The following is a 72,089-nucleotide window of genomic DNA, read 5'->3' as shown; positions in this document are numbered from 1 at the left end:
TTTCATGGCCAACAACTCCCGATTGCCCACATCATAATTTCGCTCGGCAGGCGAAAACTTCCTAGAGAAAAAGGCACAAGGTTTCATAACAGAGCAACCAGGGCCTCTCTGCGACAAAACGGCCCCTGCCCCAATCTCCGAAGCATCCACCTCAACCTGAAAGGGAAGTGAGACGTCAGGCTGGCACAAAACAGGCGCCGAAGTAAACCGGCGTTTCAACTCCTGGAAAGCCTCCACGGCAGCAGGAGCCCAGTTAGCTACATCGGAGCCCTTCTTGGTCATATCCGTCAAAGGTTTCACAATGCTAGAAAAATTAGCGATAAAACGACGGTAGAAGTTAGCGAAGCCCAAGAACTTCTGAAGACTCTTAACTGACGAGGGCTGAGTCCAATCAAGAATAGCTCGGACCTTGACTGGGTCCATCTCCACAGCAGAAGGGGAAAAAATGAACCCCAAAAAGGGAACCTTCTGTACACCAAAGAGACACTTTGAGCCCTTGACAAACAAAGAATTTTCACGCAAAATTTTAAAGACCAACCTGACCTGCTCCACATGCGAATCCCAATTATCAGAAAAAACCAAAATATCATCCAGATAAACAATCAGAAATTTATCCAGATACTTCCGGAAAATGTCATGCATAAAGGACTGAAAAACTGAAGGCGCATTGGAGAGCCCAAAAGGCATCACCAAGTACTCAAAATGACCTTCGGGCGTATTGAATGCGGTTTTCCATTCATCACCTTTCTTAATGCGCACAAGGTTGTACGCACCACGAAGGTCTATCTTGGTGAACCACTTGGCACCCTTAATCCGGGCAAACAAGTCAGACAACAGCGGTAAAGGATACTGAAATTTGACAGTGATCTTATTTAAAAGCCGATAATCAATACAAGGTCTCAAAGATCCGTCCTTTTTTGCCACAAAAAAGAATCCCGCACCAAGAGGGGAAGAAGACGGACGAATATGTCCTTTCTCCAGAGACTCCTTGATATATGAACGCATAGCGGTATGTTCAGGTACCGACAGATTAAACAGTCTTCCCTTAGGAAATTTACTGCCTGGGATCAAATCTATAGCACAGTCACAGTCCCTATGAGGAGGCAGTGCACTGGACTCAGACTCACTGAAGACATCCTGATAATCAGACAAATACTCCGGATCTTCCGAAGGCGTAGAAGAAGCAATAGACACAGGCAGGGAATCCCCATGAATACCACGACAGCCCCAACTTGAGACTGACATAGCCTTCCAGTCCAGGACTGGATTATGGGTCTGTAACCATGGCAGCCCTAAAACAACCAAATCATGCATTTTATGTAAAACCAGGAAACGTATCACCTCGCGGTGTTCAGGAGTCATGCACATGGTAACCTGTGTCCAATACTGCGGTTTATTTGCTGCCAATGGTGTAGCATCAATACCCCTAAGAGGAATAGGATTTTCTAATGGTTCAAGAGTAAAACCACAGCGCTTAGCAAATGAGAGATCCATGAGACTCAGGGCAGCACCTGAATCTACAAACGCCATGACAGGATAAGATGACAGTGAGCAAATCAAAGTTACAGACAGAATAAATTTAGGTTGCAAATTACCAACGGTGACAGGACTAACAACCTTAGCTATACGTTTAGAGCATGCTGAGATAACATGTGTAGAATCACCACAGTAGTAGCACAAGCCATTCCGGCGTCTATGAATTTTCCGCTCATTTCTAGTCAGGATTCCATCACATTGCATTAAATCAGGTGTCTGTTCAGACAACACCATGAGGGAATTTGCGGTTTTTCTATCACATTGCACCGAATTAGGTGTCTGTTCAGACAACACCATGAGGGAATTTGCGGTTTTGCGCTCCCGCAACCGCCGGTCAATTTGAATAGCCAGTGCCATAGTATCATTCAGACCTGTGGGAATGGGAAAACCCACCATAACATTCTTAATGGCTTCAGAAAGGCCATTTCTAAAATTAGCGGCCAGTGCACACTCGTTCCAATGTGTCAGCACGGACCATTTCCGAAATTTTTGGCAATACACTTCAGCCTCGTCCTGCCCCTGAGACATAGCCAGCAAGGCCTTTTCTGCCTGAATCTCAAGATTGGGTTCCTCATAAAGTAAACCGAGCGCCAGAAAAAACGCATCAAGATCAGCCAATGCCGGATCTCCTGGTGCCAGCGAAAAAGCCCAATCCTGAGGGTCGCCCCGTAAGAACGCAATAACAATTTTTACTTGCTGAGCAGAATCTCCAGATGAACAGGGTCTCAGGGACAAAAACAATTTACAATTATTCACGAAATTCCTAAACTTAAACCTGTCTCCGGAAAACAGTTCAGGAATCGGTATTTTAGGTTCTGACATAGGATTTCTGATAACATAGTCTTGTATGCCCTGCACACGAGTAGCCAGCTGGTCCACACTTGTAATCAAGGTCTGGACATTCATGTCTGCAGCAAGCATAGCCACTCTGAGGTAAAGGGGAAGAAGAAAAAAAAAAAAAACTCAGAATCTTCTTTCTTATAATCCCTCTTCTGCAATGCATTAAACATTTAATACGGGCCTGGCAAACTGTTATGACCCCAATGGCGAGGGTCTCAGAGGAACGTGGAAGTCTGCAGAATACAAAAATCCAGCTCATAGGGCAGTGGTAACTGGGTTGACCATATATCTACTCCTAACGCCAACACTAGAAGTAGCCGGGGATCATTCCTACGTTGATTCTAGATGACACGCGCCAGCCGGAGAATCTAGCTACCCCTAGTAGAGGAAAACAAAGACCTTTCTTGCCTCCAGAGAAGGGGACCCCAAAGCTGGATAGAAGCCCCCCACAAATAATGACGGTGAGGTAAGAGGAAATGACAAACACAGAAATGAACCAGGTTTAGCACAGAGAGGCCCGCTTACTGATAGCAGAATAAAGAAAGGTAACTTATATGGTCAACAAAAACCCTATCAAAATCCACACTGGAAATTCAAGAACCCCCGAACCGTCTAACGGTCCGGGGGGAGAACACCAGCCCCCTAGAGCTTCCAGCAAAGGTCAGGATGTAGATTTGGAACAAGCTGGACAAAAATACAAAACCAAAACAAATAACAAAAAGCAAAAGGCAGACTTAGCTGATATAACTGGAACCAGGATCAGTAGACAAGAAGAGCACAGCAGACTGGCTCTGATAACTACGTTGCCAGGCATTGAACTGAAGGTCCAGGGAGCTTATATAGCAACACCCCTAACTAACGACCCAGGTGCGGATAAAAGGAATGACAGAAAAACCAGAGTCAAAAAACTAGTAACCACTAGAGGGAGCAAAAAGCAAATTCACAACATCCTCATCCTCCTCACAAACTGTCCCCTGCCTACACGTTTGTGAGGAACCACGTGGCGCTGACTGTCCAGAAGATGATGGAAATGGTGAATCCTCATCCTCCACCTCTTCCACAACATCATCCCTTAGCGCTTGCAGTGATTTTTCAAGCAGGCAGATAAGGGGGACAGTCATGCTGACTAGTGCATCATCTGCACTCGCCATCCGCGTGGAATAATCAAAGGGACGCAAAACCTGGCAGACGTCATTCATAGTGGCCCACTCTGTGGTTGTGAAGTCTGTACGGCGCTGACTGCGACTTCTTTGCGCCTGAAGCAGCTGGTACTCCATTACAGCTTGCTGCTGCTCACACAACCGCTCCAACATATGTAACGTGGAATTCCACCTGGTAGGTAGGTCACATATGATGCGATGTTCCGGCAGGCGGTGTCGGTGCTGCAGAGCCGCAATGCGCGCTTTTGCCGTGCTGGAACGCCGCAAGTGAGTACACTCTAGGCGGACCTTGTGCAGCAGTGCATCAAGATCCGGATAGTCCCTCAAAAAGCTCTGCACGACCAAATTGAGCACATGTGCCAGACATGGGATGTGAGTGAGGTTGCCGAGGCCCAGAGCTGCCACCAGATTTCGGCCATTATCACACACTACCATGCCTGGCTGGAGATTCGCTGGCACAAACCACACATCGCTCTCCTGCTTGATGGCATTCCAGAGCTCCTGCGCTGTGTGGCTACGATTCCCCAAAAAAATTAATTTCAAGACGGCCTGTTGACGTTTGGCCACGGCTGTGCTCATGTCGGTCGTAACAGGTACACGTTCATCATGGGTCCATGTGGAGGTGGACTGTGACGGCTTCTGCAGCGATGATTCTGAGGAACTGGTGTAAGAGGAGGAGTCAATGCGTACAGAATGGATTCCTGCAATCCTTGGAGTGGGCAGGACACGTCCTGCGCCACTCGCACGGTCTGTACCCGGCTCAACGACATTAACCCAATGGGCAGTGAGGGAAAGGTATCGCCCCTGTCCATGTTGACTGGTCCACGCATCGGTGGTGAGGTGGACCTTGCTACTGACGGCGTTCAGTAGCGCGTGTTTTATGTGTCCCTCCACATGCTTGTGCAGGGCAGGGACGGCTTGCCTGCTGAAGTAAAAGCGGCTGGGCACATTGTACTGTGGGACTGCCAATGACATCAAGTCACGGAAGCTGTCAGTCTCCACCAGCCTGAATGACAGCATTTCCAGTGACAGAAGTTTGGCAATGCCTGCAGTCAGAGCCTGTGCTCGTGGGTGGTTTGACGAGAAAGGCCGCCTTTTCTCCCATGCCTGTACTACCGATGGCTGTAGACTGGGCTGGGAGTGTGTGGATGACTGGGAAAGTGGTGCTGCGGGTGGAATTACAGCGGGTTTCTGGACAACAGGGCCAGAGGTTCTTCCACGGCGATCCTGGGAGGAAGCCGAACCAGCTGCGTGTGAGCTAGAGGAAGAGGCAACACGAGCTGAAGAGGTGGTAGCTGCCGCTGTTGGTTGGCCTAGCTCTTCAGTGTGTTTTTCTAACTCCGCCGGGTGCCTGTTGCGCACATGTTTCCACATGTTGGAGGTATTGAGGTTGCTGACATTTCGACCTCTTTTGACTTTTTGATGACACACCTTGCATCTGACATAGCAAATGTCATCTGCAACTGTGTCAAAAAAGGACCAGGCACTGCAAGTCTTGGGAGCGCCCTTTTTGGCTTTTGGAAGAGACATGCTCCTAACGGGTGCCAAAGCGGAGGCTGCAGGATCCGCAGTCTTCCCCCTCCCTCTCCCTCTTTGGGCCGTACGGGGAATCTCTTCCTCAGAGCTGCTCCCACCACCTTCCTGTCCCTCACGCCAAGATGGGTCAAGGACCTCATCATCTACACTACCCTCTGCCCCCAACTGCTCCTCCTGGGTAGTCTCAGCAGCAGAGCACGCACCAGTAAGTGGCACCTGAGTGTCATCATCAGCTGATGCGGCCTGCGATGTGGTGACCGGAGCCACTGGCCCACCCGCCTCTTCAGAGGAAGAGAGAAAAAGCTGTTGGGCATCACTGCACCCTGCCTCTTCTTCCATTTCTCCAATGCTGCTTGGCTGGCCCCCTGTTTCCAAGCCAAGAGATTCAGAGAACAGAAGTAGAGACGGCTCCTGTCCTGGGCTCTCTGTCTGCCTGGGCAATTTGGCAGGTGGTGAAGAGACAGATGGCTGCTCTCCAGTGCTCTGTGTCTGAGAGGATGTGGCACTAATTGAAGTTGATGCATTAGCTGCCATCCATCCGACAACGGCTTCAATTTGTTCTTCACGCAGCAGCGGTGTACGGCGCTCTGACACAAAGCTGCGCATGAATGACTGTTGCCTGGTGAAAGTGGGTGCTGATGAGTCACCGGTGCCCGCAGCAGGCACAGAATCCCCACGTCCCCTCCCTGCTCCGCGCCCACGCCCACGCCAACGTGCCTTACTCACTGCCTTCTTCATCTTGGTTGACTGATAAAGATAAGCAGAAAAGTACTAACGGCTTTGTGTGTTTATTCCTGAGCAACAACTCCTAACAGGTATAAGAAACACTAATTTTTTAAAGTGTGGACTAGACTTTAATATGAGCTAATGTGGCCTACACAAATGTAAAGTGGTGTAACTGGTGTGTTTGGTGAACTTTATTATTTATTTATTTTTTGGGGGCTGAACTGACAACGGATAGAGCTGCAGTCACACGGAGACCGTGCAGACAGACGTAAATGGCGCTGCAAGGCCCAAAAACCCTCCTCTACGTTATCCTATGTAGTGTTTTTCCACAAGTTAGCTGGAGACGGGTGGAAAGACACTAATAGGATTTTTTTGAATAAATTAGCAGCAGACTACACTACTTGAAAAAAAAAAAAAAAAAAGAACAGTATGAGGCAATGAACCACCCTCCCTGAACTGAATACAACCAGCTATGGATGGCCTATGTGGCTGCACTCAGACTAGAGAGTGGGCTGCACTCACACACACACACACACAGACCTTGCAGATCGCTGTGAAAACAGCGCTACAAGGCAAAAGCAAGGTGAATAGTAGGTGAACACAGCGGTTGCTAAATTAGCCTTTGGAAAGCACAAAGAAGCAAATCGCTATCTCTAAACTGTCCCTCAGTCAGCAAACAGCGTCCTGTCACTAACTGAATTCACAGCAGAGTGATCGCAAAATGGCGCCAGCGACTTTTAAACTGCATCATGACATCATTTCAGCAGCCAATCACAGCCTTGCCAGTAGTTTCATGCCCTCCATGCTAAACAGGATGTGCCCACACTTGGAATCATTCTCATTGGCTGAATTTCTGCATTTTGAATCTGGGAACTTCCGATTCCGGTATCCGATACGCGGCAAGTATCGGAATCCCGATATCGGAATTCCGATACCGCAAGTATCGGCCGATACCCGATACTTGCGGTATCGGAATGCTCAACACTAATTATAATACTTCAATACTGCCGTATTTAGCAGACATTATAATCATCTATCAGAACGGGGCTTTATTGGAGTACAAAGACCGCAATGAGTGGTGCCTTCAGTCAGCTCATGGCTGTCATTGGCACCCCACAATCACGTAGTAGGATAGGGGAACAGAAGTGCAGGTTGATCACAAGCATTAAAGTGTCCAACTATACATAAAGGAAATTAGGGACAAATCATGCATCATGGGACACAACATAATTTTAGGCCATGCTCTTAACTACACCCCTAGCTTCACCTATTTACCATTACTTCCTCCCTTCAGCACAATGAAAATGTCAGAAAGGGATGAATAAATACTGTAAAAACAAAACTCAAAAATCTATGGTGGAATTACATTTTTTTTAGTATTTCATCCTCCTTGGAATTGTTTTCCTATTTTTCAGCAAATTATGTGGTAAAAAATTGGTGTCAATCAAAAGTACAACTGATCGTGCAAAAAAAAGCCCTCAAATGGCTACATCAATGGAAAGATGAAAAAGTTATGGCTCTTGGAAGATGGGGAGGAAAAAATACAAACATAAAAACAAGAATTGGCTGGAGAGGCAATGGATTTGTGGGGTTGTCCAGGCTTGGGACAAACATCTGCAGATACTCAATGTGACTACTGAATTTTGACAAATCTGAGGTACATATATTGTCACAATTCTCTGGTATTGCTGATGTAAGCCAGCAGTCACATGACTGTGCATGTGTGCAATTTGCATACTAGCGATCACTCGCCAACTTAACTCATCCATCTTCTCTCAATTCAATTATATGGAGAGAAGCGAAATGCGTCTAGTCAGCTCGTGATGGTAAGTATGCATACAGTACTTCCGAGGAGAGTGGGACATCTCCCCCAATGCAGCACTGTTCTGCTGGATTCGGGAGGGCTAGGGGGTATGTGTAAACATATTCTAAAGAGGCACTAACTAGAGAACCGTGGCCCATATAATGATCAAGGCTGGAGGGCTTTTTGAGGTAAGTTGATTCCCAACGAATGTGATATCTATGGAATTTATAAGGATAGGTAATCAATATTAAAGTCCCATTTTGTCTTAATATAATACAGTGCCCCATGTAAGAACTAAACTTTTTCTTATACCCTGTATGTAGGGTTATACAAGGTGAAGATGAGCAATGCACACAGCCATTCTAACATGTGAGCAATTTTCACAAATCACAGCTTTCTTAAACATGGCATTAATTCTAACTACCATATGCTAAGAATCACTGTTGGAAGGTCTTCACACCTTCTACATCCTTAATCTTTCCCTTTGTGTTCACTCAAGTGTCGATGCTGTATAATGTTTCACAAGATCTAAAAGCACATGCCAAGATGTCCAGGAAAAAAAAACATTACCAGCACAATAATATGGATTTATATCATGCATGTGTCTAACTTGTGTTTATATTTAGTTCTATGGAATAGACAAGTAATGCTAAGATGTGTCTTTTTACTGGAAAAAAGTCAGAGGATCTCTTCCCACTAAGAAATGTCAATTGATTTTTAGAGTATTTAGATGCAAACCATATGTTAGATTCACTGCCAATCTTGTGCAAAGATTTAAGATATTTGGACTCACCTGCAATACATACAACCTTTTTCCCTATCTTTTGTACCTATAATTTAAAGGGGTTAACAGAGACTATTTTATTTTTTTCCCATGGGGCTCAGGACTGACAGGCAGGTAGTTGCTGCTTACCTGCCTATTCTGACTGGCGCTGGTTCTGAGAAGTCCCAGACCACTTTTGCTGATGATTTTGCCTCTTCATTTGACCTCACGTCAACAAAACAGCTTTCCCTCTTCTGGGCTGATCTGTTGACGGAGCGTAACTGCCGACGTCATGTTCATTGAGAGTCAGTTCCCTGCAGCTATTCAGCGGCAAGCCGGCTGTCAATCAGAGCAGATCAGCTCTGTGACTGCTACGAACTGGCAGAGATTGCCACCATGCAGAACATCCAGGTAGTTGACAGTAACCTACCTTTAACGGAGCCAAATTTTTAAAATCTGACCAGTGTCAATTTATGTGGTAATAACTCTGGAACGCTTCAACAAATCCCAGTGATTTTGAGATTGTTTTTTCATGACACATTATACTTTATGATAATGGTAAAATTAGGTTGATATGTTTTGTGTTGATTTATAAAAAATATCAGAAAATTGAGAAAAATTTTAAAAAAGTAGCAATTTTCAAACTTTGAATGATTTTTCCTTTAATCCAGATAGTCATGCCACAGCAAACCATTAATAAATAACATTTACCTCATAGCTGAATGCAAACACGCGCTGGTAAACCCAAAAGCTGCTAGGGCACTAGTTATATGCCAATAAGTCAGTGAACCTGCTTCACACAGTATGCGTTGTCTGGTGGAGAGTATTATTCAGGTACCAGAGTCCGTGATATACCCAGTCTATACACAGAGCTGTAGGTGGCACTCTGTTGCTGTTAGCACCATAGGTATGAAAGTGCTGGTGACGCGCTCAATAAGTAAAAACAAATAGAAGTCAGTACCTTCTAGGAATGAAAACAGGTGATCTGCTGCTTCTGGAGATTCTTGGAAGAGCTGAATAATGTAACAGAAGTCTTCAATAGATCGTGATCCCGGAGAGCTGTTCCGGCCGGTAACAGCTACTACGAGTGTAGGAGTCCAGCAGGGGGCTGTTGTGAAATTGGATTCTGGGCTCCCCCGGTGGCCACTTGTGGAATTGTACTTGTGTGCATCATCCCCTCTGTTCACCTGCTCCTATCAGGATGTGGGAGTCGCTATATAACCTTGCTCCTCTGTCAGTTTCTTGCCGGTCAACAATGTAATCAGAAGCCTTCTGTGCTTGTTCCTGCTACTAGACAACTCCCAGCTAAGTTGGACTTTTGTCCTTGTGTGTTTTTGCATTTTGTTCCTGTTCACAGCTGCTGTTTCGTTACTGTGTCTGGAAAGCTCTTGTGATCGGAAATTGCCACTCTGGTGTTATGAGTTAATGCTAGAGTCTTAAAGGAATTTCTGGATGGTGTTTTGATAGGGTTTTCTGCTGACCATGAAAGTGTCCTTTCTGTCTTCCTGCTATCTAGAAAGCGGACCTCGATTTTGCTAAACCTATTTTCATACTACGTTTGTCATTTCATCTAAAATCACCGCCAATATATGTGGGGGCCTCTGTCTGCCTTTTGGGAAAATTTCTCTAGAGGTGAGCCAGGACTGTCTTTTCCTCTGCTAGGATTAGGTAGTTCTCCGGCTGGCGCTGGGCATCTAGGGTTAAAAAACGTAGGCATGCTACCCGGCCACTTCTAGTTGTGCGGCAGGTTTAGTTCATGGTCAGTATAGTTTCCATCTTCCAAGAGCTAGTTCTCATATATGCTGGGCTATGTTCTCTCGCCATTGAGAATCATGACAGGGGGCGTGGACGCACCGTCTAGGGCCAGCGACGCTGCGGTGTGTGAGTGGTGTGAGCGGCGCATACAGGACCTGTGTGACGTGTGAGTCAAGTGACCGCCCCACGTGGCTGTAGAGTTAGGTACGGATCGCGGTAAGGACCAGAAAAAACCAACGCGTTTCGAAAACAACTGTTTTCATTCCTAGAAGGTACTGACTTCTATTTGTTTTTACTTATTGAGCGCGTCACCAGCACTTTCATACCTATGGTGCTAACAGCAACAGAGTGACACCTACAGCTCCGTGTATAGACTGGGTATATCACAGACTCTGGTACCTGAATAATACTCTCCACCAGACAACGCATACTGTGTGAAGCAGGTTCACTGACTTATTCGCATATAACTAGTGCCCTAGCAGCTTTTGGGTTTACCAGCGCGAATTTGCATTCAGCTATTATCTATTTTCTACAATCTTGTGGGGATTGTTTAATTCTGCAGCAGGTAATTATACCCTATACCTCCAGCGCCGCTTTCATTTTTTAGATAAACATTTACCTCATGTCTGCTTTGCATCAGCACCATTTTTAAAATGTTATTTTATTTTGTTAGCATTTTAGGAGGTTTAAAAATGTAGCAGTAATTTTCCATTTTTTCAAGGAAATTTACTAAATTTATTTTTTACGGACTTATCCATGTTTGAAGTGACTTTAGGGGTCCCATATATTAGGAAACCTCCAAAAGTGATACCATTTTTGAAATAGCACCCCCTGACATATTGAAAACTGCAGTCAGGTAGTTTAGTAACCCTTCAGGTGCTTTTCAGGAATTAATGCAAAATGGCATGACAGAAATGAAAAAAAATATTTTTACCACCTAAATGCCTCACTTCTGAACAGATTACTATAGCCGTCAGACTCTAAGGCCGCAATTTGGTCATGAATTGCCATGGCAAACATCAGGACCACAAAATCATGATCTGAGGTTACCAATTGGGATTAGGAGGAAGCCCCCACAGTCTGTTAACCATTTATAATGATGTAGTCACTATTGAAAGCAGCATCTAAGGGGTTAAACAGATTTGGAGGGTGCAAACACTGATCATGGCTGATGCAGCAAGTTGTCAGCTATAGTGTACGGCCCACAGATGCTGGATTGTTACCTGTATGGGAACGCTATTCTCTTATATGTCAGGTCAGTTAAAAGACGTATTGGCTGTCATTAAGGGGTTAAGTTCTTAGGCACATAAGAAAACATAAAATAGTCCCGGATAATTCCTTTAATATCAAAAGTTAGCAATTGGAGTTTGGTCTATCTATCTATCTATCTATCTATCTATCTATCTATCTATCTATCTATCTATCTATTTATACGAAAAAATGCAGGCAGCACTCCATAGCTTAAAGGTGAAAAAAATGTGGTTTTATTTCAAATCCACATCCTGTGGCAACGTTTCCGCTCAAATGAGCCTTTTTCAAGCCGTGATTAATACACATAGGTAGGTTTATATACATAGTTCTTAACAATACTTATTAAGTTACATTTAATCAAAAACGAGTTAAAATATATATTCCAGGATAATTATGTCCTGCACCTGTTGTAGCTACAGCCCTGCCAACAGGTGGGTACACGCCTCCCAGACAAAATATCCAAGACTTGGCTCAATCCAGACATAGGAAAAAATGCAGGCAGCACTCCATAGCTTAAAGGTGAAAAAAAGGTGCAGGTGCAGGGGTTGCAATCGCACCCCGGCCCTGGAGCCTAGCGGGCCTTAAAAGTCCCTTTGGCCTATGGAAAAAGACTACTGCTATTAAAGATGTAAAATATTTGGGTGCCCCATTGGAGCTTTCGCATTGGGGCCCATGAGTTTCAAGTTACGCCACTGCCTGTTGGTAAAGTGCTGTTCAAATTTTCTGTGTTTATCTATCTATCTATCAATCTACAATTAGGTCCAGAAATATTTGGACAGTGGCTAAATCTTTTTGATTTGGGCTCTGCATGCCACTGTTTTGAATTTAAAATGAAAAAATCTGAGATGCAATTGAAGTGTAGACTTTGAGATTAATTTAATGGGGTTGAAACACAAATATCCTGTGAAACATTTAGGAATTGCAACAGTTTTTTCTACAAAGCCTTCTTATTTCAAGGGCTAATAAGCAATTGGACAAATTAACTTCATCATAAATAAAATGTTCAATTTTAATACTTTGCAGAGAATCCTTTGCAGGCAATGACTGCCTGAAGTTTGAAAACCATGGATGTCACCAAACGCTGGGTTTCCTCCTCTATGAGCTTGTTTGTGGGTCTTTCTGCCTTAAATTTTGTCTTAACCATGTGAAATGCATGGTCAATGTGGTTGAAATCTGTTGTTTATCTCAGCCACTGCAAAATAGTCCACCTCTTTGCCTGAAAAGACATCTGGATTTCTTTTGCAGAACGTTTTGAGTCATTGTCCCATGCCATCACACTGCTTTCACCATGTTTTACAGACAATGTGGTGTGCTTTGGATCATGATCCTTTCCAAGTCTTCCATATTCTCTTCTTCCCATCATTCTGGTTTCAAATTGATCTTAGTTTCGTCTGCTCAAAGAATGTTTTTCCAAAACTGGCTGGCTTCTTTAGATGTTTATTGGCAAAGTCTAATCTGGTCATTCTATTTTTAAGGCTGATTAATGGTTTTCACCTTGTGGCGAACCCTCTTTATTTGCTCTCATGAAGTCTTCTCTTTATGGTAGAATTAGATACTGAAACACCGACTTCCTGGGGAGCGTTGTTACCTTGGGTGGATGTTGTGAAGGGGTTTTTCTTCACCGCAGAAAGGATTTTCTGATCATCTACCACTGTTTTCTTTTGTGGACGTCCAGGCCTTTTTGAATTCCAAAGCTCACCAGTGCGAATGTATTAAACCGGTGATTTGGCTGCTCCTAACATTTCTGATGTTTCTCTGGTGTACGGTATTTCTTTTTTTTTCACCCTAATGATGGTCTGTTTCACTTCCATTGAGCACTCCTTTGACCACATGTTGTGGGTTCACAGCAACACCTTCCAAATGCAAATGCCACACCTGGAATGATGATAAATTAATGATGGAAAAAGGAAAAGCAAGAGCTTTTGAGCTAATTGTGCAATTACTTTTGGTCACTTGAAAAAGAGGCAGCTACATATAAAAAAGCTGTAATTCTAAACCGTTACTCCAGTCAGAATGTGAATACCATCAAATTAAAGCCGAGAGCCTACACTTTAAGCCCATATTGATTATATAACTGTTTCTTGAATATTTTTTGGTAAACTGCTAAAATGCTAAAACTTGTATCACTGTCCAAATATTTATGGACCTAGAGTATCTATGAATCTATCTATCTATCTATCTATCTATCCATCTATCTATCTATCTATCTATCTATCAGAAAAAAAATTCACAACATCAACATATATGCATAAACAGGATGCAAGACTTGATAAAGGCTGTTAACATCTGAATCATTGCCACACCAGATGGACTAATAAAGTCCCTTTTTTCACTGAAATTATTGGAGTGCTGCTTGCTTTTCATTTTTGTATCTATCTATCTATCTGTGACGGGGTGTACGGCAGAGCAAGAAGGGACAGCAGGCCAAGGGATGATTCCACAGATTTATTATCAAGAACGCTGGAACAACACATGCAGGTAGATCTACAGAGTCCACAATTAGTCCAACGGAACAGGTTCGGGGGCACCTCCCGATAATCCTTGTGCCAGCTAACAAAGCAATAGTCCACACGAGTCCAAGGGATCCCAAAACAATCTCACGAACGACGAGATATGTCCTCAGCTCAAGTCTCGCCCGGTTCGCTTCCGCAGTCACAGATGGACATGGGGTCTTGCCTCAGCTAAGAATCCCCACTCTTCCTTCAAGGATCAACTCACATCTGATCTCAAAAATAAGAATGGATTGTCTGAGCTCCTGGGATCCGCCCATGAAGGGGGTAGGGGTCACACCTTTTATTCAATGGTTGGGTTCACCAGAAGATTCTATTCTGGTCGGCTCCGCTTAGTCTACGTAGTATGTACATTTGACTAGCCACCTGCTGTGAGGAAGAATAGCTATTCCACTAGAGGTGTTGACAAAGCTTAATTACATTATAGCTTAGGGCTGCAAGTATTGGGGGAAGGAGACATTGTTACAGGTGAACTCCCAGCACAAGAAAATACATAAATTACAGCTTATAGAAACCAGAGAACAGTTACATACATCAAATGGCATATTACTCAAATACAGGACAGGGCAAAAGTACATACCATGACACTATCTATCTATCTATCTATCTATCTATCTATCTATCTATCTATCTTATTTCATTTTGTGTCTGCCAAATATGGAATGCATTTTTTCTCCATTTAATTCACGTTTCTTCTGCGCAAAAAATACATTTTTTTAAGCATTTCTTAGAAACTAATAAAAGACAACACAAAAACATTAGCAGCCATACTTGCAATACTGGTGTGTTAGTAATTGGTTGTTTTATTAGTATTTTACACCTGTGGTGCCCCCGAATTTATCATGGGGGACCTGATGCATCCTTGTGTGCATTTGTGTCTGGACACAGAATTGCAAGTATGGCTGCTATTTGTTCAGTGAATTCTTTTAGCAAATTGTCCTTGGATGTCCTCTGTGCGCTATTTTTTTAATGGAACTAGTCATTTGAATAGGCAAGTTCTGTCTGCAAAAAGGACCTGAGTAGGACATGGCTGTGCGTTTTTCATGTGCTTATGTGAATAGTTCATGTTGTTGGTGGTTATTTCTTTTTTATTAATATTTATTATTATTATTTAATGTTTTATAAGTGCAGGTTTTATGATATGCACAAAAAAATCACTTTGCTATCTAGAAATCTGAATTTGGTTTGCAGCAATGGGCACACAGATTGTGAGTCTTTGATGAGAATGCAAGGAAAGACATTTAGGCTATGTTAACACTTGCGTTTTGCTGCATTTTTTTTCTGCAGGCAAAACCTGCTATCTGGGTAGCAAAGAAGCTGCTTTACATAGACATCTTCCAAAAATTCTATGCACATTTAATCTGATCACAAGCTTGAATATTGTTTCTTTCAGCAAAAAACAGGACTCTATATTAGTTAGTATTATATGGGTATACTTCCATGGTCCGGATTGGCAGCACTTTGGACGCATCTCCATTCAAAGCGCTGCCAGCTTTTGTACGCACGGTGATTCCACATGTGTTCATATAACCGTGCAGATGTACCACATCCTATACATTGGACTGTAATATTTATCTTGCAGAGACTGAGTGTTTCAGCAAGATAAATAGACATGCTGCAGTCTATGAAGACGCGACGCATGTCCGGTTACGCAGGGCTGCCGGATGCGCTCTGCACCCATGGTGGAGATGGGATTTCATAAAATCCCCTCCATTATGCTGTAACATCTGGCTGCTGTGGATTGGATGCTGCGGCTGTATGCAGCATCCAATCCACAGCGAATACTGACCGTGGGAACATACCCTAATAGTAGTATTATAGAATATCAGTAAAATAGTATAAAATGAGTTTATCACTTCATGAGTGATTTTGTACTAATATTATAACAGTATGATTTACTAAAGTTTTGAAAGCAGAAAAAAGAAAAAACGATGCAAATCAGTTTAACAACTCACTACATCCCACAAGTTTTCATCCTTCGGTGCCAGGTAACTAAATCGGTAGTTGTGGTTCCAATATGTGAAAATCTGGCACTCCATCTTCCTTGCAAAATATCAACTTTATTTCTTGAAAAAATCATTAAAACTCAACAGACATAAGATAAGTTTTGGAATCAGATTTTCTTATTCATAGCTGCCTGAAACATGTGCTGCTCCAGTGTTAAAACACTATAAAATATGTATTTACGAAATGCAAAAGCAAATGTGCAAAGAAGTATTTCTGTAACATGATATAGAATATATGGAAATGTATTAGGCTATAATGTAAATTAATGCAGTGCTTTATGAACAAATTTGTGACAAAGGTTAAAGGGGTTTTCCGATCCAAATGGATAAGTCTGCAATGACTCTGTGTGACTGCAGACTTATGAATACCCCAGTGCACGCACGGTGCACTATGCATACTTCCAGGCAGTGGGCTCAATACAAGTATATGGAGCAAGGCCACGCCCACTAGATGGGAGTATGTATAACTCATACATACCTACCGATCCCAGGTAAGAAGCCAGCAAATCCCCGCAGTGCATAGTGTATGTGCCGGATGGATTCATAAGTCAGAAGTCACGTAGAGTGGCAGCAGACTGATTTGGATAGGACAATACCTTTAACCCATTACTTGCCAAATTAGCAATTTTCATTTTTATTTTTTTTTTAATGACAGATTTTTAATGATTTGGGTCCCAATGAATCAGAAACATAATTTGCAAAATTTTTACAAGTACGGATTTTTCAGAAAAGGGTGTCCCAATATTCAATTAAAAATGACAATGACATGATTTCCTATTTTGAAAACATTCATTTTACAAACACAACACAAAAAATTGGACCTAATTATAAAAATTATAAAATCTTAGTTTCTAGAAGCTAAAGATTAGGCATCCCCAAAAAAGGACATTGGTAGATAGTGGGTTAATAAACCACATGTCCATTAAAGAGACATTTAGCTCTAGAATCTGTTATGCCTCTCTTATTTCTCTTGCTATTGGATGAATTGTCCCCGTGATACTTTGCTGATGATGGGACCTTCACGAGCTGGACTCCCGTGGTGTCACACTGGAAGTACAGAGTAAGGGTACCGTCTCACAGTGGCACTTTTGTCGCTACGACGGTACGATCCGTGACGTTCCAGCGATATCCATACGATATCGCAGTGTCTGACACGCAGCAGCGATCAGGGACCCTGCTGAGAATCGTATGTCGTAGCAGATCGTTTGGAACTTTATTTTGTCGCTGGATCTCCCGCTGTCATCGCTGGATCGTTGTGTGTGACAGCGATCCAGCGATGCGTTCGCTTGTAACCAGGGTAAACATCGGGTTACTAAGCGCAGGGCCGCGCTTAGTAACCCGATGTTTACCGTGGTTACCAGCGTAAAAGTAAAAAAAAAAAAACCAGTACATACTCACATTCCGGTGTCCTTCAGGTCCCTCACCGTCTGCTTCCCGCACTGACTGACTGACGGCCGGAAAGTGAGCAGAGCACAGCGGTGACATCACCGCTGTGATCTGCTTTCACTTTACGGCGGCACTCAGTCAGAGCGGGAAGCAGACGGCAAGGGACCTGACGGACACCGGAATGTGAGTATGTACGTTTTTTTTTTTTTTACTTTTACGCTGGTAACCACGGTAAACATCGGGTTACTAAGCGCGGCCCTGCGCTTAGTAACCCAATGTTTACCCTGGTTACCCGGGACCTCGGCATCGTTGGTCGCTGGAGAGCTGTCTGTGTGACAGCTCTCCAGCGACCACACAACGACTTTCCAACGATCACGGCCAGGTCGTATCGCTGGTCGTGATCGTTGGAAAGTTGCAGAGTGTGACAGTACCCTTAGTCACAGTTTTAGGTGCTACTGTTACCTATTGCAGTGTGTAGGGTAGACAAGGTTTGTGGTGTGTGAAAGTCACGTAGCACTGGTTCCTGATGAAAACGCATATGAAATTCAGGTATTCAAGAGAGCTTTTGTTCAATGTTACCTCTCATGACTATGGAAAGTTTCACTCCTTTTTTGAGGCAACTATATGAAGAATGATGTTCCCTCAACATGGACTGGATAAAGATTCTGAGATCAGTATTGGTTCGTTCATCTCCATGGACCAGAGTGGACAGGACTGGTTTATTCTTACAGGAAGTGCGCCAGCACTGAGCTGGGAGGCTCTTCTTAGCCGTTTCTATGATAGCTCATGACGAGTAGATGGAATAACGCACACTCTTCAGCCAAAGCACAAAGTACAATGTACATTAGTCAGTCCTCAGTGTATGCACATACAATGCATTATACATTTTCTAAGCACAGTGCCCAAAGTAATTCTGGCACACTGCAACAGATCTACTGCCACATGACAACCGTTTCACTGAGCAGCGGTACAACGGGTACCAGGGTACCACATTCTTACTTTAACACATGAAAATCAACAATTGACATTGAAAAATGTAGGTTTCTCATATAGTTGCATAATAGTTCTGCACACTAATAGTTGTCCAATAATTCTGCATACGTAGATATTCTCCTAAAAAAGACAAAACCTCACTTTTACTTTCATAAATATGCAGGTTTCAGGATTATTAATCCTTTGTATTGACTGACAGCACTGTAATTGTTCAATAATGCAAATAATTATCAAAAATATAAATTGCCTAATAATTGTGCACACAGCGTTTTACAATACCACGTATTGGCGATAGTTATCATATTTTGCTTTGTGCTGAGATCAAGCATTCACATATACAGTCATAGCCGAAAGTGTTGGCCTATTTTTGTTTGTTTTTTGCGTGAAATTATGTTCAATTTGTCTTTTTTTGACAGTTTTTCTAATTTGTTCCAATATGCACAGAGGCAATTGACTTGTGTATAACAAAACATGTGTAATTGCAATAGTTTTCTGGGAGAAATACAATATCAAGGGTGCCAACACTTTTGGCCATGAGTGTATATATTGAATGACTGCAGTTCTTGATATATCTTAAAAAAGAAATTACCTTGACCACAAAAGTTAATGCTTTGTTTCACACAAAAGACATTTTTTTTTTGCTTTTCCTGAAGACCTTCTTTAAATAAAGCTAAATTACGGTTAATGATAGATTTCCTTTAAAATACATTTAACAGAATTCTGGAGAGATGAAGGAAATGGGAACATTATTCAGGGTGAAACTTCATCTTTAATACCTCACGTAGCCCCACGGTGTAACCTCTGTGTCACTGCCCCTTGTCTCCTGCTCTCCTTCTCACACTGACCCCAGAGCTTGAAGGGGAAGCAGCATGCAGTTTGCTGACTGATAACACCAAGATAACATTCCTCACAGCTTTTCTCCTCAGTCCCCTTTGGACTTTGTTACAAAATATGTATTTATGAGACCAAGAATAATATTATTCATGGATGTTATTATATACTGGAAGTTACATCCATTTTTTTAGTCTTAACAATCAGATTGACTTTAGGACTTGTGTTTTATGCAGCTTATATGTGCTAGCTTCTTGGAGTTGTTAACCATTACAGTGCCCATAATATTCCACATGCTACAGAATGTATCATAAATTTAGTAAAGTTAGTTTCCGTCTTACCAAATAACATAGACATCTCTTTTATATGCAAAGCATGTATGCTGTTTATATATTCGGTAGGGTTAGTATATCCTGCGTTAAAGAGGTTTTCCCGTCTAGTGTATCTATGACATATTCATGGAATATGCCAAAAAATATGATAGATTTAGGTCGCACTGTTGAGACAAACATCTATCTCACTGACAGGGCTCTGACATTCCGGTCAGTAGGTAGGTACCGCACATAAAAACCCCCACACTTTTGGGGTTTTTGCCTGCACTATCGGCTGTCCTTTTATGGTTTGGTTTTACCTCCTAGACATTCCATATATTATATATATATATATATATATATATATATATATATATATATATATATATATATATATATATATATATATATATATACTGTATATATATATATATATATACATATATATATATATATATATATATATATATATATATATATATATATATACACTGATATATATTGAGACACTACAAGGCTATTTAATATATTTTCTAGGGCGGTACCCCTGATCCGTGTTAATTATAGGTACCACACATGCACAGCCTTCTCCATTTATTAGTATGAGAATTTGGAGTATTGTTTCTACATGAACACTTATATGTGCTTTGTATTTTTTGTATACACTTATGCTATTTCATCATTAAGTTGTAATGTAAGATGTTCTGTAATTGAACAAATATTAAATAGAACTGTGACAAATGATTGGCTCTAAAGTCAGCCCAAGGGGTCCTCTTATATTTATCCATTATTGTGTTGGAATGTAGTCCCTCTGAAGATTGTCATCTTGTGGCACTCTAGACTGTGTGATAAAAAAAAGCATAAATGCCACCCCCCGCTACAAGGTGTACCACACTTTGGACATTTACAGACAAAATCCAAGATAAAAACAGTATAAGGAGAGTGCACATTGTAAGGAGGGAACCCGATAAGTATGGAGAACAAAGACCAGCCCCAAAAGTGATGTCTGCTTTGGAGACATGATTGGTCTCTGATTTCGCTACCTGCCAAGTTTTCTTCTTGCAATGCGCATACATACACACAGTGCGCTCTCTGGCTGGATCGTCACATGTTAACATGGCAGGCAAGAAGCGCACTGTCACTGTCTGTGCATTGAAAAGGATATTGCACATTGACAAGGGAGCTCATACTTAGCATACATTGGAATTGATAACTGACACATGCTCAGTAGAGCAAGGACTAGCCCAGCTCCTGAAATGGACGTCACTGAGACTGCAGCAGCAACCACAATTTCTACACCCTGATGATGTCTTATTTGAGTATCTCAGCATGTACTGTGGATTCTCAACCAAAATGTCATCAATCATTCCAGAAATAAGCAAAAAACAAAAAAAAGAGGGACTAGAGAATGAATGACAGGTACTTTTTAATTAACGTATATTAGAAAAGAGATTAGATTAATTAATTAGAATAAATAGATATTTAAGATTCAAGTCAATGTTAGTTTTGGACCACCCTTTTATGCTAAACAAGTTTTTTTTTAAATGCAACTTTTTATTAAATAATTTTCAATATTTTTACACAAAAGAAAATGAATGCAGATTTTTTTCAATAACAAGTGTTACACAGTAACATCTCAACGATTACAAACATGAAGACCCCAACATTTTCCTAAGCCAGCCAGTCTACATTAGCTCCACCTACTACAATTTCCTAATTTAATAAAAGAATGAAGGTTTCTCCCATCAGAATATTATTACACCCTCAAATCACCCAGTCTTCCCTTTAACTCCTACAGTTGATACCATGCAGTATTCACAAATGGACGAACCACTTGCTTTATTTCTGTAGAACTAGAATAAAATTCCTCCATATTTAAAAAAATGTTTTGTTTGTTTATCTGTATTATGTTCCATTTCTATTTTTTCCAAAGAAATGTTCTCAATGTACAACATTTTGAGATCAGCGGAATGCTATGAAAAACAGTCAGCATGCAGGATGGGCCATGAATATGGATACACCTAAATAAAATGAGAATGGTTGGTGATATCAACTTCCTGTTTGTGGCACATAAGTATATGGGAGGGGGAAAACTTTTCAACATGGATAGTGACCATGGTGGGCATTTTGAAGTTGGCCATTTTGGATCCAACTCTATTTTTTCCAATGGGAAGAGTGTCATGTGACACATCACACTTAATGAGAATTTCACAAGAAAAACAATGGTGTGCTTGGTTTTAACGTAACTTTATTCTTTCATGAGTTATTTATAAGTTTCTCTTTGTTTACAGCCATTGACATGTCGCAGAGGTTAAGACGTGAGGAGCGGATAGAAATTGTGTTGGTGTCTGGTGAACGCAGTACCCGGGGTCATTGCAGCAGATTTCAATGCAAGACACCCTACGCAAGAAAACTGTCACATTCCCATGTTATTTAGGTGTATCCATATAAATGACCCACCCAAAAAAGTTTGCCTCATCACTAAACATAATGTTTTGTGTAAACTGAGGGTCCTGTTCCAATTTTTGTTTTGCTCATTCTGCAAATTCAGTGCAGAAACTCTGATAGCGGCATTTAAATGCACTTCTGGATGCCGGTCTGGAAATATGCGCAGTGACGACTCCCGTCACGTGATCGGGATTCATCGCTATGTTCCTATCACAACCAGATGTCTCCTTGAGACCTCTATGGTTGTTGATGGCAGATTGCTATGAGCGCCACCATGTGGTCGGCACTCGTAGCAAGACTGTAATTCGGCTGCATAGAGGTGATCTGAGCATCACCTCTATGTAGCAGAGGCGAACGTGTTTAAAAATATAAAAGATAAAAAAACATAAAAGTTCAAATCACCCCCCTTCCGCCCCAATCAAAATAAAACAATTAAAAAATCAAACCTATTCATATTTGGTCCAATAAATAAGTAAAAAGATGAGGGCACTCACCAATCTTCTCAGGATACAAACTTTATTGAAAAATTGTTCACATTAATTCCATGGCCAGAGCTAATAGAGCCTAAGCTCTTGTGAGCAGGGGAGAACCAAGACGACGGCCGTTTCGTGCTGTGCCTGCACTTCTACGGGTCAAATGGGATTTGACCCGTAGAAGTGCAGGCACAGCACGAAACGGCCGTCGTCTTGGTTCTCCCCTGCTCACAAGAGCTAAGGCTCTAATAGCTCTGGCCATGGAATTAATGTGAACAATTTTTCAATAAAGTTTGTATCCTGAGAAGATTGGTGAGTGCCCTCATCTTTTTACTTATTTATTGGACTATCGATGACTTTTGCAGAGGTGCACCCCAAGCCAGGATTCACAGGCTGCTGTGTTCAATGCTGGATCATTATACATCCTGTAGTGGTGGATTAATCGTTGTAGGCAGTGCCACCCAATACCTTTTTTTCCTTTTCTGGATCTATTCATATTTGCTATCGCCGCATTCATAATCTCCCAATCTATCAATAAAAAAAAGAATTAAAATGATCGCTAAATGGAGTAGCGATAAAAAAATCAAAATGCCAGAATTGTTTTTTTTGGTCACCATGACATTGCATTAAAATGCAATAACAGGCAATCAAAAGAACATATCTGCACAAAAGTGGTATCATTAAAAATGTCAGCTCTTCCCGCAAAAAATAAGCCCCACACAGCCATATTGACGGAAAAATAAAAACATTATGTCTCTGGAAAGAAGGGGAGCGAAAAACAAAAAATCAAAAAAGCTCCAGTCATGAAGGGGTTAAAAAGCTTACGTGATACTGACTTTGGGAGCACATATTCGTGTTCAGCATATCAAAATCTATAAGATACAATAAAATTTTCTCAGGGGACAAGAACTTCCCTGAAATTTGTTGCGCAGTGAATCCATGTCTTTAGAATTATGACAGAATATTATAATGTTTTGTATCATTTCTCAAAAACCTTACGTGATAGGAAAAATCTGAAGTAATTTCTGAAATCAGCATGAAAAAAATCAGGAATACTCAAAATTGTCAGAGGGACAAAACCTTTGTAACACATTGTTATATTTATTAACTGCAGTTAGCTATTAGTTCTATGCAGATTAGGTTTATGCATATTGAAAAAACTATTTAGCATTAATAAGGTTAATTGGTAGGTCAATAGAAAGTATATAAGTCATCGGACTCAGGTTATAGGGGACAAGAGGTAATAAAGAGTAGAAAAGAGAATCAAAGAAGATGCAAAGGTATAATCTTATAGAGCCTTTTCCATGTTTTTTGGTGACTTGGAGTCGGTGTTCTTTATTCGTAGAGTTCAAGTAGTGGTTCACACTGATTGTCTTCAGACAGTCCTTGCCAGTCCTGTCTTGTTGAAGGTTGTTTTTCACCTCTATGGGATGTTGTGTCCATGTCAACCCTTGAAGGAGATGTTGCATTTGGGTTAAATACAACCTCTGTGGCTACAGGATCTCTGAAAAATGTAAAAGTTCCAGCTTGCTTCCTCACCTTCAACAGAGCTAGGTATATCAGTTGGAATTTGATGTTTTTGCGGTACATGGCTGGACATACCCTGCTACAGGCTTTTCTTTTGCGTGCTATGTCTGCTGAGTAATCTTTAAATAATAAGATTTTATGTCCATGCAATAGTAAGGGTTGTTGTCTTCCTCTGAATGTGTGAAGTAGGTCCTTTGTCATTGCAATCCAGGTATTTAATATCACTTGGCCTGCTCTTGCCATATTTAAGGTTGAATTTTACTCCTGAGATTTCGGGGTTGACTGATTTTGGGAAGACCCATAAGCTAGGACTCAAACCCAGGTTTCTGACACTGGTCACCACATTGTGACCCAAAATCCTTTGTTAATCTTCAGACTTCATAATGCCTTGCACACAGTCAAGGCACCCAGTGCCAGAGGCAGCAACACAATCCAAACATTTTTGACCCTCCACCATATTTGATTCTAGGTACTGTGTCTTTTTTTTCTATCTTGGTCCCATCTGTCCAGAAGGCACTTTCTCAGAAGGCTTTTGTCTTACTCGCATATTTTTCAGAAAACCACAAAAAATATATTTTAAGGCCTTACATCAAATATGACAACCAACAAAGAAAAAAAGACCTAAAAAGATAACTTTTATTAATAATAATTAGAATATCAGGAAAAAAAACACACATAAAAAATTAACAGGGTACCTAAATGATGGTTCAAGTACTAATAGATAATGGTACATGAATTGTATATATAATTCCCAAACCATATTAGTAAAAAAAAATTGCATTGAATTTATTTGCATTTATATGTTAAATTGCATACTGTGAGGAAAAAGCGACTCAATAATGTATTACTTTATGAGAGAAAATGAGTCAATGCTGATAATTAGAACATATGAAAGACTTTATTAGTTCAATAAATCACATATAAAGATTTTTTAAGACTTTGTTAAAAAAGCCCATTTAATAGAGCAACCAATGTATAAATATATAACTTAGAGGTTAGTGGCATATAATCCAAATAAATGCGTGCCGGTCACAATACCAAGGCATAAAGGGTAAGTATTAGGTAAACATTACTGTAGCACATATAATATCGTATTAGTGCAATACATGGTAGTAAGTCATAAGATGTTATGGATCCATTAGGGTCACGATACAATATATTCCCATGTGGGTACTAGTGACCACTGCTGTATACTCCACTAACAAAGAAAGTCCTAATAGGGCGACACTAAACAGTAGGGTTGAGCGAAACGGGTCGGCCATTTTCAGAAGTCGCCGACTTTTGGCAAAGTCGGGTTTCATGAAACCCGACCCGACCCCTGTGTGGGGTCGGCCATGAGGTCGGCGATCTTCTGAATCTGGGATCGGAATTCCGATACCGAGTTCCGATATGTTTGCGATATCGGGAATCGGTATCGGAATCCATATTTAAGTGTAAAATAAAGAATCAAAATAAAAAATATTGATATACTCACCCTCTGACGCGCCCTGGTACTAACCGGCAGCCTTCCTTCCTAAGAATCAGCGCGTGAATGGCCTGTGGTGACGTCACGGCTTGTGATTGGTCGCGTGGCGGTCACATGGGCCGTCGCGACCAATCACAAGCCGTGACGTCATCTTAAGGTCCTTCACGCGCTGATTCTTAGGAAGGAAGGCTGCCGGAAAGAAGCCGAGGGAGAGTATATACCTAATAGGAATATACTCACCCTCGGACGCGCCCTGCTTCTTTCCGGCAGCCTTCCTTCCTAAGAATCAGCGCGTGAAGGACCTCAAGATGACATCACGGCTTTGTGATTGGTCGCGACGGCCCATGTGACCGCCACGCGACCAATCACAAGCTGCGGACGTCATTCTCAGGTCCTAAATTCCTAGAATTTAGAATTCTAGGAATTTAGGACCTGAGAATGACGTCCGCGGCTTGTGATTGGTCGCGTGGCAGTCACATGGGCCGTCGCGACCAATCACAAAGCCGTGACGTCACGGAAGGCCCTGGACGCGCTCATTTTAACCAAAGCAGGCCGCCGGTTCCCTCGGTAAGTTGCAGGGGCCGCCGGACAGGTGAGTATATCAATATTTTTTATTTTAATTCTTTATTTTACACTTAAATATGGATCCCAGGGCCTGAAGGAGAGTTTCCTCTCCTTCAGACCCTGGGAACCATAGTATCCCATTGCAGTGCATTGGGTTTCGGGTTTCGGCCGACCCCAACTTTTTTATAGGATCGGCCGATTTCACTCCACCCGACTTTTCAGAAAGTCGTGTTTCGTGAAACCCGACCCGATCCTATAAAAGTTAAGGTCGCTCAACCCTACTAAACAGTATTAACACTATGGTGATAGAGACAGCAATGTCAGAAATCATTAAATATGTTTACCCGTCATAGTGCCTAATAAGCGTCCCAGGTGCATAAAAGCTGAGTGAGTTTCTGGGACCCAGACAGACTCTTGCATCTTTCATTAAGCCACTGACATGATTGTGAGTCATGGGGAAAGCAAAAGAATTGTCAATAGATCTACTGAAAAAGGTAATTGAACTGTATAAAACATGAAAGGGTTACATAAAGATATCCAAGGAATTGATAATGCCAGTCAGCAGCGTTCAAACTGTGATTAACAAATGGAAAATCAGGGTCTCTCTAAAAACAAAACCACGGTCAGGTAGACCAACAAAAATGTCATCCACAACTGCCAGGAAAATTGTTCGGAATGCAAAGAAAAACTCACGAATAACATCAGCTGAAATACAGGACTCTCTGAAAACTAGCGGTGAGGCTGTTTCAAGATGCACAATAAGGAGGCACTTGAAGAAAAATGGACTGCATGGTTGAGTCACCAGAAGAAAGCCATTACTTCGAAAAGGCCATAAAGTTTGATACGTACCTTGAGGAAGACACTTGTTTCATGGACCTGTTTACCTGGACTGTTTGTACACAAGGGCAACAGTAGGTCCTGGTCAGGGCTGAGTATCATGTTTCTGTATCCTTGTGTTTCTTTTATCATGTTCTCATGGTTTTTCATTTCATCATGCCACTGGTGATTATGCACATTTTGGTGATGATATTGTATGGATTGCTTTGCTCTCACTGTGGCATGGTGCAGCTATTGTGTTGACAGCATCTATATATGGTAAATAGGGCATATTTTTCTATCTGATAACAGTTACACATTGATGCCCTTTATCCCAGGAATATTGCTTGATACTCTGTCATTTATTAGGCTAATGGGTCCTCGAGGATTATACTCTTTATTATGGATGTTGACGTTTTCCAGTTCATGTTGTGGACTATTTTAAGTGTTTTCAAATTGTATGTGCTCTCTAATAAAGAATTGTTTATTTTTTTGGTGATCGATGTTTTGTGTGCATATACTTTCCTTGCTTGTTGCTATGTTTACTATTGATATGCAATTGGTGATCCCGATTTATTTTGAGGTGGTTCCCACTCATACATATTTATTTGAATGCATACAAAGTATCTCACCTACAATACGAAAAACAGCACAGAGGCAAGCCTCAAAACTTCTGGAACAAGGTAATTTGGAGTGCTGGGACAAAAATTTAACTTTTTGGCCATAATCATAAACATTACATTTGGAGAGAGGTCAACAAGGCCTGTGATGAAAGGAACACCATTTTTACTGTAAAGCATTGAGATGGATCGCTGATGTTTTGAGGATGTGTGAGCTACAAAGGCACAGGGAACTTGGTCAAAGTTGAAGAGCGTTATCAGCGACATGATATGACAATGATCCAAAACACAAGGCCAAGTCAACCTGTCATTGGCTACAGCAGAACAAAGTGAAGGTTCTGAAGCGGCTATCTCAGTCTCCTGACCTCAAAATCATTGAGCCACTCTGGGGAGATCTCAAGCATACAGATCATGCTAGACAGCCCAGTAATTTACAGAAACTGGAGGCTTTTTGCCAATAAGAGTGGGCAGATTTACCATCTGAGAAAATAAAGAACCTCATCCACAACTACCACAAAATACTTCAAGTTCTCATTCATGTTAGAGGGGGCAATACACCGTATTAAGAAATGGGGTATGTAAACATTTTATCAGGGTTATTTGGATGTTTTAGGCTGTCATTATGATTTAAAAAGAGAAAACACAGTAGTTTGACAATAAATGACTTCATCCAAGCACTAACCATCTAACCATGAGTGGAGAAAAAGTTTTGGTGTTATCATTCATATTCTTTGAAAAAATGTAGAGAAAGCAAAAATTCTGCTGGGGGTAAGTTTTTAAAGTGTGTGATTACTTCTGTCTGGTTGTTGTGATGCCATTTTCCTGGTGATTTTAGTAAGCCGGAAGCAAATGGCTGTCAGCTATAAGGATGAAAATTGTGTTTGACATTGTTTTATCCTTTTATGTGTTGGTTTTAAACATTCACTAGGCCAAATGTTTTGTGTATTTTGTTATGGGTAGTCGAACTTTGCCTAAAATATTTCTTTATTTTTTTGTTTGTGTGTTTTTTGGTTAAAACATAACAGAGACAAAGACAAATTTATCACCAGATGTCAGGAAGCTTATTATTCTGACAGTGAATTCAAGCAATAGCCATAAAAAGGTAGCTATGGAGTTCAACTGCACTCAGAGTCAAGTGTCACGTATAATAAAAAAAAAAAAAAACAAGATTACGGAACAGCTAACAAACTTAGAAGTGGACAACCATGGAAAACTTCCTCTTAAGTTGATAACAGTATTAAGAAAAAGTTAGTATCTAAAGTCCATAAAACTGTTGTAAATATTTAGCACAAAATGAACGAAGAATGTTGGGTCAAAGTGAGTGGCCAAGCTGTGGTGCGTCGGCTAAGAGTAGTAGGGTTGAATGCACAAGTTCCAGTCAAGAAGCCTTTCATCTTTGCGAAGAACCGGAAGGTCCTACTTAAGTTTGCCAAAGAACATAGCCAATGGAAAAAGACAGATTGATATAAGGTGTTGTGGTCAGATGAATCCAAGTTCAATTTATTTGGTAGTGATGGCATGCACTATAGATACCGCCCAATTGGAAAACGTAATATGCAAAGCACTAAACACCTACAGGGAAAATGGGAAAATGGTGGTGGTAATGTCATGGTTTAGGGCTTCTTTTCTACATCTGCCATTGGCCCTCTGCATAGTATTGACAGAAATATGAATGCTACCATGGGCAAGAATATACTGGATAATATATCCAGATAATCATCCTAAGGGCACAAAAAATTTAGTAAAAAATTGGTTAGCAAAGGAAAATGTTCACCTTAAACCCAATAGAACACCTTTGGGATGAGTTAGGGCGACGAGTTGGGGCCCGTTCCCATAGCAATAAAGATGAATTGTTTGCGCAGATTTGAAAATGGAATAGAGCAAGATCCCTCAGAATGTCTTGAATACCCTAGTGGCTTCAATGCCCCATTGGTGTGGTGCAGTAATTAAAGCAAGAGGTTATGCTACAAAATACTAAGTTATGACATTGTAAACAATGAATTACTCTCTATGTTATGATCAATAAGTAGTATATGCAAAACTTTTGGCAGTCAATTTTCTTTAATTAAATGACCATACTTATATTCTGAAGCATTTTGCTTAAAATTAAGGCCTTTCATGATGACAACTTCATGCACTTTCAATTCAAAACCAGGAAAATTACATCACAACAGCCAGGCAAAAGTAACCACACTCTTTAACCCCTTTCTGCCATTGGACGTGCTATTCCGTCCATGTGGGGTGGGCCCTACTTCCCAAGGATGGAATAGTACGTCCAGCACGATCGGCCGCGCTCACGGGGGGAGCGCAGCCGATCGCGGCCGGGTGTCAGCTGCCTATCACAGCTGACATCCGGCACTAAGTGCCAGGAGCGGTCACGGACTGCCCCCGGCACATTAACCCCCGGCACACATCAAACATGATCGCGGTGTGCCGGCGGTACAGAGAAGCATCGCGCAGGGAGGGGGCTCCCTGCGTGCTTCCCTGAGACCCCCGCAGCAACGCGATGTGATCGCGTTGCTCTGAGGGTCTCCTAACTCCTTCCTTGCTGCAGGTCCCGGATCCAAGATGGCCGCGGCATCCGGGTCCTGCAGGGAGGGAGGTGGCTTACCGAGTGCCTGCTCAGTGCAGGCGCTGGTAAGCCTGCTTTGCTCTAAGTCAGATCGGTGATCTGACAGAGTGCTATGCAAGCTGTCAGATCACCGATCTGTGATGTCCCCCCCGGAACAAAGTAAAAAAGTTTAAAAAAAATGTCCACATGTGTAAAAAAAAAATTAACAAAAAATTCCTAAATAAATAAATTAAAAAAAAAAATTATTCCCATAAATACATTTCTTTATCTAAATAAAAAAATCAAACAATAAAAGTACACATATTTAGTATTGCTGCGTCCGTAATGACCCCACCTATAAAACTATATCACTAGTTAACCCCTTCAGTGAACACCGTAAAAAAAAAAAAAAAAACGAGGCAAAAAACAACGCTTTATTCTCATACCGCCAAACAAAAAGTGGAATAACACGCGATCAAAAAGACAGATATAAATATCCATGGTACCGCTGAAAACGTCATCTTGTCCCGCAAAAAACGAGCCACCATACACCATCATCAGCGAAAAAATAAAAAAGTTATAGTCCTCAGAATAAAGTGATGCCAAAAATAATTATTTTTTCTATAAAATAGCTTTTATTGTATAAAAGCGCCAAAACATAAAAAAATATAAATGAGGTATCGCTGTAATCGTACTGACCCGAAGAATAAAACTGCCTTATCAATTTTACCAAACGCGGAATGGTATAAACGCCTCCCCCAAAAGAAATTAATGAATAGCTGGTTTTTAATCATTCTGCCTCACAAAAATCGGAATAAAAAGCGATCAAAAAATCTCCCGTGCCCGAACATGTTACCAATAAAAACGTCAACTCGTCCCGCAAAAAACAAGACCTCACATGACTCTGTGGACTCAAATATGGAAAAATTATAGCTCTCGAAATGTGGTAACGCAATAAATATTTTTTGCAATAAAAAGCATCTTTCAGTGTGTGACGGCTGCCAATCATAAAAATCCGCTAAAAAACCCGCTATAAAAGTAAATCAAACCCCCCTTCATCACCCGCTTAGTTAGGGAAAAATTAAAAAAATTTAAAACATATATTTATTTCCATTTTCCCATTAGGGTTAGGGTTAGGGCTAGGGTTAGGGCTAGGGTTAGGGCTAGGGCTAGGGATAGGGCTAGGGTTAGGGCTAGGGCTAGGGTTAGGGTTAGGGCTAGGGTTAGGGTTAGGGCTAGGGTTAGGGCTATGGTTAGGGTTAGGGCTAGGGTTAGGGTTAGGGTTGGGGCTAGGGTTGGGGCTAGGGTTAAGGCTACATTTAGGGTTGGGGCTAAAGTTAGGGTTAGGGTTTGGATTACATTTACGGTTGGGATTAGGGTTGGGATTAGAATTAGGGGTGTGTCAGGGTTAGGGGTGTGGTTAGGGTTACCGTTTGGATTAGGGTTAGGGGTGTGTTTGGATTAGGGTTTCAGGTAGAATTGGGGAGTTTCCACTGTTCAGGCACATCAAGGGCTCTCCAAACACGACATGGCGTCCGATCTCAATTCCAGCCAATTCTGCGTTGAAAAAGTAAAACAGTGCTCCTTCCCTTCCGAGCTCTCCCATGCCCCCAAACAGGGGTTTACCCCAACATTTGGGGTATCAGCGTACTCGGGACAAATTGGACAACAACTTTTGGTGTCCAAGTTCTCTTGTTATCCTTGGGAAAATAAAAATTTGGGGGGCTAAAAATCATTTTTGTGGGGAAAAAAGAGATTTTTTATTTTCACGGCTCTGCGTTGTAAACTGTAGTGAAACACTTGGGGGTTCAAAGTTATCACAACATATCTAGATAAGTTCCTTGGGAGGTCTAGTTTCCAATATGGGGTCACTTGTGGGGGGTTTCTACTGTTTGGGTACATCAGGGGCTCTACAAATGCAACGTGACGCCTGCAGACCAATCCATCTAAGTCTGCATTCAAAATGGCGCTCCTTCCCTTCTGAGCTCTGCCATGCACCCAAACAGTGGTTCCCCCCCACCTACGGGGTATCAGCGTACTCAGTACAAATTGGACAACAAATTTTGGGGTCCAATTTCTCATGTTACTCTTGGGAAAATACAAAACTGGGGGCTAATAAATAATTTTTGTGGAAAAAAAAAAGAATTTTTATTTTCACAGCTCTGCGTTATAAACTGTAGTGAAACACTTGGGGGTTCAAAGCTCTCAAAACACCTCTAGATAAGTTCCTTAGGGGGTCTACTTTCCAAAATCGTGTCACTTGTGGGGGGTTTCAATGTTAAGGCACATCAGTGGCTCTCCAAACGCAACATGGCGTCCCATCTCAATTCCAGTCAATTTTGCATTGAAAAGTCAAATGGCGCTCCTTCGCTTCCGAGCTCTGTCATGCGCCCAAACAGTAGTTTACCCCCACATATGGGGTATCGGCGTACTCAGGACAAATTGTACAACATCTTTTGGGGTCCATTTTCTCCTGTTACCCTTGGTAAAATAAAACAAATTGGAGCTGAAATAAATTTTGTGTGAAAAAAAAGTTAAATGTTCATTTTTATTTAAACATTCCAAAAATTCCTGTGAAACACCTGAAGGGTTAATAAACTTTTTGAATGTGGTTTTCAGCACCTTGAGGGGTGCAGTTTTTAGAATGGTGTCACACTTGGGTATTTTCTATCATATAGACCCCTCAAAATGACTTCAAATGAGATGTGGTCCCTAAAAAAAAATGGTGTTGTAAAAATGAGAAATTGCTGGTCAACTTTTAACCCTTATAACTCCCTAACAAAAAAAAATTTTGGTTCCAAAATGGTGCTGATGTAAAGTAGACATGTGGGAAATGTTACTTATTAAGTATTTTGTGTGACATAACACTGTGATTTAATTGCATAAAAATTCAAAGTTGGAAAATTGCGAAATTTTCAAAATTTTCCATTTTTTTCACAAATAAACGCAGGTAATATCAAATAAATTTTACCACTATCATGAAGTACAATATGTCTCGAGAAAACAATGTCAGAATCACCAGGATCCGTTGAAGCTTTCCAGAGTTATAACCTCATAAAGGGACAGTGGTCAGAATTGTAAAAATTGGCCCGGTCATTAACGTGCAAACCACCTTTGGGGGTGAAGGGGTTAAAAAAAAAATGCTAAACTATATATATATATATATATATATATATATATATATATATATATATATATACACTCACCGGCCACTTTATTAGGTACACCTGTCCAACTTCTTGTTAACACTTAATTTCTAATCAGCCAATCACATGGCGGCAACTCAGTGCATTTAGGCATGTAGACATGGTCAAGACAATCTCCTGCAGTTCAAACCGAGCATCAGTATGGGGAAGAAAGGTGATTTGAGTGCCTTTGAACGTGGCATGGTTGTTGGTGCCAGAAGGGCTGGTCTGAGTATTTCAGAAACTGCTGATCTACTGGGATTTTCACGCACAACCATCTCTAGGGTTTACAGAGAATGGTCCGAAAAAGAAAAAAAATCCAGTGAGCGGCAGTTCTGTGGGCGGAAATGCCTTGTTGATGCCAGAGGTCAGAGGAGAATGGGCAGACTGGTTCGAGCTGATAGAAAGGCAACAGTGACTCAAATCGCCACCCGTTACAACCAAGGTAGGCCTAAGAGCATCTCTGAACGCACAGTGCATCGAACTTTGAGGCAGATGGGCTACAGCAGCAGAAGACCACACCGGGTACCACTCCTTCCAGCTAAGAACAGGAAACTGAGGCCACAATTTGTACAAGCTCATCGAAATTGGACAGTAGAAGATTGGAAAAACATTGCTTGGTCTGATGAGTCTCGATTTCTGCTGCGACATTCGGATGGTAGGGTCAGAATTTGGCGTAAACAACATGAAAGCATGGATCCATCCTGCCTTGTATGGAGCATCTTTGGGATGTGCAGCCGACAAATCTGCGGCAACTGTGTGATGCCATCATGTCAATATGGACCAAAATCTCTGAGGAATGCTTCCAGCACCTTGTTGAATCTATGCCACGAAGAATTGAGGCAGTTCTGAAGGCAAAAGGGGGTCCAACCCGTTACTAGCATGGTGTACCTAATAAAGTGGCCGGTGAGTGTATATATATATATATATATATATATATATGTATATGTATATATCTATATACACTGCTCAAAAAAATAAGGGGAACACTAAAATCCCACATCCTATATATCACTGAATGAAATATTCCAGTTGTAAGTCTTTATTCATTACATAGTGGAATGTGTTGAGAACAATAAAACATAAAAATTGTCAACGTAATTCACAACTAATATCCCATGGAGGTCTGGAGTTGGAATGATGCTCAAGATCAAAGTGGGACATGAAGTTACAGGCTGATCGAACTTCAGTGGAAAGGCCTCAAGACAAGGAAATGATGCTCAGTAGTGTGTGGCCTCCATGTGCCGGTATGACCTCCCTAAAATGCCTGGGCATGCTCCTGATGAGGTGGCGGATGGTCTCCTGAGGGATCTCCTCTCAGACCTGGCCTAAAGCAGCCGCCAACTCCTGGACAGCCTGTGGTGCAACGTGATGTTGGTGGATGGTGTGAGACATGATGTCCCAGATGTGTTCAATCGGATTCAGGACTGGGGAATGGGCGGGCCAGTCCATAGCTTCAATGCCTTCATCTTGCAGGAACTGCTGACACACTCTAGCCACATAAGGTCTGGCATTGTTCTGCATTAGGAGGAACCCAGGGCCAACCACACCAGCATATGGACTCACAAGGAGTCTGAGGATCTCATCTTGGTACCTAATGGCAGTCAGGCTACCTCTGGCGAGCACATGGAGGGCTGTGCGTCCCTCCAAAGAAATGCCCCTCCACACCATTACTGACCCACTGCCAAACCAGTCATGCTGAAGGATGTTGCAGGCAGCAGATCGCTCTCCAAGGCATCTCCAGACACGTCTGTCACATGTGCTCAGTGCAAACCTGCTTTCATCTGTGAAGCGCACAGGGCACCAGTGGCAAATTTGCCAATCCTGGTGTTCTGTGGCAAATACCAAGCGTCCTGCATGGTGTTGGGCTGTGAGCACAACCCCCATCTGTGGACGTCAGGCACTCAGACCATCCTCATGGAGTCGGTTTCTAACCGTTTCTGCAGACACATGCACATTTGTGGCCTGCTGGAGGTCATTTTGCAGGGCTCTGGCAAAGGCTGAGGTAGTGGTCCTGCTGCTGGATTGGTGCCCTCCTATGGCCCCCTCCACATCTCCTGGTGTACTTGCGTGTCTCCTGGTAGCGCCTCCAGCCTTTGGATAGTACGCTGACAGACACAGCAAACCTTCTTGCCACAGCTCGCATTGATGTGCCATCCTGGAGGAGCTGCACTACCTGAGCCACTTGTGTGGGTTGTAGAGTCCGTCTCATGCTACCACGAGTGTGAAAGCACAACCAACATTCAAAAGTGACCAAATCATCATCCAGAAAGCATTGGTACTGAGATTTGGTCTGTGGTCCCCACCTGAAGAACTACTCCTTTATTAAGTGTGTTTTGATAATTGCCAATAATTTCCATCTGTTGTCTATTCCATTTGCACAACAACATGTGAAATTGATTGTCAAACAATGTTGCTTCCTAAGTGGACAGTTTGATTTCACAGAAGTTTGATTTACTTGGAGTTATATTCTGTTGTTTAAGTGTTCCCTTTATTTTTTGAGCAGTGTATATGTATATCTATCTATCTATCTATCTATCTATCTATCTATCTATCTATCTATCTATCTATCTATCTATCTATCTATCTATCTATGTAGAAAAAGAGGAACACCTTAAAGCGTGCACGCTTCCCTGACCAGCATTCCAATGGCCTTTCAGACAGTAAACAAAAAGGGAAACAGCACAAAAAGATGTTAAAAAAGAGGACTTTCATGCCCTGTGGCATAGCAATGTTTTGGATAAAACAAATCCTTTCTCAAGCTTGACTTCTTGGCTTGAGAAAGAATTTTGTTTTGTCTGAAACATTTGCCCACTGACAAATACATGAACTGTCTATAATTTTAAGGGTAGGTTAATTTTTAACATTGAGAAATAGAGTATCGAAAATAAAATCCAGAAAATCACATTGTATAAATTACATAAATTTATTTGGATTTTGCAGTGAGAAATAAGTATTTGATCCCACTGGCAAACAAGACTTATTACTTGGTGGAATGCATAGAAGTGAGATGCTTTTTGTAGTTGATAATGAGGTTTGTGCACATGTCAGGAGGAATTTTGGTCCACTCTTCTTTGCAGATCACCTCTAAATCATTAAGATTTTGAGGCTGGCACGTGGCAGCTGGAAGCTCCAACTCCCTCCATAAGGTTTCTATAGGATTAAGGTCTGGAGACTGGCAAGGCAACTCCATGACCTTAATGTGCTTCTTTTTGAGACACTTTTTTGTTGACTTTGCTATATATTTTGGATCATTGTCTTTCATTTTTAATGTCCTGGCAGAGGGAAGGAGGTTGTCATTCAGGATTTTACGTTACATAGCTCCATCCATTCTCCAATTCAAGTCCTGTGCCTTTAGCAGAGAAACACCCCCCAAACATTGTGTTTCCACCTCCATGCTTGACAGTGGGGATGGTGATCTTTGGGTCATAAGCCGCATTTCTCTTCCTCCATACACGGCGAGTTAAGTTAATACCAAAGTCCTCAATTTGTGTCTCATCTGACCACAGCACCTTCTCCCAATCACTCACAGAATCATCCAGGTGTTCATTGGTAAACTTTAGACAGGCCTGCACATGTGCCTTCTTGAGCAGGGGGATCTGCAGGCACTGCAGGTTTTTAAACCATTACAACGTAATGTGTTACCAATGGTTTTCTTGGTGACTGTGGTCCCAGCTGCCTTGAGATCGATGGCTTCGCTTGGATTACCTGAGTAATAAAATGGTAAAACTGTGTGGTGTTTTACTTTATTAAAGGGCTTCTAGATGTGTCTATATTTACATGTAACAACTATAGGATTAGTAATGGATAGGTGTCTTATAGATGCCTCTCCATTACTAAGCCGTGGGCTTAATGCCACTGTTTACATTAACCCCACACATATTACCCCGCTTGCCACAGCTACAGGGCAAGTGGGAAGAGCCAGGCAAAGCACCAGAATTTGCGCATCTAATAGCTGCGCCTTTTCTGGGCAGCTGGGGGCTGCTATTTTTAGGCTGGGGGGGCCTATATCAATGGCCTCTTACCAGCCTGAGAATACCAGCCCCAGCTGGGAGCTTTAGCAAGGCTGGTTGTCAAAAATGGAGGGGACCCCATGCCATTTTTTAAAATTATTTATTTAAGTAATTTAAAAAAGCATGAGGACCCCTTTATTCTTGATAACTAGCCTTGCTGAAGCTGACAGCTGAGGGTTGCAGCCCCCAGCTGTGAGTTTTGTCTGGCTGGTTATCAAAAATAGGGGGGAACCCACGATGGTTTTAGTTTTCAATCATTTATTTATAGCACAGGAGCGGCAGATGAAAACTCCCTTCCGCCGCTCCTGCTGTCACTGTAAATAGCGTTAGCAGGTGTCAGATGATGAGATCAGTAGTCCCATCAGCTGACACCGATCAAAGCTGAGCGCTCTCACTGTTTCGGACAACGTGGGAACCGTGGCTCTCTGACCGGTGGGAAATCAGAAGCGGTGGTTGCCGCGCTGTCATGCATATGACAGAGTGCCAAACACTGTATTGTCTGGACCCCCATTCAAGTGAATGGGGTTTGGGTTTACTCTGCTGGATGACAGGCTGTATGGAAGCATCATGCAGCCTGCCATCTAGATGTAGCAGAGCGGACTGTGAGGTCACTTCCGCTGTCCTTGACTTTTCTGCAGCGTTTTTTCACCTTTCATTCAAGTCAATGGGTGAAAAACGCTGAAAAAACGCTGAAAGAAGTGACATGCTTTTTGTCCAAAAAACTCAGCAAACCACAAAATCCTGATGACACAAAAAACAATGTGTGTGCATGAGACTTCTTAAATCTCATAGGCTTTGCTAGTACTGTAAAAAGCAGCTGAAAATTAGCATAAAAAAACGCAGCAAAAATGCCCTGTGTGAACTTACCCTTACTGCAAAATTGTTGTGTATACCACAAGTGATCGGAAGCGGACTAACAAATACAGTAGAAAGTGAAAAAATGTTTTTAAAATATGAAAAAAATGTAAATCTCTCCACTTATCCCCCATTAAAAGTAAATATATATAAAAAAAAAAAAAATTCACATTTTTGGTATTGCTAAGTCTATAAAAATCCAACCTATCATACTATAAGGCTATGTGCACACGTTGCAGATTTTCCTCTGGAATTTATTGTGCAGATTCTGCATCTCTTGGCAGAAAACGCAGGTGCGGATTTGATGCATTTTTTAGGCTACGTTCACATTTGCGTTGTGCGCCGCTGCGTCGGCGATGCAACGCACAACGCAAACAAAAACGCAACAAAACGCACGCTAAAACGCTGCGTTTTGCGACGCATGCATCCTTTTTTGCCGAAAGTTGAACGCAAAAAAAATGCAACTTGCTGCGTTTACTGCGCCCAACGCTTGCGGCCAAAAAAACGCATGCGTCGCAAAACGCAGCACAATGCATGTCCATGCGCCCCCATGTTAAATATAGGGACGCATGACGCATGCGGCGACGCTGCGGCACCCGACGCTGCGGCGCCGAACGCTAATGTGAACGTAGACTTATGCGGCTTTTGTGCGGATTTGCTGTGGATTTACTGTGGATTTTGTGTGGATTTCTTGCTTTTTTTACCCCTGCGGATTTCTATAATGGAATGGGTACAAAAACGCTGCAGATCCGCACAAAAGAAGTGACATGCTACTTCTGTTAATCCGCAGCATTTCCGCACATTCCGCAGCATTAGCACAGCATTTATTTTTTTTCATTGATTTACCATTGTACTGTAAATCACTTGTGGATCTGCATCGTTTCTGCGCTGTAAAAAACGCTGCGGATCCGCAGAAAATCCGATACGTGTGCACATAGCCTAAAATAGATTAATCTGATTGATAAATAGCTTGAGAAAAGCTCCAGAATTATGTTTTTTTGGCTGTGGCAACACCGCAATAAAATACAATAAGATGCGCTGAAAGCATTGTGTCTACCCCAGATTAGTATCAATAAAAAACATCAGCTTTTTTAACCCCTTAACCCCTGGAGCTTTTTCCCTTTTTCCGCTCCCCTTCTTTCCAGAGCCATAACTTTTTTATTTTTCCATCAATATGGCCATGTGAGGGCTTATTTTTTGTGGGACAAGTTGTAATTTTGAACGACACCATTGTTTTTACCATGTCATGTAACAGAAAACGGAAAAAAAATTCCAAGTGCAATGAAATTGCGAAAAAAGTGCAATCCTAAACTAGTTTTTTGTTTGTTTTTTTTGCTAGGTTCACTAAATGCTAAACTGACCTGCCATTATGATTCTCCAGGTCATTACAAGTTCATAAACACCAAACATGTCTAGTTTATTTTTTATCTGAGTGATAAAAAAATTCCAAAATTTGCTAAATTTATTTAAAAAAATTGCGCAATTTTCCGATACCGGTAGTATCTCCATTTTTTGTGATCTGCGGTCAATTTAGGGCTTATTTTTTGTGTGCCTTGCTGCTGTTTTTAATTATACCACTTTTGTGCAGATACGTTCTTTGGTCACCCGTTATTGCATTATAATGCAATGTCGCAGCGACCAAAAAGATGTAGTTTTGGCACTTTGATTTTTTTTCTCGCTACGCTGATAAGCGATCAGGTTAATCCTTTTTTTATTGATAGATCGGGCGATTCTGAACACGGCAATAACAAATATGTGTATGTTTGATTTTTTTGTGTGTTATTTTGACTTGGGAAGAAAGGGGGTAATTTGAACTTTTATATTTTTTTTATTTTTTTTATAACACATTTTTTTTTACATTTTGGCATAGATCACCTCTATGCAGCAGTCACTGGCTTGCTATGAGCGCCAACCACTGGGTGGCGCTTATAGCAATCTGCCATCAACAACCATAGGAGACCTCTGGTTGTGATGGCAATGTACCGATGACCTCCGATCAAGGGTCAGCGGTGCATGTACATCAGCGGTGCATGTACTTCCAGCCGCGCAGCTGGCAGAGATTGACAGCAGCATTTAACTAGTTAATGGGCACGGACGGATCGCGATTTCGATGGGGCCCATTGCGGGCACATGTCAGCTGTTGAAAACTGCTGACATGTCGTGGCTTTGAGGTAGGCTCACTGCCGGAGGGGTTAGTCACTTAATAATAATAAAAAAACTATACATTTTGGGTATCTGTATAATCGCACTGACCTGGAGGATAAAAAATGCAAAAAACAATTGTGGAATTGCATTTTTTTTGCAATTTTGATGCACTTCAAATTTTTTTCCCAGTGTATCACATGATAAAATAAATGGTGTAATTCAAAAGTACAATTCATCCTGCAAAAAGAAAACCCTCAAATGGCTATTTGGAATAAATAAAAAAAAAGTTATGGCTCTTGACAGGTGAAGATAAAACAAAAATTAAAATAATGGAAATTTGCTGTACGGGAAGGGTTTAATACAATTAATATATAACAATATTATCCCATTAAAAATATGTCTGGGATTAAGGTAAACTCTACTAGTACAGAGATTTGACGCCTTTACCCCAAAGCCTGTTTTCACCTTCCTGACCAGGCCAAATTTTACAATTCTGACCACTGTCAATTTATGAGGTCATAACTATAGAACGCTTCAACGGATCCTGGTGATTCTGAGACTGTTTTCTCGTGACATATTGTACTTTATGATAGTGGTAAAATTTATTTGATATAATCTGGGTTTATTTGTTAAAGAAATGGAAATAATTGGCAAAAATTTGGAAAAATTTTAATTTTTATGTCCTTAAATCAGAGAGTCATATCGCACAAAGTAGATAATAAATAACATTTCCCACATGTCTACTTTACATCAGCACAATTTTGGAAACATAACTTTTTTTTAGGAAGTTATAAGGGTTAATAGTTGACCGGCAATTTATCATTTTTACAACAAAATTTGCAAAACCATTTTTTTAGGGACCACCTCACATTTGAAGTGATTTTGAGTTGCCTATATGACTGAAAATACCCCAAAATTACATGATTCTAAACACTGCACCCCTCAAGGTACTCAACACCACATTCAAGAAGATTATTAACCCTTCACATGCTTCACAGGAATTTTTGAAATGTGGAAATAAAAAATAAACATTTACTTTTCTTTCACAAAAATTTTCCTTTAGACCTAATTTTTTTTTACTTTCACAAGGGTAACATGAGAAAATGGGCAAAACAGTTTGTTGTCCAATTTCTCCAGAGCATGCTGATACCCCATATGTGGGGGAAATCTACTGTGTGGGCGCATGGCAGGGCTCAGAAGGGAAGAAGCGCAATTTGACTTTTTCAATGTACAATATGCTGGAATAATTAGCGGTTGCCATGTTGCATTTAGAGAGCCCCTGATGTGCCTAAGCAGTGGAAATCCCCCACAAGTGACACCATTTTAGAAACTGGACCCCTTATGGAGCTTATCTGGATGTGTATTGAGCACCTTGAACCCACAGGTGCTTCACATAAGTTTATAACGTTAAGCCGTAAAAATAAAAAAAACACATTTTTCCCAGATAAGTCTTTTCAGCTCCATATTTTGCATTTTCATAAGGGTAACAGGTGAATTTGCTCCATACAGTTTGTTGTGCAATTTCTCCTGAGTACACCAATACCCCATATGTGGGGGAATACTGCTGTTTCGGCACACGTCAAAGCTTGGAAGGGAAAGAGGCCCTTTGACTTTTTGATTGTTAAATTACTGGAATAATTAGCGGATTCGTTAGGAGAGCCCCTGATGTGCCTAAACAGTGGAAACTCCCCTCAAGTGGCCCATTTTGGAAATTATAACACATTGGGAATTTATCTACAGATGTAGTGATGATTTTGACTCCGTGGGTGTTCTCCAGAAAAAGGCAGTAATGGATGATGCTGAGTGAAAATTGCAAAATGCCATGGCAGTCACCAGTACATTATGCCCAGCACATGCTTCTGGAGACACGCACCAGTAAATTAGGTGGGCTCTCATCACTAAAGAAATGCCAAACGTGGGCGCTAAATGTTGTTTAGGCACACTGGGGCTAATAAGAGAGGGGGGCATTTGGATTTGGAAGCACAGAATTTGCTGAATTTCTTTTGGGGAGCGCAAAGCCTTTTAGCTTTTTCAGAGCTCTGTGGTACCAGTAAGGTGGAAGCCCCCTATATTTCCAATAACAGATGCCGGACCTGAGTGAGGGCTTGCTTTTTTTGTGTATTTAGTTGAAGATTTTATTGGAAACATTTTACATAACGTTTGGGATCACATTTATCCGACGCTCTACGCTGAGCACTTACTTTGGGGTTTCCATCTAAATCTCTGAGTGACATGACACATCAAGCCCCCGAGGGATCCATTCACAATAATGAGGCGGCAGAGTTACTCTGGACTTCGTCTGGCCTCTGTTCAGCGGTATCCTTTTCTGAAGTGCACAAAACTTTGGCCGACGGCACTTTAATGCAATCCTAAAGAGACTGACACATCGGATCACAGGTCCTATGGTACCCCCAGTGCCTCCATCTGCCTCATTATAGGGAATCTTCCGCTGGGGGTTCTGTCTGAATCACATATTTCAGAGATTTACACAGAAACCCTGGTGTAAACACTCATCACAGAGCGCAGGATAAATGTGTGCCAAGGCTTACTGCTAATGTTTGGGAGGCAGAGTTAGTTTCATTTATCATTTACGCCATTCCTTGTGTGGTATAAGTGATTAGGCAACTTTATTCTTCAGGATGGTGGGATTACAGCGATACCAGATTTATATTGGGTATTTATGTTTGGCTGCTTTCACACTAGAATACGTTTTTATTGTGAAAACTAGTTTTTGCATCACCATATTTTGAGAGCTATCATTTTTTAAGATTTTGGCAGACAGTGCTATGTTATGGCTTGTTTTTTGTGGGACGAGCTGACATTTTTCTTGGTACCATTTTCGGGTACATGACATTTTTTGATCGCTTTTGTATTCTGATTTTTGGGAGACAGAATGAACAAAAATCAGCAATTCAGGAATTGCTTTTTGTTCTTTGTTTTTTTATACCGTTCCGCATGTGGTAAAATTGATAAGGCAGCTTTAATCTTTGGGTTAGTACGATTAAAGTGATACTACAGTTATTTTTTTATGTTTTGGCCCTTTTACACAATAAAAACTATTTTATAGAAAAAATAATTATTTTTGCATTGCTTTATTCTGAGAGCTATAACTTTTTATTTTTTCTGCTGATGGAGCTGTATGGCAGCTTGTTTTTTTGTGTGACAATATGACCTTTTCAGTGGTATCATTTTTATTTATATCCGTCTTTTTGATCACATTTTATTGCACTTTTTACTCGGTGGTATGATGATAAAGCATTGTTTTTTGCCTCTTTTTTTAATGGTGTTCACTGAAGGGGTTAACTAGTGGGATAGTTTTATAGAGTGGGTCATTACAGACATGGTGATACCGAATATGTGTACTTTCATTTTTTTTATTTATATAGATAAATGTATTTATTGGAAAAATATATATTTTTTCATTATTTAGGAATTTTTTACACATTCTAATATTTTTTTTTTCCTTTTTTACATTGTTCCAGTATGGGACATTGCTATATAATGTCAGATTGCTGATCTGACACTCTGCACAGCTGGCAAGCCACCTCCCTGCAGGACCTGGAAGAACCCCAAGGCCATCTTGGTGTAGGGAATCTCCATGGAGACCAAAAGGACATCGCGATTGCATCATGATGTTCTGATGTTTGCGTGCAGGAAGCCCCCTGCCTTACCCTCATCCAGCACCATGACAGCACAGCAGAGTCCTGCATACACAGAGGCCCCTGATCATGTGACCCTTGACTCTTCCCCTCATGTGATCTCATCACAGGACCTGTGTCAACAGAGCAGCCATATATGTGGTGTACGGCTCTGCAGGTGGAGGTATGTGGCTCACATTGCAGTGCGGGAAAAGTAAGTTCCCGGCTGTAACAGTGGGGCAGACTCTCAAAATCGGGACTGTGTCGCTGGATCTGAGACAGTTGGGAGATATGGAGGGAGAATAGTTATCCTGGGAGCATTATCAACTGAATGTTACATGGTATGTATATGGGATGGATTTATATATCTCTTTTAAGGAATCATACACATGCTGAAACAGATGAATGCTAATGGACATAGTAGTCATTGCAAATATCGCTTTTATAAAATGTTAAATCCAAAGCCTCATTTACATGCTTAATACACCCAGGTAATCACTCTTACCCATGTATTTTCCTGTGCGGCATAAGTCTCGCAGCCCCAAGGCGCATTTCACGTGGGCCTCCTCAAGGGGCTAGCGCTGAGATTTACAATATTACCTTTATTATAGATGGCAAACAGCAATTCTGTCAGAACACACAAAGTTTTCAGACTATGTCCAGTTTGTACATCGAAAAAATATTTTTTTCATACACTATGTTATTGGTTATCATTTGTTTCCTACTAACAATACATTCTGGATGCAAATTCTCTGCGTCTATGACTCTGCTGTGTTCACTAAGTCTCATGTATCAGAAATTCGAATAGTTTTATTATTGGACTGATTTCTCTTTTACAGCCCATGATGGATATTTTCTCCCTTGTGCTGACAGACACTGATTCCCAGGAAAATATTATTTTACTATCAGCTACTCAGTAATGTCTCTGAATGCCATCTATGCATACCCTCTCTTCCTGCTAACTGTTTTGTGTGCATTTTGCTCCATATCTGATACACAGCTAGTGTGATCTGCCCTTTCTCCTTGCCCCTCAGTTTCTACCTCTAAGGCCGGGGTCACACATTGCGAGTGCAATGCGAGAAACTCGCATCAATACCCAGCACTGCCACCGGCCCTCGGGACCGGAGCGTTCAGCTGCATAGAAATACATGCAGCCGCATGCTCCGGTCCTGAGTGCCGGCAGAAGTGCCGAGTATTGAAGCTCTTGGTTGTATATTTATAAGTAGCAGGACAGTCAGGTGTATGAAGAAGTTACTCAGTTTGTACAATGTTAAGACATTGAAAGTTCCTAAATTTTGCATTTCGGAAAAAAAAAATAATAATATGAAAACAAAAAAGTGCAAAGGTCTTTATACAGGTCCTTCTCAAAAAATTAGCATATAGTGTTAAATTTCATTATTTACCATAATGTAATGATTACAATTAAACTTTCATATATTATAGATTCATTATCCACCAACTGAAATTTGTCAGGTCTTTTATTGTTTTAATACTGATGATTTTGGCATACAACTCCTGATAACCCAAAAAACCTGTCTCAATAAATTAGCATATTTCACCCGACCAATCAAATAAAAGTGTTTTTTAATACCAAACAAAAAAACCATCAAATAATAATGTTCAGTTATGCACTCAATACTTGGTCGGGAATCCTTTGGCAGAAATGACTGCTTCAATGCGGCGTGGCATGGAGGCAATCAGCCTGTGACACTGCTGAGATGTTATGGAGGCCCAGGATGCTTCAATAGCGGCCTTAAGCTCATCCAGAGTGTTGGGTCTTGCGTCTCTCAACTTTCTCTTCACAATATCCCACAGATTCTCTATGGGGTTCAGGTCAGGAGAGTTGGCAGGCCAATTGAGCACAGTAATACCATGGTCAGTAAACCATTTACCAGTGGTTTTGGCACTGTGAGCAGGTGCCAGGTCGTGCTGGAAAATGAAATCTTCATCTCCATAAAGCATTTCAGCCGATGGAAGCATGAAGTGCTCCAAAATCTCCTGATAGCTAGCTGCATTGACCCTGCCCTTGATGAAACACAGTGGACCAACACCAGCAGCTGACATGGCACCCCACACCATCACTGACTGTGGGTACTTGACACTGGACTTCAGGCATTTTGGCATTTCCTTCTCCCCAGTCTTCCTCCAGACTCTGGCACCTTGATTTCCGAATGACATGCAAAATTTGCTTTCATCAGAAAAAAGTACTTGGGACCACTTAGCAGCAGTCCAGTGCTGCTTCTCTGTAGCCCAGGTCAGGCGCTTCTGCCGCTGTTTATGGTTCAAAAGTGGCTTTACCTGGGGAATGCGGCACCTGTAGCCCATTTCCTGCACACGCCTGTGCACGGTGGCTCTGGATGTTTCCACACCAGACTCAGTCCACTGCTTCCTCAGGTTCCCCAAGGTCTGGAATCGGTCCTTCTCCACAATCTTCCTCAGGGTCCGGTCACCTCTTCTCGTTGTACAGCGTTTTCTGCCACATTGTTTCCTTCCAACAGACTTACCATTGAGGTGCCTTGATACAGCACTCTGGGAACAGCCTATTTGTTGAGAAATTTCTTTCTGGGTCTTACCCTCTTGCTTGAGGGTGTCAATGATGGCCTTCTTGACATCTGTCAGGTCGCTAGTCTTACCCATGATGGGGGTTTTGAGTAATGAACCAGGCAGGGAGTTTTTAAAAGCCTCAGGTATCTTTTGCATGTGTTTAGAGTTAATTAGTTGATTCAGAAGACTAGGGTAATAGGTCATTTAGAGAACCTTTTCTTGATATGCTAATTTATTGAGACAGGTTTTTTGGGTTATCAGGAGTTGTATGCCAAAATCATCAGTATTAAAACAATAAAAGACCTGACAAATTTCAGTTGGTGGATAATGAATCTATAATATATGAAAGTTTAATTGTAATCATTACATTATGGTAAATAATGAAATTTAACACTATATGCTAATTTTTTGAGAAGGACCTGTATATGTAAAAAGGGTGTTCAATAGTGTTGAGCGATACCTTCCGATATCGGAAAGTATCGGTATCGGATTGGATCGGCAGATATTAAAAAAATATCGGATATCGCCGATACCGATACCCGATACCAATCCAAGTCAATGGGACCAAAATATCGGAATTAAAATAAACCCTTTCTTTCCTTGTAGGTTCATTCTACATGAAGGAAAACAACTAAGAATAATGTAGGATGTATTGGTGGAGGTGGCGGAGACATTAAAGGCATATAGGTTTAGCCCAATCAAATAGAATAGCAGGAATTGTATATATTTTATTTAATACGTTCGGAGTTACAAAGATATTGACTATGTTAAGATTTTTTTTATTTTGTCAGATATTGATGTTTCCCTACTTCCATGCCCTTCACCTTCTTTTTTACTTCTCCCACACTTTCTTCTTCATCATCCTCAGCAGCAGCATCTTTGACATCAACTTCTTCTTCACCTTATTCATCTTCTTCTTCATCTTCTACCTATTATTTTTTTTGTTACATTCTTCATATTCTTTTTATAAAACTATTATTCTTCTTCATATTCTACTTCTTCATCATATTCTTATTTGTGACAGGCATTCCTGTAGTTGTTATCTATAAAAGTTTGAAGATTACACCTTACGTTCTGCCTGTCACAAAAGAGTTACAACAGAATTTGTCCGCGTTCAGTTAGACCTGCAGCAGCAGGCTTTTTCCAGGGGCACCACGAGGAGGAATGGACTCACCCCCATACACTGCTTTGTCTTCTTCTGCTTATAATTTAGATAATATCTTTTGCTCTGATGTTTAGTCTTATGCTTAATGTTCTTCTGCTCTTTGTTCTGCAGCCTCTTGTTCTTCTGCTTCTCGGTCTTCCGGGTCATCATCTTTAGGGTCTTGAACTTGGAAATGTAGCAGAAGGTACAAGAAGGCTGAGAAAATGCCGATAACCAGCTGATGGAACTGGAACTCGGATGGCTACCAGAAGGTCCAAGAGCCAATGGAACTACCGAGGACCAGCTGACGTTACTGGAACCCGGTTACTAAGCAGGAGGTACCTGTGCCAGAAAGCACTACCAAGGACCACCTGACGTTGGTGGAACTCGCATACCCAGAAGGAGGCACCTAAGCCAAAGGCTCTGCATGAAACCAGCTGACGGTACTGGAACCAGGATGGGGAGCAGAAGGTACAAGAGCAAAAGACACTGCCGAGAACCAGCTGACGGTACTGGAACCCGGATAGGTAGCCGAAGGTCCAAGAGCCAATGGAACTACCGAGGACCAGCTGACGTTACTGGAACCCGGTTACTAAGCAGGAGGTACCCGTGCCTGAAAGCACTATCAAGGACCACCGGACGTTGGTGGAACCCGGATACCCAGAAGGAGGCACCTAAGCCAAAGGCTCTGCCCAGAACCAGCTGACGGTACTGGAACCAGGATGGGGAGCAGAAGGTACAAGAGCAAAAGACACTGCCGAGAACCAGCTGACGGTACTGGACCCCGGATGGGTAGTCGAAGGTACAAGAGCCAATGGAACTACCGAGGACCAGCTGACGTTACTGGAACCCGGTTACTAAGCAGGAGGTACCCATGCCAGAAAGCACTACCAAGGACCACCTGACGTTGGTGGAACTCGGACACCCAGAAGGAGGCACCTAAGCCAAAGGCTCTGCCCGGGACCAGCTGACGGTACTGGAACCAGGGGTACCTATTCAAGATTGTCTTCCTAGAGCCCCAACTAGCGGTGTTGGAGCCAAAGGTCAGCAGGGGGAGCAGAATGTAGGCCGAAGCCTGCACTGGAGGCAGCTTATTGTCTGTTGTGTCTGCGTGGCATTTGCAGGACACGTTGCCGGCTACACAGCAGGGGAACAGCTGACGTTACTGAACCCCACTGACACAGTGGCAAGTGTTTTTCTCTGTGCAGCCAGCACTTCCGAGCACCAACTGGCGGTGTTAGAGCCCAGGGAGTCAAGGAGGAGCAGAGGAGCAGAGTGTAGGCTGAAGCCTGCACTGGAGGCAGCTTATTGTCTGTTGTGTCTGCGTGGCGTTTGCAGGACATGTTGCTGGCTACACAGCAGGGGAACAGCTGGCGTTACTGAACCCCACTGACACAGTGGCGAGTGTTTTTCTCTGTGCAGCCAGCACTTCCGAGCACCAACTGGCGGTGTTAGAGCCCAGGGAGTCAAGGAGGAGCAGAGGAGCAGAGTGTAGGCTGAAGCCTGCACTGGAGGCAGCTTATTGTCTGTTGTGTCTGCGTGGCGTTTGCAGGACATGTTGCTGGCTACACAGCAGGGGAACAGCTGGCGTTACTGAACCCCACTGACACAGTGGCGAGTGTTTTTCTCTGTGCAGCCAACACTTCCGAGCACCAACTGGCGGTGTTAGAGCCCAGGGGCAACAGGAGGAGCAGAGTGTAGGCTGAGGCCTAATTGGAGCAAGTTGAAAGGTAACCTTTAACCCCCCCAGGTGTTTGTAGCTGAAAGAGCCAACTTGTGCAGCACTAATGCTGCAAAAGGAAAATGTGTCTCTTTTAATTATGCTCCTTGCAAACGCAGAACTAAACACTTATAAAATGTGTCCCCTGATACAGTGAAACCGTCCCGGAGGTGGGACTTTCCTTCGTAATGGGATGCAGCACAGCCGTTATTCCTACCCCCTTGGCGCCGTGCGCTGCCTCCTCAGCATTGTTTGAATCTGTCCTGGAGCCTGCGCTGTTATGTTCAACCTTGGCCATGCGCAGTTAGCGCTGCCCGTCTTCTGACATCATTTGGTGTCAGGCTGGCTGCGCCTGTGCGTCCGCGTTGCCAGAGATCCCACCTCGCAGTGTCATCTAATGTAATCACACTGCGGGCCTGGGATCCATGGGCAGGCACAGTGCATATCTTCGCCTCTCACTCATCTCCTTTCGGCTTCTTCAGACTGTGCGGTGTCACGGCTGTGGCATGCTAGTAGGGATCAGCTGATGGCACACAGTCTGAAGAAGGCGGAGGGAGATGAGTGAGAACCTGAAGTGAAGATATGCACTGCGCATGCCCATGGATCCCAGGCCCGCAGTGTGATTAAATCAGAAGAGACTGCGAGGCGGGATCTCGGGCAGCGCGGCCGCACAGGCCCAGTCCGCCTGACACCAAATGATGTCAGAAGATGGGCAGCGCAAACAGTGCAAGGCCAAGGTTGAACAAAACAGCGCAGGCTACGGGACAGATTCAAACAACGCTAAAGAGGCGGCACACGGTAGGGATGACGGCTGTGCTGCATCCCATTACGAAGGAAAGTCCGGGACGGTTTTACGGTATCAGGGGACACATTTTATAAGTGTTAAGTTCAGCGTGTGCAAGGAGCAAAACTAAAAGAGCTACCTTTTCCTTGTGCAGCATTATAGCTGCACAAGGTGGCTCTTTCAGTAACAAACGTCTGGGGGGGACAGGTTCCCTTACATTTCAGTTGTTGTGTCAGCGTGGCGGTCGCAGGACACATTGCCGGATACACAGCTGGGGATCAGCTGACGTTACTGAACCCCAATAACACGGCAGCAAGTGTTGACTGTGCAGACGGCACTTCTGAGCATCAACTGGCGGTGTTGGAGCCCAGGGATTACAGTTCAGGTGGTAGAAACATGAACGCAACAGGAGACCTGGATACTGTAGCCAACCAATTATTTAATCTGGAAGAGGAGTGGCAAATTCCTGCAAGATCCAGGCCTTGTTCATTTTCAGAAAAGTAAGCCGGTCAACACTATTGGAGAATAGTCGCATGCGATGATCTGTTAGTACACCACCTGCGGCACTAAAGACGCATTCCGATAATACACTAGCAGCAGGGCAAGCCAGCACCTTCAATACATACTGGCTTAGCTTTGGCCATGTATCCAGCTTAGAGACCCAAAATTTGAAGGGGGAAGAGCCGTCTGGGAGTACAGTAAGAGGGCAAGACATGTAGTCTGTCACCATCTGACGGAAACGTTGCCTCCTGCTGACTGGAGCCGTCTGTGATGGTGTAGACATGTGTGGCGGGCACACAAAACTGTGCCACAGTTGGGCCATACTGGTCTTGCCTTGTGCTGAGGCACTGCTTCTGCTCCCTCTTTGTGCAAAGCTTCCTCCACTGCCTCGACTCACTGAGCTGCTTTGTAAAGCACTAGCAGCACTGCTCTCAGTTGGACTGGAGAAGATGATGGAATTCACCAATGTGTCTTGGTACTCCTGCATTTTACGCTCCCGGTTCAACGGTGTTATGAGGCTTTGTAAGTTGTCCCGGTAGTGAGGATCTAGGAGGGTGTACACCCAAAAATCAGCCGTGTTGAGAATGTGGGCGATGCGGTGGTCGTTTCTCAGGCACTGCAGCATGTAATCAGCCACGTGCTGCAGACTGCCAACTGGCTAAGAAACACTGTCCCCTGCTTGAGGCGTCATCTCTGCCTGCTCTGCATCACCCCACCCTCGCTCTACACACTGACTACTGGAGAATTGTGTAACTCCCTCCTCTGGACCGATGTCTTCCTCCTCCATTGACTCCTCCTCATCCTCCTCACAAAGTGTCCCCTGCCTACGCCTTTGTGAGGAACCACATAGCACTTACTGTCCAGAAGCTGATGGAATTGGTGACTCCTCATCCTCCACCTCTTCCACAGCATCATCCCTTAGCGCTTGTAGTATTTGTTGAAGCAGGCAGATAAGAGGGACAGTCATGCTGACTAGTGCATTATCTGCACTCGCCATCCGTGTGGAATCATCAAAGGAATGCAAAACCTGGCAGACGTCCTTCCACTCAGTGGTTGTGAAGTCTGAACGGCGCGGAGTGCGATTTCTTTGCGCCTGATGCAGCTGGTACTCCATTACTGCTGGCTGCTGCTCACACAACCGCTCCAACATATGTAACGTGGAATTCCACCTGGTGGGTAGGTCACATGATGCAATGTTCCGGAAGGCGGAATCGGCGCTGCAGAGCTGCAATGTGCGATCTTGCCATGCTGGAACGCCGCAAGTGAGCACACTCTAGGCGATCCTTGTGCAGCAGTGCATCAAGATCCGGATAGTCCCTCAAAAAACTCTGCATGACCAAGTTGAGCACATGTGCCAGACATGGGATGTGAGTGAGGTTGCCTAGGGCCAGAGCTGCCACCAGATTTCGGCCATTGTCACACACTACCCTGCCAGGCTGGAGATTCGCTGGCACAAACCACACGTCGCTCTCCTGCTTGATGGCATTCCAGAGCTCCTGCGCTGTGTGGCTTCGATTCCCCAAAGAAATTAATTTCAAGACGGCCTGTTGACGTTTGGCCACAGCTGTGCTCATGTCGGTCGTAACAGGTAAATGTTCACGGGTCCATGTGGAGATGGACTGTGATGGCTCCTGCACCGATGATTCTGAGGAACTTGTGTATGAGGAGGAGTCAATGTGTACAGACTGGATTCCTGCAATCCTTGGAGTTGGCAGAACACGTCCTGCACCACTCGCACGATCTGCACCCGGCTCAACAACATTAACCCAATGGGCAGTGAGGGTAAGGTATCGCCCCTGTCCATGGTGACTGGTCCACGCATCGGTGGTGAGGTGGACCTTGCTACTGACGGCATTCAGTAGCGCATGTTTTATGTGTCCCTCCACATGCTTGTGCAGGGCAGGGACAGCTTGCCTGCTGAAATAAAAGCAGCTGGGCACATTGTATTGTGGGACTGCCAATGCCATAAAGTTACGGAATCTGTCAGTCTCCACCAGCCTGAATGACAGCATTTCAAGAGACAGTAGTTTTGCAATGCCAGCATTCAGAGCCTGTGCTCGGGGGTGGTTTGCCAAGAATGGCCGCCTTTTCTCCCATGCCTGTGCTACTGATGGCTGTAGACTGGGCTGGGAGTGTGAGGATGACTGGGAGCGTGGTGCTGCGGGTGGAATTACAGAGGGTCTCTGGACAACAGTGCCAGAGGTTCTTCCATGGCGATCCTGTGAGGAAGCCGAACCAGCTGTGTGTGAGCTGGAGGAAGAGGCAACAACACGAGCTGAAGAGGTGGTACGTGCCGTTGTTGGTTGGCCTAGGTTTTCAGTGTGTTTTTGTAACTCCACCGCGTGCTTGGTCCGCACATGTTTCCACATATTTGTGGTATTGAGGTTGCTGACATTTTTCCCTCTTTTGACTTTCTGATGATACACCTTGCATTTGACAAAGCTAATGTCATCTGCAACTGTGTCAAAAAAGGACCAGGCCCTGCAAGTCTTGGGAGTGCCCGTTTTGGCTTTTAGAAGAGGTGTGCTCCTAACGGGTGCCGGAGAGGAGGCTACAGGAACCGCAGTCTTTCCCCTCCCTCTCCCTCTTTGGCCCGTTCAGGGAATCTCTTCCTAAGAGCTGCTCCCAAAACCTTCCTGTACCTCACGCCACGATGGGTCAAGGACCTTTATCATCTACACTACTCTCTGCCACCAACTGCTTCTCCTGGGTAGTCTCAGCAGCACAGCATGCACCAGAAAGTGGCACCTGAGTCTAATCATCAGATGCGTACTGCGGTGTGGTGACCGGAGGCACTGGCCCACCTGTCTCTTCAGAGTCAGAGAGACAAAGCTGTTGGGCATCACTGCACACTGCCTCTTCTTCCATTTCTCTAATGCTGCTTGGCTGGCCCCCTGTTTCCAAGCCAAGAGATTCAGAGAACAGAAGTAGAGATGGCTCCTGTCCTGGGCTCTCTGACTGCCTGGGAAATTTGGCAGGTGGTGAAGAGACAGATGGGTGCTCTCTAGTGCTCTGTGCTTGAGAGGATGTGGCCCTAATTGAAGTCGATGCATTAGCTGCTATCCATCTGACAATGGCTTCAATTTGTTCTTCACGGAGCAGCGGTGTACGGCGATCTCCTACAAAGTTGCACATGAAGGACTGTTCCCTGCTGAAACTGGGTGATGATGAGTCACCGGTGCCCGCGGCAGGCCCAGAATCCCCATGTCCTCTCCCTGCTCTGCGCCCACGCCCACGTGACTTACTCCCTGACTTCTTCATCTTGGTTGACTGATAAAGATAAGCAGAAAAGTACTAAGGGCTTAGTGTGCTTATTCCTGAACAGCTCCTAACAGGTATAAGAAACACAAATTTTCTAAAGTGTGGACTAGACTTTAATATGAGCTAATGTGGCCTACACAACTGTAAAGTGATGTGTTTGGTGAACTTTATTAATTTTATTTTTTTGGCAGAACTGACTACAGAGTGAGCTGCACTCACACACAGACCGTGCAGACAGCCGTAAACGGCGCTGCAAGGCCAAAAAAAGCTGCTCTATGTAATCCTATGTAGTGTTTTTCCACAATTTAGCTGGATACGGATGGAAAGCCACTAATAGGAAATATTTGAAAAAATGTGCAGTAGGCTGCACTAATTGCAAAACAGGACAATGGATTGAACGGTATGAGGCAGTCACGCACCCTGAGCTGACTGCAACCAGCTGTGGCTGCGGACAGACTACAGAGCGATGTGCACTCACACACACAGAGACCTTGCAGACAGCTGTGAACAGCACTGCAAGGCAAAAAGCAAGGATCTCACACAGCGGTTGCTAAATTAGCCTTGGTAAAGCACAATGAAGCAAATCGCTATCTCTAAACTGGCCCTCAGTCAGAATACAGCGTCCTGTCCCTAACTGAATTCACAGCAGAGTGAGCCCTAAATGGTGGCAGCGACTTTTATAGAGCATCATGACATCATTTCAGCAGCCAATCACAGCCATGCCAGTACTTCCATGCCCACCATACAGAACAGGATGTGCCCACACTTCTAATCATTCCTCATTGGCTGAATTCGGGCACTTTGAATTATGGGAACTTCCGGTATCCGATATACGGAAAATATCGGAACTCGGTATTGGAATTCCGATACCGCAAATATCGGCCGATACCCGACACTTGCGGTATCGGAATGCTCAACACTAGTGTTCAGCAAAAAAAATCTGTTTATCCCATATTCTTCTACTTTTTTTTAAAAAAAAGCAAAACATAGCTTTAATCTCTTTCCAAAGATAGCTCTCTGCCACTGCCCCTATCTTCATTGAGAGGATGCAGCAGTGACAAGAATGAAAGTGACTGATGTAGCCAATTTCTGGCCCCAGTGGTGATGAAAGGTAGTAAAACTTCATACAGTATGTAAAAATAAGTAGTCATAAAATGCTTCAACTGTTTGTTGCACTTGAAACTCTCCATGAAATCAGTGCATACATTGTTTTTGATCAGAGGAACAATTTGAGCACAATAATTAAATAAAAATTAAGCTTGTTTATAGAAGTTCATGGATTTTAATGATGGGAATTACAGCAGATGTGGTGATTCTGTTCAAAGACATTTCTATCTGTCAGTTTTTATTTTCAGGCTGTGGTTTTCTGGTCATTACTCTCGCTCAGCATAAAGTTGCTTTCATGAATAAAGCTAATAAAGGGGTATTTTACATCACAAAAAGATTAATGCAAAAGGCTGTTCCCATTGAGATCTAAAAGCTAAAATGACGTAGGTGTTGTTTCATTACCGTAAATATGAGTTCTAGACTAATCCTTCAAGTCTTCTCCAAGCAGCTCAGGACAGTTTTGCACATTCAACATTGATGGCCCAATGTACAGTACTGATGTTGTGTCCAGTCATGGGTCTGCCGAACCAAAGTCATCAATCTCATAGGTGAATAAGAGGCTGTAACCAGTCCTGACATTTTGGTCCATAACGATGAGAAACCAGCCTAAAATTCTTGGAGAAGACCTATTTGTTAAATAATATGATGGTAATTATTACCAATGTCAAGGTAGATTTATAGCTTGCAATCTTGGAATGGCATGGAGTTTGTACATTCTCATTTTATTAGCTTCATTTTGTTTAAATAGCTGTTCTCCAGATAATAGATGTAGTGTGGGACTGGGATATCAAGGGCCAGTGAAGAATATTGACACTTGAAGCTCATGCTTTAGTTGCATGCAAATGTTATTGGCCTGCGATAACGAATACTAAGTAGTGTGCTGTTGATCTTTTATATAATTTCGTCTTATGCTCCCATAAAATAATAAAATGGATAGTTTGTAAGGGAGATCCTTTATGCTTTTGGGTCTGCACTTAGTGTATCAAGTGTGCTGTGCAATCCACTGTTCATGTGGGAGCCCCCCGGGGGATTCACCTGTTCTCCTGGGGGCCAGTCTAAGCCTGATAGGTGACTAGTTGCATAGTAAGACTGGGAAAAACATACAATATTTTAAGATACCCATCAATTAGCTCCCTGTGAATTAGTTTTAAAATGTGTTCATGTTAGTGATAGTTTGTCGTCTTATGCAGCATATGCATGCATTATATCCAGTAAACAGGTGCTGAACTAGATTGTTACTTTAGCTAGCTAAGTGCACCATACACTTCCATCATTTTCTTTCTCTGTCAGAAACTTGGGAAGGAAGAATAAGTACAATTTCACTTTTACAAAAGTCTTAAATGTTTTTATATATATTTTTTGCACACATTTCCATTCTCAAATTTAGAAAAGAAAAAGGTTGTCTCTGGTGCTACTGAAAAATCAGAAAAGCAGGCTAAACATTTAAAAGTGCTAAAATATCCAACACAGATTTGAAGAGTTTGAAAGGACTTGAACATTTCACCATTTTCCATCTTGTTCAAGGACACAGTTGACACTGCAGCCTTTTTTTTCCACTAGGTATAATAAAACAAAGCGCTGTTCATTTGAAACTTAGACTTAAATAATCCTCGCAGGCAAGATGATCTCATATTCTTGCATTTTCCAAGGTGACAAAGCTTTGTATAAATATACTGTTATTAACTGCTTATTTTTAGATGTGACATTGAGATGATACATTGAATATCGACTTCTTTTTAATAAATTTCAAAAGAACCAATTTAACACAATGCTTGGCAAGAAAATGCTGCAAGTGTATAATATATGGGCACTTGTGATTAATGCCATAACATTAACTCTTGTGCCTTAAAAACATTTGTATTTCCAGGCTTCATTCTGGGCATAAGGCTGAACTGCAAGTGCAATTCTTAGCTTACTTTGAATTTCCTGATTTCTGCAGTATTTCTTTATGTGAAGTAAAATCTTTGGGAGGTCAACATCCCATATTCCATCTAAGAATAAATCAGTGTGACAACACAATAGTTTTATGTAGGGGCCCAGTTACAGATTTTGCTTTGAGGGCCAGTTGGATTCTGCCTTGAAACTACCCGAGAAAGCACAAAAAAGCCTAAAAGAATGAACTTATCCCCAGCAATGTCAAAATGGCTTGCTGTGCATATGTTCCATTTTTTTTACACTTCTTTTAATTAATTCAGGCTTCAAAGGCTGTGAAGTGGCTAAAAGAAGTGACATATCTATTCTGGTGGCTTACTCTTGGAAGCCATCACTATTATATATAAAGTATAAAAAAGGATGCTGGTAAACCGCAGCAAAAGACATTCAAAAGACCACCAACGTTTTCCTGAAGCATCTTCCTATAGAAAAATGATGCAGGTATACTGTGTGCATATACCCTTAGGAGAAAAGACTTGTATGAAACTATTTGCAAGTTTTTATAGTCAAATAGCTATATTTTTTGTAAAAGTACAGTACAGACCAAAAGTTTGGACACACCTTCTCGTTAAAAGATTTTTCTGTATTTTCATGACTATGAAAATTCTACATTCACATTGAAGGCATCAAAAATATGAATTAACACATGTGGAATTATATACTTAACAAAAAAGTGTGAAACAACTGAAAATATGTTTTATATTCTAGGTTCTTCAAAGTAGCCACCTTTTGCTTTGATGACTGCTTTGCACACTCTTGGCATTCTCTTGAGGAGCTTCAAGAGGTAGTCACCAGGTATGGTGTTCCCACAATCTTGAAGGAGTTCCCAGAGATGCCTAGCACTTGTTGGCCCTTTTGCCTTCACTCTGCGGTCCAGCTCACCCCAAACCATCTCGATTGGGTTCAGGTCTGGTGACTGTGGAGGCCAGGTCATCTGGCGTAGCACCCCATCACTCTCCATCTTGGTCAAATAGCCCTAACACAGCCTGAAGGTGTGTTTGGGGTCATTTTCCTGTTGAAAAATAAATGATGGTCCAACTAAACACAAACTGGATGGAATAGCATGCCGCTGCAAGATGCTGTGGTAGCCATGCTGGTTCAGTATGCCTTCAATTTTGAATAAATCTCCAACAGTGTCACCAGAAAAGCACCCCCACACCATCACACTTCCTCCTCCATGCTTCACGGTGGGAACCAGGCATGTGGAGTCCATCCATTCACCTTTTCTGCGTCGCTCAAAGACACGGTGGTTGGAAACTAAGATCTCAAATTTGGACTCATCAGACAAAAGCACAGATTTCCACTGGTCTAATGTCCATTCCTTGTGTTCTTTAGCCCTAATAAGTCTCTTCTGCTTATTGCCTGTCCTTAGCAGTGGTTTCCTAGCAGCTATTTTACCATGAAGGCCTGCTGCACAAAGTCTCCTCTTAATAGTTGTTGTATAGATGTGTCTGCTGCTAGAACTCTGTGTGGCATTGACCTGGTCTCTAATCTGAGCTGCTGTTAACCTGCAATTTCTGAGGCTGGTAACTCGGATAAACTTATCCTCAGAAGCAGACGTGACTCTTGGTCTTCCTTTCATGGGGCGATCCTCATGTGAGCCAGTTTCTTTGTAGCGCTTGATGGTTTGTGCAACTGCACTTGGGGACATTTTCAATGTTTTCTCAATTTTTCGGACTGACTGACATTCATTTCTTAAAGTAATGATGGCCACTCGTTTTTCTTTGCTTAGCTGCTTTTTTCTTGTCATAAAGCAAATTCTAACAGTCTATTTAGGCAAGAAACCCCACTTTTTAAACCTGACAGGGCACACCTGTGAAGTGAAAACCATTCCCGGTGACTACCTCTTGAAGCTCATCAAGAGAATGCCAAGAGTGTGCAAATCAGTCATCAAAGCAAAAGGTGGCTACTTTGAAGAACCTTGAAAATAAGACATAATTTCAGTTGTTCACACTTTTTTGTTAAGTATATAATTCCACATGTGTTAATTCATAGTTTTGATGCCTTCAGTGTGAATGTACAATTTTCATAGTTGTGAAAATACAGAAAAATCTTTAAATGAGAAGGTTTGTCCAAACTTTTGGTCTGTACTGTACATATAATTGATCAAATTCTCATGATTCATAACTAAAGAACCTGAAGTAGTGATGACAAGTCAATAACACTGTGCATAATATAGGGCGATTTGATAATGATGATGACATGTAGTCAAAAAAAGATCAGTAGTAAAGAGTCAGTAACTGAAAATCAAAGCAAAATCACAGCACAGTTTTAATTTTTTGAGAGCCAAATTTCAAATTTGCTTACATAGTGTGACATAAAATGGCAATATCGAAGCAAGAAGATTTTTTCATGTTGAATTTTCAAATAATGGGGATTTTTGTGATAGTTCAGTGAACATTTTAGAATAAATTTGGTAACTCTACTCCATGTAGAAACTGAAATTTGAATAGAATGAAGAAAATAAAAAACACTGGTTGTTTATGTTTTGGGGAAAATCTGGTCCATGCAAAAACTTTCTAAGGGAAAGTGAGCAGGCTTCGAACTAGATAGGATCGTAGTCCTAGAAAGTTGACCATATTGACTAATATGAAATTACAGGTCTCACAAACCACAATATAGCATATCTTATAAAAATACAAAAATGTAAAACCTGAAAACAAACTGAAAATGCTGTTACAATGATTTGCGGAAGAGTACAAATTCACTGACAGGCTGGTTCTAAGCAAGGAGGCTACATTTCATGTATGTGGTAAGGTCAATCATCACAATGTTAGAATTTGGTGCCCTTATCAAGCACATGAGGCACTCGCCCAAAATTAAATGTATTCAGTGCACTGATCTGGCACAGTCCAATGTCGCTTCTTTTTTGCAGAGGACACTTTCACTGGTCACTGTTTATGAAATGTGTTAAAGGAATGTTTTTGCCACAAATAGAGGTAGATCTGACAAAGGTAATCTATCAGCAGGATGATGCACCTCCACATTTCTATTTGCATGTTTGACACTGGTCACTCCTTATGAAATGTGTTAAAGGAATGTTTTTTTGCCACAAATAGAGGTACATCTGACAAAGGTAATCTACCAGCAGGATTGTTCGCCTCCACATTTCTATTTACATGTTTGAATGAAACTCTAGCGGAACATTGGATCGACCGTGCCAGAAACAACGTTTCCCAAATATTGCTCTAACCTACATGATCACTAGATCTAACACCATGTGACTTCTTCCTGTAGGGCTACCTCAAGGACTCAGAGAAACTTTCCCTTCAGCTACAGTATCTGAACAATATAAGAAAACACATCACTAAAACAGTGAAGTCTATATCTGAGGATATGTTGGAAAGTATCTGAACAGCACTGGACTATCACCTAGAGACCTGCTATGTCACCAATGGAAATGGCTTATAACAATTGTAATGTATAGATACAGTAGATAGTTGTCGTCTTGGTTATGAATACCAATGCTATAATATTACCCCATTGTTTTTGACTCACCTTGTACTTCTTAAGACAAAAGAGACTCAACTTCATTGATGAAAGATTCCACTCCAGTGCATATTTCGCAGCATGCTTCCTCAGGGTGTGAGTCAACAATAAGGCCATGTTCACACAGTGCGTTTTTTACCGCGGAACCGCGGCGGTTTTGCCGCTGCGGTTCCGCAGCTGTTTTCCATGCAGGGTACAGTACACTGTACCCTATGGAAAACAGGACACACTGTGCACATGGTCCGGAAATTTAAAAAAAAAAGCCGTGCGGAATAGCTCCCGGAAAAAAGAAGGAGCATGTCAATTCTTCGTCCTGAACCGCAGCGGTTCTGCACCCATAGACCTCCATTGTGAGGTCAAAATCGCAGTAAAACACGCAGATCAAAAATATATCTGCGTGTTTTACTGCGGTTTGATGTGCAGAACCGCTGCTGCAGGAAGTGCGGGGGAGCGGGCGGAAGTGCGTGGGCGGAAGTCCGTGGGCGGCGTGTGTGGTCCCGACTGTGTCACGAAGAGACTGTCATCATGGAGTTATACCGTCGCATGGGGATCGATGTCGGGCGTCTGATTGATTTGGTAAGTCTGTGTGTCCGTCCCCATGCGACGATATGCCTCTATTGTGCTAAGTCGCCGTATCGGACTACTACTCCCATCCGGTATTTAGGATGGGAGAGTTGTCCCTGTGTCCGGCGACTTAGCACAATACTAAAGTTCACACCAAACACAAACACACAATACACATACATGACACACAGTACAGTACATACAACACATAACACAGAGTATATACTCACCAACAGCACACTTGTAGGCGAAGCCCTCGATCCTCAATGAAAAAATCCCAAAATAATAAAGCAAATCCATACTCCCTGTCCGCAGAATCCATAACCGAGTGTCCCACGCCGATCGGCTGCTCTCCGGCGATACACTGCCAGGAGCGAAGCTCCTAGCAGTGTATCGCGTACTGTCCCGGAGCTCAATGGCGCCGGCGTCTCGGTTAACGGCAGTACAGCTGCGTTGAACTTTCCCACGCAGCACTGCCGTTAAGCGAGAGAGCCGGGGTCAATGACCGCCGGTAAACTCGCTCGCGCATGCGCAGTGACACACCGACAGGAACTATGGCTCCTGTCAGTGTGTTGCTGCAGCCGTGGAGAGCAGACATATCTCTGGATGTGTCTGTTCTCCATGGAAGATCTTCGTGGGACCCTCGATGGATTTCTGCGGACAGGGCCAGGGAGTATGAATTTGTTTTTTTATTTTGCGTCTTTTTCAGGTCGAGGGTCTTCAGGACAGATTGAGCGTACAATAAAATATGGTCAAAAAGTGTGTGTCTTTATTTCATTAAAATATTTTTTTTCTAGTGTTTGTGGTTTTTTTTTTAACCCTTTCATTGGATTAATAATGGATAGGCGTCTTATTGACGCCTCTCCATTATTAACCGGGCTTAATGCCACCTTACAATAGCAAGGTGGCATTAACCCCTCATTACCCCATATCCCACCGCTACACGGGAGTGGGAAGAGAGTGGCCAAGTGCCAGAATAGGCGCATCTTCCAGATGTGCCTTTTCTGGGGTGGCTGGGGGCAGATGTTTGTAGCCAGGGGGGGCCAATAACCATGGACCCTCTTCTGGCTATTAATATCTGCCCTCAGTCACTGGCTTTACCATTCTGGCGGAGAAAATTGCGCGGGAGCCCACGCCAATTTTTTCCGCCATTTAACCCTTTAATAGGATTAATAATGGATAGGCGTCTTATTAACGCCTCTCCATTATTAACCGGGATTAATGCCACCTTACAATAGGAAAAATACGTGCAAATGAAAGACGTGGCACTTAAATACGGGATACGTGGCACTTAAATACGTGGCACGTGGCACTTGTACGTGATACGTGGCACTTAAATACGTGATACGTGGCACTTAAATACGTGATACGTGTCACTTATACGTGATACGTGGCACATGGCACTTATACGTGGTACTTAAATACGTGGCACTTAAATACGTGGCACGTGGCACTTAAATACGTGGTACTTAAATACGTGGCACGTGGCACTTAAATACGTGGCACGTGGCACTTATACGTGGCACTTAAATACGTGGCACGTGGCACTTAAATACGTGGCACTTAAATACGTGGCACGTGGCACTTAAATACGTGGCACGTGGCACTTAAATACGTGGCACGTGGCACTTAAATACGTGGCACGTGGCACTTATACGTGGCACTTAAATACGTGGTACTTAAATACGTGGTACTTAAATACGTGGCACGTGGCACTTAAATACGTGGCACGTGGCACTTATACGTGGCACTTAAATACGTGGCACGTGGCACTTATACGTGGCACTTAAATACGTGGCACGTGGCACTTATACGTGGCACTTAAATACTTAAATACGTGTGTCCGTCCCCATGCGACGATATGCCTCTATTGTGCTAAGTCGCCGTATCGGACTACTACTCCCATCCGGTATTTAGGATGGGAGAGTTGTCCCTGTGTCCGGCGACTTAGCACAATACTAAAGTTCACACCAAACACAAACAATTCCAGCAATTGTTTAACATTACTTGGTCGCGCTATAGATTATGAGATGACACTATTGTATTTATTGTAGGTTCGGGATTATCCGGCCTTGTGGGACCCAGCTGATGAATCCTACAAGGATAAATATTTCCGGGAACTAGCCTGGACTAAAATAGTACGAGACCTTATCCCAGATTGGGACAAGTATCCAGGGAGTACACAGCAGCAAATTGGTAATTTTATTTAAATTTATTTAGTAAACCTTGAGTATATTAAAAATCTAATTTGTTTAGATCTCACAAAAAATGTTGTTGTATTTTGTAACCTTTTTTTGGTAGATAACGATGTGAGGAAACGTTGGCGCTCAGTCAGAGACCGTTTCACGAAGTTCCTGAACGAATGTTCTAAGAGTGGCTCTTCGCCAATCAAAAGTAAATTTCCCTTTAGCGAAGAGCTGCAGTTTCTTGTGTCCAGTAGGACATTGAGAAAGTAAGTTAAAATCCACTCCACATGATTATTTAAATATAATATGTTGTGCGAAAAATTGATGTTTTTTTTTTCTCCAACAGGACGGAAGGAAACATGTCGGTGGGTGATTTGGAGGACAGCGACAAAGAGGATGGAGCAGGCAGTTCCTCTGGAGTGGGAGGGACCATCTCTACCTCCACTCCCACAGCTTCTGCTGAATCAGCATCCACTTCAGCAGCTGCTGCATCAACATCTAGTTCAGCAGCTGCTGAAGCATCTGATTCCGCAGAAGCTGTGAGAGTGGAGAAGAGATCTGTCTATCCGGTGGCAGCAGAGAAAAAAAAAAAAAAAACAAAGAAAAACCAAGATGACCAAACTGTCCAAATAGCTTGCGACACGTTAGATCTATTAAAAAAATCAAGTTCTGATGACCACTGCGACTCCTTCGCAATAACTGTGGCAAGAAAAACACGCTCCCTGCCACCGGATAGACAATCTCTTTTCATGTCCATGGTCCAGATGTCCCTCACTGCTCTGGAGGACCCTGCTCCGATATCTCCATACAATGAAGTTCTGATGGGGGTGTTGGGACTTTTCAGGCCCCGACACCGAACACCGGAAACACCAGCTTCCAGACCCCAGTATTTGGCCCACAGCCAAGTTACTTCTGGAGATAGAGGAAGTTCGCAGCATATGGGGGGAGCACCATATCAATCAGAGGGATCAAATTTCCTCTATTCTCCAGAATATACTTTTCTGAATTGAACGTGGGCAAAAGTTTTCAGTGGCACCGAGTTTTTTTTTGTTTGTTTTTTAGCTCCAGTTGCCGGTTGCCTTTGAAAGGGGCTTTTTTTTGTTTTTTTCAAATTGAAAAATCTTTTGTAAATATTGCAAAGAATTTGTGTTCTTTTAAATATATTATATTTCACACATAATATTCTCGTCTTTATTACAATGCGGTCAAGGCCGCTATCCTGGGTTTATGGGCTATCAATTAGTGGTTTATGTGTTGATGTGTTAACAATTGTATACGTCATACTGCTATTATTTTCATAAAACACCAAAATTTTTTTAGCCAAAAAAAACAAAAAAAAAACAAATTACACCCAAATAGATTTTTTATTGATATTACAACCAATTATTTAAAACTTTTTTTGGTAACATGAAACAAAAAAATTTTTTTTCAAACTTTTGTGTTGGTTGCTGGCGTTTCTCATTCTTCGGGATGTTGGCAAAACTGTTATCAGCGATGTCGGCAACATTTCTGGGGGGGTCAGTGTAGATGCATCCTTCTCTGCTGGTCAGGCTGCTCAACACCAGCACAGGAGTATTGCCAGTGCACGGCACCTTCTGGACTCATGAAGTAGTCAGTGAAGGATTCTCTCACACGCACACCCGAGTTGGACGGCCTGCCCAGACCCCCGTTGACCACTGGATTAAATACTGCCTGCTGGTACTCCACATCTACGTCAGTGTTGTACTCACGAGCATAGTTGTGGAGTACACAGCAAGCCTTTATCACAGCATCAACGGTGTCTGTGTCCAACTGAATGGCAGTGTGAAAGATCCTCCACTGACTAGTCATGATCCCAAAGGTGCATTCCACATATCTGCGTGCACGACTCAGCCGATAATTAAAAATCCTCCGTCGGGCATCCAGTCCCCTTCGTGGGTATGGGCGCAGCAGGGTTGTCGTTAAGGGAAACGCCTCATCCGATACCATCACAAAGGGCACTGGATGTGTGGAACCCGGCAGAGGTCTTGGGGCTGGGAGCGTGCCGCCATCTCGAAGAATTTGCATCCCAATCTGTGACGTTCGCAACACCCGAGAATCCCCAGTACTACCATAGGCACCAACATCAATGGCAACAAATTTGTAATGGGCATCAGCCACCGCCATCAGGACCACTGAAAAATACTTCTTATAATTAAAGAAGCGTGATCCTGATCGTGGTGGCTGCTGAACCCGAACATGTTTACCATCGACTGCACCTATGCAGTTTGGGAAATTGGCCACAGACTGAAAGCCTGCTGCAACCTGCAGCCAAGTCTCCTCGGTTGGGGAAGGCATCACTATAGGTTGCAACTTCTGCCAGATCACGGTACATGTGCACCTCACAATGTTAGAGATGGTAGATTTACCAACTCTAAATTGGAGGTGCAGTGATGTATAGCTCTCTCCTGTGGCCAAAAATCTGCAAAGAAACAAAAAAGAAAATTAGAAATGTCACACAAAAAGGTAATTACAACATGTCACAAGTAAAGCCGCTATAATATGCGTCCAGCACCATTCAATAATGATGGCATTAACACCCAGCACAACACAAAGGGTGTAAAAAATTTAAATAGAAAGCCTGATGGGACTTGTGCACACACGCATGCGAGATATGACCGAGTGTTGCATGGTAATCCCCGGACCTGCTGCATGCACTCCGTTGTGGAGCGTGCGGCTCCATGTATTGGTATGTGGGTGCACACTCCGCTCCAGAGTGCAGGCGGCAGGGCCGGGGATTACCATGCAACACTCGGCCGTATCTCACGTGTGTGTGTGTATGTGTGCACCCTGTCCAACAGGAGGACTGGGTGGGTTTAATCACACATACTGGACACAGAGACGTGTAGAATAGAGACCTAACTACATTCCCCCCTGAAAAATTGTTACTTACCGCAAGGTGATGAGCAGCCTTTCCTCAGCAGAGATGGACTTCCTCATCACCGTGTCTTGCCGTTTTAAATGGGGTGCCAGGATGGTAAGAAGTCTGTCGAAGGCCGTAATTGGTAGCCGACAAAAAGAGATAAATTTTTCAGGATATCTGAAAAATTAAAAAGAAACACAAAAAAGGGTTACTTCACAAGTATTGCTAGCAAAAAAATGTAAATTAGTCATTCAATATATTTCTACTTACCTCCTCAAATCATTGTACAGCACATGAAAGTGCCCCTTCTCCGTTCGGTCTGCTACAAGCGGGTGCACCCACATCCTTTTCTGCGCACGTCTTCTCTGCCGCAGCCTCTAAAATAAAAAAAAAAATATATATTTTGTAAACACAACAATGAAAAATATATCCAACATGCCTGTAAAACAATGTGGATTATGTAAGGGTACGTGTCCACATTCAGGAAGGCCCACCCCCTTCTGGGACGCAATGATGCCAGATGTGTTCATTGTACAAATCCGGCATCATCGCACCCCACACATAGGGCCCTGTTTTATTCCTTGCGGAGCCGCAGCTTCTCAGCAAGGAACACGGACATGCTGTGATCATAAAAGACGCGCAGCATGTCCAGAGTCGCAGGGCTGACGCATGACACACAGTGGACACGTGATTTCATGAAATCCCCTCCACTATGCTGTTACATCTGGACGCTGCATGTTTGGCGCTGCGGCCCCACGCAGCGCCAAACACACAGCGTTTCCAGGACGTGGACATGTACCCATAACCCAATATATAAAACAAACAGACATCTGCTTACCTGACGTTTATGACGATTCAAGATTAGAAGAATCAACCCCAGGATCGCAATCCGGTGTGGTGTGCGGAGCTGGATCCGCGGGCTGTCATCTGGCCTACTCTCAGCACTCTGCAGAGCGCTGTCATTACAAACACGTCCACTCATTTTGGTGTGTTAAGTTCCAAAATGGAGGATGGAAGAAGAAAAGGGTTGGACAAGGAAATGACATCATTTTTTTTTTTTTTTCCTCCCCACTGCAGTAAACTTTATTTCTGTCAAACACAGACAATCTGCAGACAAAACTGCATCAAAAAACGCACTAAAAAACGCACTAAAAAACGCACCAAAAAACGCACCAAAAACGCACCAAAAACGCACCAAAAAACGCACCTGCGTTTTCTGCAGAGACCTGCAGTTTCAGTCAGGAAAAAAAAAGGATGGAAATCCTGAACGTGTGAACATAGCCTAAGACTTTTTATTTATTTTACTATACTATTATTTTACCTGAGGTTTAGATGATGCATTGGTCTCTCATTAATATTTGAAATTATGAAGTAATCTTGTCTAATTCTGTCCTGAAAGAAGCAAATCACTTCATAGTGAGTAAAGTGAGTCTGTCAGCAAAAAAATGAGTATCCAAACTAAATATAGCAAATGGTAAAGGACCTAGTCCAAATAAAAAACATACCATAAGCATTTTAATCTGTTGCTACGTTTGCCTGAAAGTTTTCATATTTAATAGAGATGATCAGATTTGCTATTCAATTTCGCCAACTTACCCAAATTTTTCCTCAAAATTTGATTTGCAGTCAATTAATTTACCGTTCAAATTTCAATACTGGAAAGTTTGTAAATGCTTGAAAAATACATGAGCTGCAGATTTCTGTAGTTCCTCTAGAATGACCATGTGTCTTGTGGCTGCTAGTTTAGGTGGACGGCCATGTTTGCGCAGGTTTGCAGTTGTGCAATACTTCTTCCATTTTTGGATGATGGAATGAACAGTGTTCTGTGAGATATTCAGAGATTGTGCTATTTTGTTTTATAACTTAACCCTGCTTTACTCTTCCCCACAACTTTATCCCTGACCTGTTTGGTGTGTTCCTTGGTTTTCTTGATGTAGTTTGATCCCTAATGTTCTCAAACAAATCTCTGAGGCCTTCACAGAACAGCTGTAGTTATACTGAAATACATTACTCACGTGTGGACTCAATTTACTAATTATCTGACTTCTAGAGGCATTTGCTCACTCAGAATTTTTTAGGGGTATCTGACTACAGGGGAATGAATACAAATGCATGTCATAAAATTCAGATTCAATTTTTTTAAAGATTCAGAAAACTATGCATTATTTCCTTTACACGTCACAGATACTTGTTATTTTGTGTTGGTATATCACATAAAATTCCCAAAGAATACATTTAAGTTTGTGGGTATGACATAAAAAAATGTGGGAAAGTTCACAGGGTATGAATACTTTTTCAAGGCACTATAAAATTATTTGTCGCATATATGGTGGAGATTTGTATGCTGTGTTAACTTTACTGGCATAATTAGGGGATGCAATGTCGCATTTGGAGAGCTCCTGGTGTGGAACAGTGGAAACACCCCACAATTGACACCATTTTGGAAAATAGACTCCTTACAGGACTTATCTAGATGTCTATTGAGCACTTTGAGCCTCCAATGGCTTCACAGAAGTTTATAACGTTGAGCCGTGAAAATAAAAAAATAAAAAAATTTCCCACAAAAAATGGTTTTTAGCTCTAAACTTTGCATTTTCATAAGGGTTAGAGGAGAAATTGCACCATACAATTGGCTGAACAATTTCTCCTGAGCATGCCGATACCCAATAAGAGGGGCAAAAAACAAATTTTTGGGCACACAGCAAGGCTCAGAAGGGAAGGAGCGCCATTTGACATTTTGTATGTAAAATTTGCTGGAATAATTGCCATGTCGTGTTTGGAGAGCCCCTGATGCGCCTAAACAGTAGAAACCCCCCACAAGTGAAACCATTTTGGAAACTAGACCCTTAGGGAACTTATCTAGATGTGTCTTGAGCACCTTAACCCCTTTCTGACATTAGACATACTATCCCGTTGAGGTGGTATGGGCCCATATGACCACCGACGGGATAGTACGTCTATCGCGATCAGCCGCGCGCGGCGCGCGCGAGGGGAGCGCGGTTGATCGCGACCAGGTGTCATCTGACTATTACAGCTGACATGCGGCACATTAACTCCTGGTCACTGAGATCAAACATGATCGCAGCGTTCCGGTGGCATAGGGAAGCATCGCGCAGGGAGGGGGCTCCCTGAGTGCTTCCCTGAGACCCTCGGAGCAACGAAATGTGATCGTGTTGCTCCGAGCGTCTCCTCCATCCTCCTCCTTGCAGGCCCTGGATCCAAAATGGCCGCGGGGCTCCTTCCGGGTCCTGCAGGGAGGTGGCTTGCAAGCGCCTGCTCAGAGCAGGCGCCAGCGAGCCTCCTGCAGTGCCTGTCAGATTGCTGATCTGACACAGTGCATTGCAAAGTGTCAGATCAGCAATCTGACACTTAACCATGATGTCCTACACTGGAACAAAGTAAAAAAGTAAAAAAAAAATATTTACATGTGTAAAAAATAAATAAATAAATATTATATTGTTCCAATAAATACATTTCTTTATGTAAATAAAAAAAAAAACAATAAAAGTACACATACTTAGTATTGCCGCACCCGTAACGACCCGACCTAGAAAACTGTCCCACTATTTAACCAATTCAGTGAACACCGTAAAAAAAAAAACTAGGCAAAAAACAATGCTTTATAATCATACTGCCGAAAAAAAATTGAAATAACAGACGATCAAAAAGATGGATATAAATAAACATTGTACCGCCGAAAATGTCATCATGTCCCGCAAAAAACAAGCCACCATACAGCGTCTTCGGCGAAAAAATAAAATAGTTATAGCCCTCAGAATAAAGCGATGCAGAAGTAATTATTTTTTCTATAAAATAGTTTTTATTGTATAAAAGTGGCAAAACATAAAAAAATGATATAAATGAGGTATCGCTGTAATCGTACTGACCCGAAAAATAAAACTGCTTTATCGATTCCCCCAAAAGAAATTCACGAATTGCTGTTTTTTGTTCATTCTGCCTAAGAAAAATCGGAAAAAAAGCGATCAAAAAATGTCATGTGCCTGAAAATGATACCAAAAAATGTCAACTTGTCCCACAAAAAACAAGACCTCACATGACTCTGTGGACCAAAATATAGAAAAATTATAGCTCTCAGAATGTAGTAACGCAAAGAATATTTTTTGCAATAAAAAGCGTCTTTTAGTGTGTGACAGCTGCCAAACATAAAAACCTGCTTTAAAAAGCCGCTATAAATAGTAAATCAAGCCGCCCATTATCACCGCCTTAGTTAGGGAAAATAATAAAATAAAAAAATGTATTTATTTCCATTTTTCCATAAGGGTTAGGGTTAGGGTTGGGGCTAAAGTTAGGGTTAAGGTTGGGGCTAAAGTTAGGGTTGGGGCTAGAGTTGGGGTTAGGGTTTGGATTACGTTTATAATTGGGTTATGGGTGTGTCAGGGTGAGGGGTGTGGTTAGGGTTGAGATTAGGGTTAGGGGTGTGTTGGGGTTAGGGGTGTGTTGGGATTGGGATTAGGGTTAGGGATGTGTTCGGGTTAGGGGTGTGGTTAGGGTTGGGATTACGGTTAGGGGTGTGTTGGGGTTAGGGGTGTTGTAGGGTTGGGATTAGGCTTAGGGGTGTGTTGGGGTTAGGGTTGGAGTTGGAATTGGGAGGTTTCCACTGTTTAGGCACACCAGGGGCTCTGCAAATGCAACAAGATGTCCGATCTCAATCCATACAATTCTGCATTGAAAAAGTAAAACAGTGCTCCTTCCCTTCCGAGATCTGCCGTGCACCCAAACAGCGGTTTACTCCCACATATGGACAAATTGGACAATAACTTGTGTGGTCCAATTTCTTCTGTTACCCATGGGAAAATACAAAACTGGGGGCTAAAAAATAATTTCTGTGGAAAAAAAAGATTTTTTATTTTCACAACTCTGCGTTATAAACTTTAGTGAAACACTTGGGGGTTCAAAATGGTCACCACACATCTAGATAAGTTCCTTGGAGGGTCTAGTTTTCAAAATTGGTTTCTTTTGTTGGTGTTTTCTACTGTTTAGGTACATAAGGGGCTTTGTAAACGCAACGTGATGCCCGCAGACCATTCCATCAAAGTCTGCATTCCAAAAGGCCACTTGTTCCTTTCGAGCTCTACCATGCACCCAAACAGTAGGTTTCTCCCACATATGGGGTATCAGCGTACTCAGGACAAATTGGACAACAACTTTTGGGGTCCAATTTCTCCTGTTACCCTTGGGAAAATACAAAACTGGGGGCTAAAAAATCATTTTTGTGGAAAAAAAGGATTTCTTATTTTCATGGCTATGCATTATAAGTTTTAGTAAAACACTTGGGGGTTCAAAGTGCTCACCACACATCTAGGTAAGTTCCTTGGGGGTTTAGTTTCCAAAATGGGGTCACTTGTGGGGGTTTCTACTGTTTAGGTACATCAGGGGCTCTGCAAACGCAACGTGACGCCCGCAGACCATTCCATCAAAGTCTGCATTCCGAAAGGCCACTTCTTCCTTTCGTGCTCTGCCATGTGCCAAAACAGTAGTTTTCTCCCACATATGGGGTATCAGTGTACTCAGGACAAATTGCACAACAACTTTTGTGGTCCAATTTCTCCAGCTACACTTGGGAAAATACAAAATTGGGGGCTAAAATATCATTTTTGAGAAAAAAAAGATTTTTTAATTTTCACGGCTCTACATTATAAACGTCTGTGAAGCACTCAGGGGTTCAAAGTGCTCACCACAAATCTAGATAAGTTCCTTAGGGGGTCTACTTTCCAAAATAGGTTCACTTTTGCTGATTTCCACTGTTTGGGCACATTAGGTGCTCTCCAAACGAGACATGGCATCCCATCTCACTTCCAGCCAATTTTGCATTGAAAAGTCAAATGGTGCTCCTTCCCTTCTGAGCTCTGCCATGTGCCCAAATAGTGGTTTACCCCCACATATGGGGTATCAGCGTACTCAGGACAAATTGTACAACAACTTTTGGGGTCCAATTTCTCCTGCTACCCTTGGAAAAATAAAATATTGGGGGCGAAAAATCATTTTTGTGAAGAAAGAAATATTTTTTTAATTTTCACGGCTCTACATTATAAACTTCTGTGAAGCACTTGTGGGTTCAAAGTGCTCACCACACATCTAGATAAGTTCCTTAGGGGGTCTACTTTCCAAAATGGTGTCACTTTTGGGGGGTTTCCACTGTTTAGGCACATCAGGGGCTCTCCAAATGAGACATGGCATCCCATCTCAATTCCAGCTAATTTTGCATTGAAAAGTCAAATGGCACTCCTTCCCTTCCGAGCTCTGCCAT

General features: G+C 42.5%; 1 protein-coding gene across 1 annotated transcript; it reads left to right on the top strand.

The window, feature by feature from the left end:
- Positions 1–26,337: 26,337 nt before the first annotated feature.
- On the top strand, positions 26,338–64,452 carry LOC143817641 (uncharacterized). Its single transcript, XM_077299134.1, has 4 exons — positions 26,338–26,379; positions 62,809–62,950; positions 63,056–63,206; positions 63,287–64,452. The coding sequence occupies exons 1-4, from the start codon at positions 26,338–26,340 to the stop codon at positions 63,948–63,950; spliced, it is 999 nt and encodes a 332-aa protein (XP_077155249.1). The 3' UTR covers positions 63,951–64,452.
- The last annotated feature ends 7,637 nt before the right edge of the window (positions 64,453–72,089 follow it).

Source organism: Ranitomeya variabilis, chromosome 3 (assembly GCF_051348905.1).
Source record: "Ranitomeya variabilis isolate aRanVar5 chromosome 3, aRanVar5.hap1, whole genome shotgun sequence".
In the NCBI taxonomy this organism is placed as follows: domain Eukaryota; kingdom Metazoa; phylum Chordata; class Amphibia; order Anura; family Dendrobatidae; genus Ranitomeya; species Ranitomeya variabilis.
Note: the sequence above shows the minus strand (reverse complement) of the source record. Positions and strands in the feature narration are given on the sequence as shown.

Coding starts and splice junctions, on each gene's coding strand:
- LOC143817641 (XM_077299134.1), top strand. CDS start 26,338: ATGGGGAAAGCAAAAGAATTGTCAATAGATCTACTGAAAAAG. Junction 26,380..62,808: donor CAATAGATCTACTGAAAAAG/GTAATTGAACTG, acceptor TATTTATTGTAG/GTTCGGGATTATCCGGCCTT. Junction 63,207..63,286: donor TCCAGTAGGACATTGAGAAA/GTAAGTTAAAAT, acceptor TTTCTCCAACAG/GACGGAAGGAAACATGTCGG.